The following is a 72,089-nucleotide window of genomic DNA, read 5'->3' on the forward strand; positions in this document are numbered from 1 at the left end:
ACTGAGCTGAGGTAAGTACTGGCCAGCCCCTCTATCTCTTTGTTAGTATTTGTGATTAAATAGTAGCAGACTAGTGTCTAAGGAGTATTGTCAAACATGTACTGCATAATATTGCTTCACTTATCTGAATACTGGGGCATACTTCAGTTTGCCTTGTTGCATAATGCATGGCATATGTACTGCTGATGTATATTGTTATCAATAGTGACACAAATAACATAGCAATCAGTGATGTGCTGCTGAATTTGTCACTCATTAAAACTCATTTCTTTTCTATGTATTACCTCACAACAGATATGCTCGCTCTCTCTCTCTCTCTCTCTCTCTCTCACACACACACACACACACACACACACACACACACACACACACTCTTGCATGCTCATGTAGAATACAACTACTTTGTTAGGGAAATGTCCCATGTATAATATGTAATTGGTATCAACTGCCCAGAATCCTTCCTGTGTAAAACACAGAAAAAAATCATTAAAGAATTTAGAATTTTTTTTACCTTAACACATAGATATAAATAAAAAATGTTTTTCTCAGAGTATTCAATAACAAAAAAAATATTTAATCTGGGATTTGGAAATTATATAGAAATATTACAAAATTGTATTCAATGAACCAGGTTTGTGGAAAAACAATAAACATAAAGCACTGAATTTCCTCCCGGTCAAGTCAAGTCCACAAGTGTTACAAATTGCACTTGAAAAATCAAACATAATTAAGGTGTGCTACTATCAACACGCAGCTCACACGGAAAACTGCAGCAATAACAGTGTAATTCCTGAGATATAACATTTGGTGACAATGTCAAAGTTTGTCACACAATGTCTTCATGTATCAAATACATGATGGTGATATAAGTAGTAGCAAATACACACAACTTTGTTATTTACAATATTGGCACCTTTACATACAACTTTTCTAGAATTTATACTTCTGTCTCTCTGTCACATACATACTCATTTCATAATATCTTAAGAGACTTTTCACAACCTTGTAGCCATTATATAATGCTCATGAAAGCAATATACTGAAGTTGTCAAAGTGTACTATCGGAAGAAGCTCTCTTACTGAAGACAGAGAAGTCAAATTCTGGCATTTCTAAAGGTGCAAGAACAGGCAGCTCACGGGGTGAGGAATTCGCATCACCCTCCAGGTCTCCACAGGGAGAGAACACAAAAGGAGAACTTCCACCTGCAGATCCTGCAGTCACTGTGTGATGGCAGTCTGAGGTACCATTAGTTTCACTGATTATACCTGTTCCAGGCGGAGCATTTTCACGAGCAGCTGCTTCAGCTTCCAATCTCTGCACCTGGAGTAAAAAAGTAACAGAATTAAACAGCAATGAAACGTGTTTCAAAATTTTGCTTTAACACTGGACAGGGCACGGTGTCCCATGCATCATACTGTGCAACTTTGAATAAGAAGCTGATAAGAATATCCTTGTGCCCCCCCCCCTTTTTTACTAATACATGATGTTAATACCATCACAAAATACGCATGAGAAATCACAATGGCACCTCCAAAATGTAACACAAGACTCCTGGACTACTGACCAGCTGCTCTTTCACATACATATTTATTGTTGTTGTTGTTGTTGTTGTTGTTGTTGTTGTGGTCTTCAGTCCTGAGACTGTTTGATGCAGCTCTCCATGCTAACTTATCCTGTGCAAGCTTCTTCATCCTTCTGAATCTGCTTAGTGTATTCATCTCTTCGTCTCCCTCTACGATTTTTACCCTCCACGCTGCCTTCCAATGCTAAATTTGTGATCCCTTGATGCCTCAGAACATGTCCTACCAACCAATCCCTTCTTCTAGTCAAGTTGTGCCACAAACTCCTCTTCTCCTCAATTCTATTCAATACCTCATCATTAGTTATGTGAACCCATCTAATCTTCAACATGCTTCTGTAGCACCAAAATTCAAAAGCATCTATTCTCTTCTTGTCTAAACTATTTATCGTCCATGTTTCACTTCCATACAAATACTTTCAGAAACGACTTCCTGACACTTAAATCAATACTCGATGTTAACAAATTTCTCTTCTTCAGAAACGCTTTCCTTGCCATTGCCAGTCTACATTTTATATCCTCTCTACTTTGACCATCATCAGTTATTTTGCTCCTCAAATAGCAAAACTCCTTACTTCTTTAAGTGTCTCATTTCCTACTCTAATTCCCTCAGCATCACCCGACTTAATTTGACTACATTCCATTATCCTCGTTTTGTGTTTTGCTTTTGTTGATGTTCATCTTATACCCTCCTTTCAAGACACTGTCCATTCCATTTAACTGCTCTTCCAAGTCCTTTGCTGTCTCTGACAGAATAACGATGTCATCGGCGAACCTCAAAGTTTTTATTTCTTCTCCATGGGTTTTAATACCTACTCCGAACTTTTCTTCTGTTTCCTTTACTGCTTGCTTAATATACAGATTGAATAGCATCGGGGAGAGGCTACAACCCTGTCTCCCTTCCCAACCATTGCTTCCCTTTCATGTGCCTCGACTCTTATAACTGCCATCTGATTTCTGTACAAATTGTAAATAGCCTTTCGCTCCCTGTATTTTACCCCTGCCGCTTTCAGAATTTGAAAGAGACTATTCCAGTCAACGTTGTCAAAAGCTTTCTCTAAGTCTACAAATGCTAGAAACGTAGGTTTACCTTTCCTTAATCTTTCTTCTAAGATAAGTCGTAGGGTCAGTATTGCCTCACGTGTTCCAACATTTCTACGGAATCCAAACTGATCTTCCCCGAGGTCGGCTTCTACTAGTTTTTCTCCATTAGTCTATAAAGAATTCACGTTAGCATTTTGCAGCTGTGACTTATTAAACTGATAGTTCAGTAATTTTCACATCTGTCATTACCTCCTTTCTTTGGGATTGAAATTATTATATTCTTCTTGAAGTCTGAGGGAATTTCGCCTGTCTCATAAATCTTGCTCACCAGATGGTAGAGTTTTGTCAGGACTGGCTCTCCCAAGGCTGTCAGTAGTTCTAATGGAATGTTGTCTACTCCTGGGGCCTTGTTTCGACTTAGGTCTTTCAGTGCTCTGTCAAACTCTTCACGCAGTATCATATCTCCGGTTTCATATTCATCTACCTCCTCTTCCATTTCCATAATATTGTCCTCAAGAACATCGCCCCTGTATAGACCCTCTATATACTCCTTCCATCTTTCTGCTTTCCCTTCTTTGCTCAGAACTGGGTTTCCATCTGAGCTCTTGATATTCATACAAGTGGTTCTCTTTTCTCCAAAGATCTCTTTAATTTTCCTGTAGGCAGTATCTATCTTACACCTAGTGAGATAAGCCTCTACATCCTTACATTTGTCCTCTAGCCATCGCTGCTTAGCCATTTTGCACTTCCTGTCAATCTCATTTTTGAGACATTTGTATTCCTTTCTGCCTGCGTCATTTACTGCATTTTTATATTTTCTCCTTTCATCAATTAAATTCAATATTTCTTCTGTTACCCAAGGATTTCTACTAGCCCTTGTCTTTTTACCTACTTGATCCTCTGCTGCCTTCACTACTTCATCCCTCAGAGCTTCCCATTCTTCTTCTACTGTATTTCTTTCCTCCATTTCTGTCAATTGTTCCCTTATGCTCTCCCTGGAACTCTGTACAACCTCTGGTTCTTTCAGTTTACCCAGGTCCTATCTCCTTGAATTGCCACCTTTTTGCAGTTTCTTCAGTTTTAATCTACAGTTCATAACCAATAGATTGTGGTCGGAGTCCACATCTGCCCCTGGAAATGTCTTACAATTTAAAACCTGGTTCCTATATCTCTGTCTTGCCATTATATAATATATCTGATATCTTCTAGTATCTCCAGGATTCTTCCATGTATACAACCTTCTTTTATGATTCTTGAACTAAGTGTTAGCTATGTTTAAGTTGTGCTCTGTGCAAAATTCTACCAGATGGCTTCCTCTTTCATTTCTTACCCCCAATCCATATTCACCCACTATGTTTCCTTCTCTCCCTTTTCCTACTCTCGAATGCCAGTCACCCATGACTATTAAATTTTCGTCTCCCTTCACTTCCTGAATAATTTCTTTTATCTCATCATACATTTCATCAATTTCTTCATACACATTATCAATGTAAAACTTACGTTTGCAGATCATGAGAAAAAATTATTTAACAAAGCTCATTTCTCTGCAAAGGAGTTTAGCTGTGGGAAAGTGTAAAATCAGAATCAAACAGAATATTTTTTTTGTTTCAGAAGCTACAATGTGCAGCATAGCTTACAAAATGCATGAATAATTAAACCCAACTGACACTACTTCATTCATCAGTTGATCACTGTACCATTATGAACAACTTCTGTAAGACAGTAAATTCCATTATTAGTACTATCACAAGTTTTCTTCATTTATTGTACATTAATAATAAAAATTAAATAATATTTTTAGTGAAATATCCACTGGAAGTGGCATAAAGATCACATATTGGATCTCTATGAGGCACTGGTTTCTTTCGAGTGTGTTGTCAACTTATAGGTGATGCACCATTGAAATGAAAAAAACAGCATAAAAATTCACACATTCAATGCATTTTTACACTCTAATTTTTTGTGAGACATACAAAAAAGTTATATCACTAACTTTACTTCACACACTGGTGAAGAAAACACCAAAGAAGTCAATGCCCATAGCTTGGATATTAATGAAGTTGAAAGAATGTATTGGTCTTTGTTTCATGATGTGCCAGTCATTACTTACCTAAATAACAAGAGATTACAAATATCTTTAATAAGTTAGCAGTAGTTAGGTACTTCACCCCATTTACTGGTAATTCATTCTTCTGCTACACACACAAAACACTAAACTCAGCAGAGGAACAACATGCTCACCACAGATTGCAGGCGCTCTGTTTCACGCACACTGGCATCTAGTTGAGTGATGAGCTGCATTACAAGGGCCCTCAATTGACTGTTAAGTGTTCGAAGTTCCTCAATCACTGTTTGTTCATCCTTAGGTCGTTTGCTGCCCTCAATAACAGCCGCTACTGGCTGTGCACATGTTTCTTGTGAGTCATCAGCATCACTTCCTCCATCACCATGATGTACAAGCAACTGCAAGAGAGAGTCTGCTTCTTCCATTGTTCTGTAATGATAACAAAGCTTTAATATGCAGCATTCAATACCCCAATAACTTACATATAAAACAATTAAATCTGTAGTCTTTTCAAATGTCTCAGCATGATTAGCTCCACATATGTACTCTAAAGAAACAGTAGTTTTTGTTTTGATTTAATCCTGTATCATTTAGAATTATAATCAATTAACATTCACTATATGAAGATGATGATTCCTAATCTGACTGTAGCAGAGACAATGAAAACACCCAAATAAGTTACACACAAAATTCTTTGCCCGTCCAATATTGGAAGCAGCGATCTAAACGTATAATGAATTCCACTAGGAAGATAGTTGATGCAAAACAGAACAACAACAACAACTCCATGCAGTTGAAATTAGATCATTACATTTTTACTTCTGGTTATAGTCAGTTCAATAGTCTGCAAAATGGTTCTATTATATAATCACAAACAACAAATCAATAATTTGCATCTACAGTTGTGCTACTGGAAACCAAATAATATAAATGGACTTTTAATGTGGCAGATTCCAGAGAGTGTGAAGATGGTACAAAAATAGATTGTACATATATTCATTTACAAGCCTGTAACACAGGCTTTACTCTTGACAATAAATTAAGCCATTTAAAGTGGAGAATAATTTTTGCAGTAGGAATGTAATCTGTCTACTTTTCATTTTAATGGGTGTTGTTTTTATGACACTATCATTCAAGAATTTTGTAATAACATGTTAGAAAATGTACATAAACCAAAAATCTTAAATACACCAGATTCGCTGATAATAATTGGGACCTTCTGCATATGTTAGTGCATAAATATTTTCCAGCTACCTAAAATAATACAATTTTATTAAAACAAAATCTCTTAAGCATGCAGATTTCAACTTGTGCTCCCTTTACTCACTTGTAAATGGCTAACTGAAGATTATTCTTTCCCTCCTCTTGTTGCAGAGAAGATAGATTTTCATCTTTCACAAACTTAAAGGACATCTTCTTCTTATTTTCAAGAGCTCTCTTAAATGTTTCAAACTGATCCTTCTTCAACCTGCATTAAATTGAATTGAGTCAAGCCTTCACAAAACCATAAGAGGTTAGGAATAAGAAAGGACTGCATATCACACTTTTAAATTCCGTATGAGCCAAAGCTTGTGTTATTTTAATCTCCCATAAATCAAACCTTATTGCCCTGCATCAAATTAAACATATTTTTTTCATTTTCTTTACTTTGTTAATATTCTGGGCCTCACTAAAGCAAAACCGATATAGATTAGTGTTTTACTGTAATAAAGATGACTCTTCATTTGTTTTTATATATAACCAGTGCCATAAACAATAACATAAAACATGTGATGCGTAGTGCTATTTTTCAAACTATCATATTGAACATTTCTGAATATATAAATATATATACAGAGAACCAATGCATTATTTTTTTTGCATGCCAGCATTTTTATGCTTGGTACTGCCTCATTTATGACAGAATTATATGATGTTCAATGTTTTCCAATATTTGCCTAAAATTATACACTGTGATTATACAACTTTACTTATTTGCAGATGATATTCTGTAGTCATATGTGCACCATATACAGCAACAGAAATTGCAAGGTGGAATTTAAACATCTATAACAGTACAGATTAGTGCTCACTGAGTAAGACAGCCCCAGCCATCAAAAGGGCTGGAAGGCAACCACCAAACAACAAAATAAATAGGTGCAGGATTTGCTGCTCAGCATAATGCCACTAGAACCTGTCCTTCACCTGCCTCTAACCTCACACTCCTTTAAACACCCTGCCTGCCCCCACAGCAGCTTCACACCTCTCTTGGTACTCTTTTACTTTTTTCTAGCTTACTTTTGTTTTACTTCTCTCTTTCTCTCTTGATTCTACATCTTGGTCTTGCAACTTTGTTTCATCATCCCTTTTCAAGATATGTTATAAGCCAAGACTTGAACCACAACAATTCATATCTGGTATGAAACCCATTGCGATTGTTGTGCTTTTTTCAGAAAAAGGCATTACCATTGCCATGCAAAATTGCCAACTTTCCTCTCATCCTCACTAATACTTACATTTAGTCAGTATTGGCGTAAATGGTATATAACTGAAGGCAGACTCATTTCTTAGTAGGCAACAGACAGCCTAATAACATGTAAATTAATTAATTAAGGTCTGGTTTACACATTTTTAGTGTGACTAATTCTTTTTTCCACTCTTCTGTGTACCTTCATAGCTCTTCAGGAACATTCTTCTCCCATATTAAAGACTTTGTCCCTTTCTGGCACACAGTTTTAACCTACTGAGAAGTTTCAAATCAGTACGGACTCCTCTGCAGAGTGAAAATACATACTGAATTCATTTATGAGCATCAAGAACTGGAGTGGATCAAGCGGTGAACCTACAGGAGATAATGTTTAATATTTCCTCACTCTGAATTTAGCCTTATTTCTATGGTGTAAATATTAACAATCTTTACTTTCAGTTATTAAGATATGACTCCATTCCTGCATGGAGAATGCATTTAACACAATACCACTGCAGTTTTCCTAATGCACAGCTGAGTGGTAATGTGGCAGACTATGGATCCAGAAGTCAGTGGTTGGATCCAAAGCCGGTCTTAGAATTTTTGTGTGTTGGTTAACACTTCTTTTACCGCTGGCATGTCTATTAAAGTGAAAAATGCCAAGACACACTGCTTCACAGCCTATGCTGCACTGTAGGTTCCCCATAACTGGCTGGGTAAATAGTTCAAAGGCCACATGTAGGCAAGGGCATTGTACCTCCAATAGGACCACTTCTGCGAAAGCAGAATGGTATTCAAACCAACCTGTGGTTTGATGACAGCAGTAGAATTTTACCGTCCACACAACTGAAGAACCTGACAAGATCACAAAAAATACCACTTTGTAATTTTTCTTATATAACTGTACAAGAATTTTCTGAGATCATATGCTGCTTTTTCTGTAGCAGCATCCAACCCGAGCCATCATCAAACAGTTATTCTGAGAATGGAGGTTCAATATTCTGTTGTGCAAAATATTTTCTCAAAAATTTCTGGTAATATGGAAAGGAGGAAGATAGGTGTATAATTAAGATCACTTGCTTATCTCTTCTTTTATAAATGGGTGTTACTACCGATACCTTTATATAACTCTGCCCCCAACTTTAACCATTCCTTCTGAAACATCTCATCTACCAGTGCCTAACATTTCCTCATATCTCGAATGGCTTTAGACCACTCACCTGACGTTATTTCTCGATTGTCATTAGTTTTATTATCAACTATCTGTTTCTAATTTAGCTTGAATTACAAAAAAATTTAAAGAAATCTTGGAGTATCCTCCGTGTTTTAGGTTACTATACCATCTGTCATCTATTCTCTACCCAATACAGTTTGTTTTGTTTTCTTTATTCTTTTTTATTTTAATTTGTTGTTGTTATAAAAGTTTCTCATTGCCTTGAAGATATTCCTAATAGTTTTGTGTAATGTGGCATATTCTATTATGTTTACCATTTACTTGAAACTCTTACCTTCTCTTTCACAGTTGCTTTATTCCTGCTGAGAGTTTCCTTTGCTTTCTACCTTCTTCATAATTAAAATATCTCTCACTGTCTGCATAAGTATCTTTTTTAATTCATTTCTATTTGTGTTTATATCTACATAAATTAATTTTGTGTGCTGCTGAACTTGGTGCTTACTTTACTTTGGTGTACTTCCATATACTTAAATAAATTCTCATAATCAACATTCTGATTTCCTGCCTCATGAGTCTTTATAGCTTTTTTTCTATTTTTATTTCGTGTCTTGCAAGTATATCATCACTTAAACCTCAAAATGGTTTGGGATGCTCACATCCTATACAACATCTTTATTATTTGAAAAAATATAGAAAATTTCATTTTTCAGTGCATTTGAATCTTGCAATTACCATCTTCTATTTTTTCCCCCTTCTTCCGGAAGACTGTGTTCGGAAGAAACACCATTCACTTCTTAGGATTTTTTTTTATATACAGGGGAATATTTCTGCTGTTTTCTTTCTTTCTTTCTTTTCTTTTCTGTCTGATGCGGAAACCGACATAGGAAGGATGACCAAAGTGATGCTGAGAATATTGAAGAAGAAAAATGTAGTTTGAGTAGACAACTTTGTTTGTGGTACCATATATTAGTGATACTTCATGCTATTTTATGTATATTTTAGTTCTCAGTGTTTCTGTATTACAGCATACCTGTGCAGCTTTTTGTATATTTTTCTTACATTCATGAATATTTTATGCTTATTACTGATACTTTTCTCTAAAAAATAATCCTTTTAGTACATAATATTTTGTTTCATTTTTTTCTTTTTATGACACATTTTGTATAATTTATTTAAAACTGTAATATTGTTATAATATATGAGACATGGACAACTAAAATAACTGCTATTACAACCACCACTGCCACTGACAACATTTGCATTACATTTTTGTAGGGGGGACTTGCTATCATTTATCAGTTTCTGCAAATCGTCTTATATTCCGTCTTCCTCATCAACATATGAACTTGTTAGTATACAGATATGAGTGACTTTCACATGATATCTTTTATTTATTTTTAAAATACATCTTGTTATTCTGTCTGAGAGTCCTTCAATATATAAATTTTCTTGTTTATGATAATTCCCTCCCTGTTCTCTCCATCTGTAGTCAAACATACATCCAATTTTTTATTCTATTGTTCTTCACTTCTCCTCTCACTTTAGATAGCCGTTATATATCCCAATTGATCTTATTTTGCTCCTCTCTCTCAATTCGAGAACCACATATCAATAAGTTATACTGTTTCTTGTCATTAAATAAAAAGTGTAGATGCACTGGGATTTCTAAGGTTCTTGTTACTGCCTGTTTACCCAAATGTCACATAGCAATGTGGAGGGCACAGGCAGCTGGACATACCCCATGGCTTAAAACCATTACCTGAGTTTGCTCAGTGAATTCCTCTCTATAGTCTTTCACCAATATCAGAGTACTGATGTCCCACGAACTCATGAAAGAGGCCATCCTACAATACTACTCAAGGTTCACTATAATTTCATGACCAGAAGAGGGTGGCAAGGCTAATTCATTCACAAATGATGTTTTTTAACAACAGTGTTAAATACTGGCAGAGCTACTCTCAAAGCAGTCTCAGCCAAAGTCAAAGTGTTTCTAAATCTCAAAGCCTGGGACCAACAAGGCCAGTTTGTGTGCTAATCGCATGTCAGTGGGAACTTCAGGTGTCCAGTCAATATTGCCATTAAATTAAACAGCCTTCATGTCACTTCTGATATATTTAGTCCAGAGGGTAAATTCACTTTGACTAACCACAATGTCAGTAGTGTTTCTGACAAATCTACTTCTTTTCTGCTGATGTGTCATCAAAATTGTTACCTTATGTATAACAATGGCAGTAGGACTCAAACATTTGGTTCAGACATTGTGATCTACTCTAACTGGCTCCCTTAATCCTCAGTAAGACCTGAATATGTCTCCTCCCCCCCCCCCTCCCCCATTCTTAGTGCACACACTTATTACAACTAAAGGTAAAAAAATCTGCCTGTTCTACATCACCAATACAGCCATCATAGTTAAGATAGGGAATTTGTATTTTTAATGTAGGAAAAAAAAAGGAATCAGTACAGGAATTATAAGAAAATAACCATTAATCAGGGGTTTGCACATATTGCTTCTAAATTCTTGGTTTTATGTATATTGTGGGTGAGTCCTACATATATATATTACATTAAAAACTGTGATACAAAAAGTATACCTTATTATTTCTTGCTGTCTCACATGATAATCATGCTGTAAATGTAGTGATTCTAGAGCTCTAGTTACACTAGTAAGCTTCATTGCTTCTTTCAACATTGATGCAGCATTTTGGTGGCACTGCACAGCTTCATCAAACCGTTTGTATCGGAGATGTGTGTCAGCTTTACGGTGCTGCTGATGGGCCTGGGGGAAAAAATGGTATCATAACATATCAAAATATTTGCCATGTGTATAGCCTATGAAGTAAATAACAAACAAGTTAACCAGTAATTTCAAATACTTTTTTCATAAATGTGGTTTTGAGTCAGTTGAACATCTGCACAAGATAAGGTAATTATGTTGTAAAGGTGTGGGTGCTGTATGCATGTGATTGAGTGAAAATATTTTCATTACATTAAGAGCTTTTCTTTTTTTCTTTTTTCCAAATATATGTCAACTGACAACATGATATTTAGAAAACTTTATGAAAATATCAGTTTTTCGAGTTAGGGGTTTTAGATAAATTATATGATGAAGAAAAACATTTTTTTTTTCCCATTGAAGATAAAAAGTGACTGAAAGGGTTAAGATTCAGAAGAAAGCTCTATGAATCATGAAAGACATTCATATCTTGTAGAGTACTTTTCAAGGAACTTTAAATTTTGACACATCCAGCTATGTACATTTGTGAAAACGTCTGCTTCCTAAAGTCACTTGGGAAATCAAAATACTGAAAACCCACACTCATAATTGTGAACTGAAAAACAAGAACGATTTTCTTAGCAAGTTGCATAGCACAGGCTTGTATCAGAAAAATGTACAGCATCAATAACACCTTTTTTGCACGACAGGAATTAATAGACTTTGAAAAGGAAAGGTAGTTGGAGATAGGCACATGGGACATTACATTTTGGAAATTGTTAGGGAATTCAATACTCCCAAGATCCACAGTGTCAAAAGTGTGCCGAGAATACTAAATTTAAGGCAACACCTATCACCACGGACAATGCAGTGCCTGACACCTTCATTTAACGACCGAGAGCATCAGCGCTTGCGTAGGGTTGTTAGTGCTATCAGGCAAGCAATGCTATGTGAAATAACCACAGAAATCAATGTGGGATGTATGATGAACATATTTGTTATGACAGTGGAGTGAAATTTGGTGTTAATGGGCTATGGCAGCAGACGACCGATGTTATTGCCTTTGCTAACACATGATATTGCCTGCAGAGCCTCTCCGGGGCCTGTGGCTGTGTTTGTTGGATCCTACATGACTGGAAAACCACGGCCTGGTCAGATGAGTTCCAATTTCACTTGTTAAGAGCTGATGGTAGGGTTCGTGTGTGGTGCAGACCCAATGATGCTATGGACACAAATTGTCAAGAGGGCATTGTGCAAGCTGGATGTGGCTCCATATTGATGTGGGCTATGTGTAATGGAATGGATCAAGGTCCTCTGATCCAACTGAACCAATCATTGACTAGAAATGGTTATGTTCGGCTACTTGGAGACCATTTGCCATCATTTGTGGACTTCCATGTTCCCAAACAACAATGGAATTATTATGGATGACAGTGTACCATTTCACTGGGCCACAATTTTTCATGACTGGTTTGAAGAACATTTTGGACAATTTGAACAAACAGTTTGGCTGCACAGATCGCTCAGCACGAATCCCATCAATCGTTCATGGGATATAATTGAGAGGTTAGTTTGTGCACAAAATCCTGCAATGGCAAGAATTTCCCAGTTGTGGATGACTATAGACTAAGCCTGGCTCAGTATTTCTGCAGGGGCTTCCATCGGCTTGTTGAGTCCATGCCACATTGAATTGGTCACTACACTGGGCAAAATGAGGTCCAAAATGATATTAGCATGTACCCCACGACCAATAAAAGTTTAACTAGTAATGAAGTCCAATTTAAGAGACTTTATTGGTGGCCAAATTCCTTCTACTCCCAAGAAAAATTTCTTAGTGGAACCAACTGATGTTGAATATATGTTATAAATATCAAATAATGAGTGTTACATAAACTATATCTGCACATCAATGTAATGAATGTAAATTAATGTTGAAACTGGTGATGTATGGCTACAATAGCTTAAGAATTATCAAGTGTCCTTCACTGTACTGAATATTTACTCTCTTTGTGACAAGTCCACTACTGCCCCATAAATGAAAATATGATTAACATTTGTTTTAACTTTTTCTACATCCATGAGGAGGATTTCACTTGGGATGTGGAGAAGGGACATTAGCAAAGCTCTTTTTTTTTAACACTTTTTATTAGGTTGCTTTCTCATCTGTAAGTTCAAACAAATTTTGCAACTGATTTTAAACCAATCATGATGAGCTTAAGTCTTGAAATTTTAAACAAGACTCAGAACTGGATGACAATAAAGTAGGCATCTCCTCATCTGCCTGATCCATCTAGCACCTGTAGAGGGGGTGTGAAAGGATTGGTGACACCTGGTATCATGGTAGCCGTGCAGTAACAGTGTGTCACACAGCTAGCATTGGAATACATTCCAGCTGGTGTGCGAGCAGATGGGCATCACTGACTGGAGGTGGGGTGGAGGGTGGAAGCAGGGATGGATAGTGAGAGGAGGGAGGCAAGATGGACATTGGGGGAGGGGAAGATTGGAAGAGAGACAAGGAGGAGGAGGGGGGGAGGGGGAGGAGGAGGAGGGGGAGGAGGAGGAAGGGAGAGGGTCAGAGAGAGGGAAAGATGTGTGCAATGTATGTGATATACGTATACACAATCGAAGGCACATGTAAAATCTAGTATGTATATAAATAATTATTTAAGTAAAAAAAAATAATACACCACATTTTTAAAACAGATTAAAATGTATAAAATAATTATTCAATAACATACATTTTTTTGGACTAAAAAGTGTAAAACAATTTCTCCTTAGCCCTATACAGATTTCTAGCTCCATAGAGATAGTCCTGAGAATTTGTGATTGTGAATTTTTAATAGCTGCGTAAGTATTTGAAAGATTTATAACAAAAAACATGGGGCAGATGCAATAAATAATTCATCATGTCTAGTTAGCCTATTACATACTGCATGCACCCCACATTTTTTTGTTATAAATCTTACATGCATTTTCATAGCTTTCAAAAATTCAGAATCACAAATTTTCAGCACAATCTCTGTGGAGATAGGAGAAATTGTTTTACATCTTTAGCCTGGTTTAGAAATATGTTAAAATTTTATTTTTATTTAAATAAGTTTTTATGTGTGTGTTCTTGTTTATGACATGTTCTACAGTCTTGCTATGGATCAAAAAGTATATCTAATCTAGTATGTCTTTACTAATTTTCCACTCAGAACATACATATTCACACACTTTCACTGAGTTCAACATCACATTACTCATAACACAATGATGAGATGCTGACTCAATCCTAGCTACCATGAAAATATGATGCAAGCCTTAGACCAGATGCTGAAGTAGTCTCTCCAGCAACAGTTTATGTGAAAGTTACAAGTATGATAAGTACATGATGATAATGTCTCATGGCTTGTACAGTGGCACATAATTACTTACTAAATGCATTGTATTATTCCATAACTTTTTGTATATATTAACTCTTTCATACTTTACGAATATTTTAAGGTTTACTTTTTGTATGAACTCCCTGTTGATTTATGACAGTAAAATGTGACAGTTAATTTTCCTTCTTTATTCTGCACATTAAATCTGGCAAATCCTATCAATTACATGTTTTTATGAATGCAAAATAAATAAATACAAAAGAAACTTGATGTAACATTGACTCTACCACTCTGCATACAACTTGAACATCAAATCCAAGCAACAGCATTATAGCTTTGCATTGTGTACTTGAAAGGGGAAAAATATATGGGAGATTGCATAGAGCCTGGTCAAATGCAAATAAGAGCCTGATGGTTCTAATGAGATCGGGATATATACATATCACCACCGCGATATAAAGACATACTCCCATTGTACGTAAATTTTTATCTACAGCCTCAGTTATTAGCTTACCAAACAACAATGGCATTGATGACATTTCAATGATTATCTGTGAAAATAAATATTACACCCATCGGCTTCGTAGCTGCGCCATACAAATTAAGAAACAGCTGTTATCTAGAGACTGATGATAATCGTAACTTATGAACTCAAACATATGTCGTTGCGCAGCACAAAGAAGGCGAACAGCATTGGATACAACTGAAACCTCGGGTATCATATTTATTAAAAAGATATTTCTGTCCATATTAAGTTTCATTTATATACTGACCACGTTTAACGCAGAAGATTCCATTGCGTCTTGTTTTACAATACGAAGAGGGAGCTCATAAAGGGTGTTTTCCCGAAACTTTAAATAAAAAGTAATAAATCAGCCTTCGGCTATCAGACGTCATTTCTCAAGGCACAATTAAAAAAAAAAAAATGTATATCAGATGTAAACACAACACCTAGCAGATGTCAGATTTCGTTCTTCACTTGTTTCTCCTTGCAAGGATCACAGAGCTGCAGTGGAACCAATAGTTCCCTAGTCATCACTCATCACAAAGGGTAATCAATTTTTGCAGAGTTGCAGACATTACATGCGGAATGCTCTTTACTTGCGCAGGAAAAAAAAAAAACTTGCTTAATGTTCCGAACCAACAATGTCTGTAATAAAAGATTGAGGTTTCGAACAGTTTTTCTGACTCAAGTAGACCTTCGGATTTACTGAAACTACAAATTACCTGTAAGTCACGAGATATTAGGTTAGTGTTCGCCATTACTTTCTGAAATTGAAGGATTGACGTGACTGTGCGTTTCGCACTTATCTTGATTTCTTAACTTTGATATCAAGGGGGAAACTGTACTTGTCTTACTGTTAGACGTTTTCTTTCGGAAATCAGCAGTAGGAGAGACGTACAGTTATTCCATAGGCAATGGGTTTGATCCAGCCACATTCGCGGCTTGTAGAGTTTATTAATTTTTTCTGGGTACTGTAAGATGTAATGTATTATCTACTCAATAGAAAGGAGGAAAAGAAATTACATTTCGCCGACACGAATGTTGCCTGAGACTGCACATTCTTTAATGGATAAAGACGTACAAGGCAACCGTATGTAACCTTGCGGATTTATGAAGCAAAAAGTATATCTTATCTAAACAGTATTGATACTCGCCCGAAAAGATGTAACGAAGCCACCGAAAACTTAAATCTAGATAAAAATTTGACCCAATTGCCCCATAAATTATCAATGGCTTAACCATTGTGCCTCAAGAGGTGTAGTCAGGTGTTCCTGGTTTCCATTGGAATAGGCTAGTAGCCGTGGATTACTTGTTTCCGAAAGGTCGTGTTTGAAAAACAAATCACAGATCTTGGGAAAACAAACGCTATAGAGAGAGTAATGTAGGATTAAAGGGAGAAGACGTATCAATTTTGGCAACACATACCGGTATGTAGGAAGCAACTTGGGTGCAATAGAAAGAATTTTGTAGTAATTTACAATGAGTGGGCCAGGAAAGCTTGAGTAGCTGGTGCATAGCTGCAGAAGTGTGTTTGTAGTCTACTCTGTAGGCAAGTGTGCCAGGGATCGTCCCATTGCTTTTCAGTATGCTCCAAGCTCAGTATATATCATATTGAGTACATTAATGTCTGCTAACTAACAGGCACAAGGTGAAATCTTTGACACTTGAAACACATTATTTGCAAGCAAATTAGAAAGCTGCCTAAGAATTTGGGTTTTATATACCCCGTGTATATTCAGCAAATATATAAGGTTGGTTTAGTAAGATCTATTAAAAAAAAAGGTTTATTTCAAAAATAACTCATCTTACTTCTCAAGACAATCTCATCTGAGGAATACACACTTAGTCCAGTAATCCTCCAGCTGTTTCATCCCATTGGAAAAATAGGTTCTATTGAACTCGTCAAAATACTTGTTGACTGCAACTATCACTTCTGTATTTGACAAAAATTTCTTCCCAGCAAGCCAAAGTTTCAAGTTAGGGAACAAGAAGTAGTCCCTTGTGTTATGTCTGGTAAACAGGGTGGATGAGGAACCAATTCAAAGCCTAGTTCATGCACTTTCACCATAGTTATTGCTGATGCTAGGGATGGTGCATTATCCTTGTGAAAGAGCACTTCTTTTGCATGACAGCCTTAGTCTTTTTTTCAATCAACACAAGTTTCAAACAGTCCAACAACAAAGCAGAATATGGTCCAGTTATGGTTTTGCCTTTTTTTTTCAAACGATCTGTGAGGATTATTTCTTGGGAATCCCTAAAAAACTGTGACCATCACCTTACCAGCTGAAAGAATGGTCTTTGCCTTCGTTGGTGCACTTTCACCAGCCTTTGTCCATTGTTTTGACTCTGGTGTCTAATAATGAATCGAACCTACTATGCTGTCATAGTAGGAGGAGAGGTGATACTCCTACGTGGCGCGTCCCAGGTGGCGGATAGGGAAGTCCTCACCGGTTTACTGGCGGACTTGAGTGAAATAAAATAGCTCTCGCGGACCAAACACACCCTCTGCGGCTAACAACCGGAGTTGTAAATCGGAGCTTGCTCCAACTAAGGTTGACAACCTTCGACAATCAAAAATGGAAAGGTCTTTTAGGAAAAAATTTCCACCGTCCTGCTCAAAAAGGCAGGAAAAGGCTACATCGGATTCGGTGGGTAGTCAACTAGAAGATAGCAACGAATCGGAGCGTTTGCAACCATCCAAATGCACATTAAAACACAAAAAGAAGATTAAACATGAGCAAATAAATTATATAGCAACACACAACATTAACTCACTACTTCAGACCGGAAAACTCAAGGAGCTCACAGATGAACTAAATAAACAAAAAATTTTAATAACAGGGATTCAAGAAATGAGAAACACCACAGAGGACCCGTTCGAATCACAAGGATACAGAATTTATAATGGGAAACCAGGACCGAGGGCAATGAAACATTGTCCCCAGTTTGGAACAGGGTTTTTAGTAAACATAAAAATAATAGATTCAGTAATGGATTTCCAAGCAGTATCACCAAGAATTGTGACTCTAAGCTTTAAAACAATGAATAAAACCTATACAATAATAAATGCTCATGTCCCAACAAATGAAAAAAATTGTCTAACAAAAATAAAGGAAGAGGTAGATAAATTTTGGGACCTTCTAGAACAAACTGTGAACAGAGTAAATAAAAAGAATGTAAAAATCTTATTGGGAGATTTCAATGATCAGTTGGGAAAAGAAAGGAAATATAAAGATATAATTGGAAAATGGAGTCCACATAAATTTACAAACAAAAACGGTCAAAGACTTGTAGAACTCTGCAGAGAACACAACCTTATATCTAAATCAACATACTTTAAGAGGAAGCCAAGTAAACTTAAAACATGGAAACATCCAGACTGGAGGAAGGGCGAGTGGCAGCTAGACCATGTCTGTATGGACAAAAATTTTCATAAGGAGATCCACAATGTTAAAGTACTGAGAGGAGTAGACACAGGCTCAGACCATTATATGATTAAAATTAAAATCAAATTCACACCGTTAAAGAAGAGGACTGGAAAAACTAATAAAATAAAAAGGAGGTTTGACCCACATCAGCTAATTAAAAATAATAAGTACCAACAAATAACACAAACCATCAAATTAACAGATGATCTAGAACAACTAGTGCCTAATCTTAAAAAAGAAGCAGAGAATCTAGCTCCCTTGAACCCATGAAGGAAACATGCATGGTGGACATCAGAATGTGACAAACCCCATGAAGATAGACACCAAGCATGGTTAAAGTTTCAAACACATAAAACTGAAGAAAATGCCATCAACCTAAAAAATGAAAGAAAAAAATTCACTCAAAATATTAGAAGAATCAAGAGAGGATTTCATAAAGATATTATAAAGTCTATAGAAGGTAATTATCACAAAACCAACTCCAGGAACTACTACAAAATCTTTGGGAAACAACTACAACAATATGAGGCCCCTACACTAATACTGAAAGATGAAGATGGAAGAATGACGCACAGTAACAAGGAAAATGCAGAAATCATGGCAAAAGCATCTTACAAACTTCTGAATTGCGAGGAACCCAAAGAACCCTTACAAATCAACATAAATACCCCAATAAAAACCAAACCTAACAAACTAGACCCTCCAACTTTCCAAGAAGTAGAAGAAATTCTTAAAGAACAAAAAAATTATAAGGCATGTGGAGAAGATCAGGTTTTTGTTGAAATGTGGAAATATGCAAGTGACACAGTCAAGACCTCCTTACACATGGCTCTAACAAAAATTTGGGTAACAGAACAATTTCCCGAACATTGGACCACAGCTATCATCCACCCACTACACAAAAAGGGAGATAAGAGCAACCCAGATAACTACAGAGGAATCTCTCTCCTAGATTGCACATATAAAATTCTATCCAAGATCCTATATAAAAGAATCAAGGAGCAATTAGAACAGGAGTTAGGGGAATATCAGGGAGGTTTCAGACCATGGAGAAGCTGTGCAGAGCAGATAATTAGTTTAAAATTGATTATGGCATACTACAAGAAACGGAACAAACCTCTGGCAATAACATTTGTAGATTTTAAGAAGGCATATGACTGTCTCCACAGACCTTCAGTATTAAAAATTTTAAGAAATCTAGGACTCCATCCAAAACTAATTAAAATAATACAACTCACTCTAACCAACACCAAATCAAAAGTAAAGTTTAGAGGAGAAATTTCGGAACCATTACTCATAAAAACAGGCTTAAGACAAGGTGACTGCCTATCACCATTACTTTTCAACTGTGTACTGGAATACATAATGAGAGAATGGTACAAGGACAATCCAAAGAGGACAAGAATTGGAAGTGCAAAAGATGATATTAGCTTAAACTGCTTGGGATTTGCTGATGATCTTGCTCTCCTAGCCAACACCGTTCAAGAAGCCAGGCAACAAGTGAAATCACCACAAGAAATAGCAGAGAAAGTAGGCCTTAGAATATCATTTGAAAAAACGGAGATTATGCTAACTGATCCACCACTTGCAAAAAAAATTACAATAGGAGAACAGGAAATAAAAATTGTTGATAAATTTAAGTATTTAGGCGAAATAATAACATACAATCTAAATGAGAAGCCATCATGGCAAAATAGAATAAAAAAACTGAACTATGCAAATTACATTACCAAAACTACATACAACAAAAAAAGCCTATCTATAGATGCAAAATTAAAACACTATAAAACAGTTACACAACCAGAAATAACATATGCAGCTGAAACTATCTTCAAAACAACTAATACAGCAGAAATTGATAGAATACTAAAAATAGAAAGAAGAATAATTAGGACATGTATAAATAAAGAGTATAAAATAAATGGACATTGGAGAATAGCATCAAATGAAACAGTATATAAGAAAATAGAACCAGTCATGAGCACAATCAGGAAGAAACGCATCTCATTCTTTGGACATCTGATGAGAACTCCAGAAAACAGAATTAGTAAAAAAATAATACAAAAATTGTGGAATAGCAAGAGCGACATTAAATGGATCACAGAAATTAAGGAAGATATAAAAGAACTTCAAATTACAGTAGATGACCTAAAAAACAAGACAGAGAAAACCAGAATACTGCAAGACCCGCAAACCAGACTACAAATGAAAATCAATAAAAGGAGTACAGGAAGAGTTGTCTCAGATGAAGAAAGAAAGAAAATATCTGAAAGAATGAAGAAATATTGGGCAGACAGAAGAGCAAAACACCTTTCATATAAGAATAGCCTCTAATAATTATATTACCTAAATATATTAAGTTATTGTTGAACCAAATTGTATCCATTTGTAACAACTTGTTTAGAACTTTGTATTTTTGACTACAGTGGTCCAATGAAGGCCATAAAATAAATAAATAAATAATAATAATAATAATAATAATGAATCGAGGTTTCATCAATAGTCACAAATGGGTGCAAAAAGTCTTGCGGATTGTGATTAAACATTGCCAGACAGTGTGTTCAAAAGTTGTACGGGATGCACTTTTGGTTGGCTGTGAACAATCATGCCATCCACCTTATACACAGTTTCTTCTGAGGCAATTCTCCATGCAGGATATTATGCACTCGCTCAGCTGAGGTGTCTACAGTTTTACCACTCTTACGAATTCTTATTCGGTTGTCTTGCCTTACCATATCATACATTTTGTCACTGGTTACCTTTGTGGTGCCCTCAGTTGGACAGCTGGAGTGTGCTTCATCTTTGGTGTTTGCCAAACCATGTTTAAATTCATTAATTAAAAAGTAAATGACTACAAATAACCAAATAGGTTGGGTAACTACAGCTAAAAAGCTTGTGAAGGACAATCAAACAATTTAAAATCAGAGATGGTAAAACAGTTTATATTAAAACTGAGTTATAGTCCAAATTTGCAATAGCTGTTTATTGTGTCTTGAAAGCAAAAGTAAATGGTGTGAAGTTCATCCAGTTCTATTTTGATTTGTGTGACAATCCAAACCTTCAAATGAAACTGTTTGGTAACAGCTCAAAGCTCAGTTTTTTCCATTTTCAATTCCAGCTGACACACTAACCAATTCAGATTGCTGCCAACAATGAACTGTGCACTGTACATATACTATTCTTGGAATAATCAAACTTAACCAACTGTGAAGGCACAACAAAAATGTTACATTCTTTCATGGAAATTTACCAGACTTATCAAACTACCCTTGTGTATACCAGACAAGATACCTCTCAGTGGATAGAAATTTAACAAATAATTTCTGCGGCAAACTATTTGATGAAGATGAGAATTATTTTTCAAAAAGGTCTTAGAGTTGCACAAATAACACATTTGAAAAGTGAGTGTGTTGTGGGAGATGAATTAACCCATTAACCGTAGGATGCATGGTGCCGAAAACACACATGAATGCATATGCAGGGCCTCCAAGGCCCTGCCCTAATTTAAAATCTTCCTCTTTTCATATAATCATTCTTTGGAGCTAAATTTATTTCTGTCAAATTTATTGTCATATTGAAAGATTTCTAAGATACAGTAACAGGATCTGGTGGGCCTGATTAACATTTTATTAATTTTTTAATAAAATTCTAAGAGTGAAATTTTTATTAGGTATGTCCATTTACATACAACATATACAAATAATTTTATTAATTCACTTATAAGTTGCAGTTTACATTTTATAACATTTGTTACAACCAATTTCTTCAATTAAAACATACTCATTATTCACAATATTATGTATATAGGCAATATTTTGACAAAAAGTTATTATTCATTGTTAACATAAAATAGCATTTTTCTTAGTTTTCAACATGTGATGATCAAGAAGCACAAAGAACTCCACCATGTTCCTTAAAAATGTTGGTTTTACTCTTAATGCATGTCATAGCACTTTTCCTGTGTTTATTATATGGACAATAATTGCATCTTCTTCTTTTTCCTGAAACAGGTAGTTGGTTTGGCAATATGACATCTTTTTGAACACCACATCTTTGCATGGCATCAAGGATTTTCTTTGGAAGGTTAGGGATCTGAATAAGAAGTTCCATTAGTGGTCTTACCATTTCCTCTGCTAAATCTCTTAGGAATAAATGCCTTTTATCACTTCTTCCACTACGGTATGTCAGATGTTGGTCGGAAAATTAAATTTCACTGTTCATTGCTGCGTCGTCCATCATATTCATCCATAATGCAAACGGCCATCTTCTTGTTTGTCTCTTCAAGTGTAATAACGAATTTTCTGGTCCATTTGATCTACTCCACACTTCGTATAGTTATAGAACTTTATTATATCAAGTTTCTTCTTTGCATGAGTTTCATCAATGTTTCTGTCATGACGCATTGTGCTAATGAGAACTACAGACGTTTTCTTTTTGGGAACATAACTCACCATTGTAATGAAACCTCTAAATGCAAACTAAGAGGAATGAATCGCTCTTGAGACAGATGGTTTCATCTCACTAGGAATTTCTGGTTTATTTTATTTGACTGTTTCCACCACTGTTATTTGCTTCTAAAGCATCTCTTCTGCCAGTTGCACACTAGTAAAAAAGTTGTCAACAGTAATATTTTTTTATGATCCTTCAATGCTTTTAGCAAGATCTTTCACCACATTCAATCCAAGATTTTTCTGAATAGGTTCATGGCGCTTCCTTCCCGTGTAAATAATTCCATCTAAAGCATATGCAGATGTAGCATCACATAACCAAAATATTTTTATGCCATACTTGGCTGGTTTAGAGGGCATATACTGGGTGAAGCTGCATCTTCCATGGAATGGGACTAGCTGTTCGTCAACTGTGAGCAAATCATTGGGAATCATTCTATTTCTACACTTGTCCAGAAATAGTTCCCATACATAGCGAACAGCTGCAAGTTTGTCAGCTGCAGATCGAGCTTCACGGGTTCGCCTGTCATCAAATCTAATCATTCTCCTTATAACCTCGAATCTGTTTACTGACATGGTGGCCTTACATGTAGGATTTGCCTTTTCATCCAAGAATAATTCTCTAATAGGGGCATCCCAACTCTTCTCAACACCAGAAAGCAATAAAAGACCAAGAAAACCCTTCATTTCAGCAAACAAAACGTTTTTCCACGTAAAGCAGCCACTCTTCTGCCTTCAATATTTGTGCAGTTGATGATTTACTCTAGTATTTCCTTGGAGATGAAATAGTCCCAGGTATCCTTAGGTTTACAGGTTTTCAAACCCCCGGCTGGACCAGGTGCCTTTTTTAAGATATTACGAACAGGCGTACGAAAAGTTTCAGGACCTACTATCCAAATTGTTCCATTCCGACTAATGTATGTGTGGTCTTCTATGCCTTTTTGTGGTGGTTCATTTTCAGACTTTCATGGAGTAATATTGTCGGAAGGACTGTCATCTGCCACAATATTTACATCTGCAGGTTCATTGGCTAATTCTTCACTACTTGCATCTTCAAAAATTTTTCCTTCCTCGCAAGAATCATCTTCTTCAAACCACTGAGCCACAACACTTTCAAAATTAGCTACATTTGCAAGTACTGACTCTCTTGCTTTGTGTGTCGAAGCCATAGCCAAAGGCGTGTCTCTCGAACAGCAGCTTGTGCAGCACTAAACGAGACATACTCGTTACAATATGGGCCTTGCAGCAACAAACAAACTACAGTAACAATTAAGCTGACGAGCAGCACAGGATAACAATACTATGCAATAATGAAATATATGATAGAAAAAAGATCACTAATACACCAACATCGCCAATATGTGACTGTAGTGTGTATTATTTTTTAGTTATACTATTAATACTACAGCTACTGCTGCTGTTGGCACTCCTGTTGCTGGAAATACCACTACAGTTATTGTTGAATCAATAACTGCTCCCAAACAAATGTTGAAGAGAATATAGGCTAAAGAACATTTATAAATGTGTGGGGGCTTCTGAAGCCCTGCTTATGCATTCACGGTGTATGGGTAAACGTATTGAATTATACAAAAAACTTAGAAAGGTATCTCATTCAGACTTGATAGGAGGAATGTCACATTGTTAGTGAAAGAGTACTGGAAAGCAGTTTAAAATCAAACAAAAAGTTACAGAATTTTTTAAAAAATGAAGACATACAAGGGCCTCGGAGGCCCTGTATACGCATCCTCGGGTTAAGTACCTTTTTTTTCCTTCAATTTGCATTTATTTTTGTGTTGCCTGATTGACATAGGGACGAGGAAAAGGAACATAAAATAAAAAAAGCAATAACCTTGAAATAAATAATTTATTTTAATTGATCCTCAAATGGTTATCATGGCACATGCCACTCTCTTTTGACATTTTCTTTTACTTTTTGTGCCAGACAACAAAATCAATATGAAGTCCCATATTGCATACAATGTTTCCTCACATTTTTCTTGCAAACTGCAATTTTCTTTGCTTCCCCAGTGTTGTGTGTTAAATCCTATGTCTGTTTCCAGAAGTCTTGAGTTCAATTGGAACACATGAAAGGGATGATTTTGGGTATGTGGACGTCCTGCCCTTTTCGGATCAGAAGCAGCTGATGACTGAACAAGATATGCCCTTGCCACCATCCTCCAGAATTGAAGCAGTGGAATACTTTCATTCGAGAGACAGTAGATAACGTATGTGTTGACCAACGCTATATCTAATGCATTGGTGAACAATGGGAAGTACCATTTCTTACTTCAAATTCTCACATGATATTTCTCCACATTCCAGGCCAGTTTGTCGACACCTCCCATATGATTGTTATATTCTGAAATCATTCTTGGCTGTGGAACTTGCACTTTTTTGTTCTCAGCTTTGCTCCATCTCTTTACTTGACTTACTGGATACACTATCTCATGGTTTGACAAGAGCTTTACACAGTTGTTGTCCTTCCACATTACTGCCATAACCTCCATATTCTTGTCAAATCTATAGTCATATGCTCCTCTTCATTTCTTCATCATGTTGTTCTCAGATCCTACTGGACAGTTATTTATTCACTTCATACAGGCAGTTCCAGTTGCCCATACTCTTATTTCTGAGAGCCATTTTATCAAACGGAGGCTCATGCAAAAGTTATCAAAATGTATTTTGTGAAGTTCAGGAGTCTGCAGAAAAGAAATCATATTCAGCACTACTGATCCATCAAGTCCCGGAACTGAAACATCATTTGTATCCTTCGATTTTCCTTCATAGACCGACATGTGGTAACAGAAACTGCTTTGAGAACAGCACATGGTCCACTGTTTGAATCCATATCTCACTTGTTTCCCACAAATAAACTGTTTTAGTTAATGGTGTCCATAATATCATACCATTTGCTCATCAATGCTCAGGCTGTCAGAAAAAACTTGAAATGTCATGAAATTAATATTCAGTAAATCCATCAACAGATGAGTTTTAAAAAGTTTATCCCTTTTACCAGGTGGGATTCTGTTCAGATGTGTGTTATCGTTGAAATGAAGGTGGCGCTTTATTTCCAGATACCTGTTGCGTCTCATACACTGTCGTACACACCTTATATCAGAGTCCTCATCTTCATTCCAGTATAGCTTTTCCTGTGGAAGAGTGTGGTATCCAATGAAGAGTAGTATGCCTATGAACTTTTTTTGGGTATCCATAGGATAACTCATAGCTGTGATTATTATTCTGTGTAGCATATCGGAAACTTTCACTGACAATCAAGTTCAGTACCTGTTCATCAAAAAATTCTTCGAAGCGCTCAAGAGCAGATTTTCCTTTTAATGCTGCTACCAAATTGGATTTTCGCTGTCCAATTTCTGCTGTATCAGGATAGGTTTTAAAGCAAGTCACATCTTTTGTCCAGTTAGAAGTAATTACTGTCGCACCTCAAAATGATATTTGCCCTCAATAGCTTTCACCGTGTTCTTTCATTGGCCTGGAAGTTCCTCATTTTTCTTTTTTCCATTGCCATGAATTTCCAGGGAACGTGGCACATCAGATGGACAGTATTTTCAAATATATTTTCATCGATATCTTGGCAGTTTGACATCTCACCTACGCTATCTGGAGGGAGCTTGACAATGTCAATGGTCTCATTCACATCACCATCATCACTAAAAGAAGCCATGAAGTTCAGGTCATTTACAATTTCTTCAGTTTCACATCATAGACAGTGCTTCATAGTGACTCATTGTACCTGAGGAGCAAATAAAAGCAAAATAAAATATTTCGTGGGAAGTGCCATAAGCCACAAATGGAGATTGAAGCCAGGCAGGTGTCATGCAGAAATGAAATAGGGCATTGAAATAATTATTGATAAACATCTTCTCAGATCATTACAGAACATGCCTGTACACAGTTATTGGAAGTTATTTATATAATAATATGACGTACATGGTTTTGAAAATGTGCAACTCTTGTAATGCTGAAAAACATAGCTTCTTCACAGAAATAGAAGTGTACAACTCACTCATTTAACAACTGATGAAACTTCAATGCAGGCAATTGACAAAGGTCTGGATTACAATGGGAAATGGTAGCATTCACTGCCAGCCTTATTATAATTGCAAAATTTATATTACAAAGACAAATCCCCAAATGGGGATCATGGCACTTTATGGGTTAACTTCCAGTTATGTGTCTCTAAGGCTCAGTGTGTGATGTAATGATGTGAAATGCTATAATTTGTTATAAGTGTCAGACTATAAATATACAGGGTGTTACAAAAAGGTACGGCCAAACTTTCAGGAAACATTCCTCACACACAAATGAAGAAAAGATGTTATGTGGACATGTGTCCGGAAATGCTTAATTTCCATGTTAGAGCTCATTTTAGTTTCGTCAGTATGTACTGTACTTCCTCGATTCACTGCCAGTTGGCCCAATTGAAGGAAGGTAATGTTGACTTTGGTGCTTGTGTTGACATGCGACTCATTGCTCTACAGTACTAGCACCAGGCACATCAGTACGTAGCATCAACAGGTTAGTGTCCATCAAGAACGTGGTTTTGCAGTCAGTGCAATGTTTACAAATGCAGAGTTGGCAGATGCCCATTTGATGTATGGATTAGCATGGGGCAATAGCTGTGGTGCGGTACGTTTGTATCGAGACAGATTTCCAGAATGAAGGTGTCCCGACAGGAAGACGTTCGAAGCAATTGATCGGCGTCTTAGGGAGCACGGAACATTCCAGCCTATAACTCGCGACTGGGGAAGACCTAGAACAATGAGGACACCTGCAATGGACGAGGCAATTCTTCGTGCAGTTGTCGATAACCCTAATGTCAGTGTCAGAGAAGTTGCTGCTGTACAAGGTAACATTGACCATGTCACTGTTCGGAGAGTGCTACAGGAGAACCAGTTGTTTCCGTACCATGTACAGCGTGTGCAGGCACTATCAGCAGCTGATTGGCCTCCATGGGTACACTTCTGCGAATGGTTCATCCAACAATGTGTCAATCCTCATTTCAGTGCAAATGTTCTCTTTACGGATGAGGCTTCATTCCAACGTGATCAAATAGTAAATTTTCACAATCAACTTGTGTGGGCTGACGAGAATCCGCACGCAATTGTGCAATCACATCATCAACACAGATTTTCTGTGAACGTTTGGGCAGGCATTGTAGGTGATGTCTTGATTGGGCCCCATGTTCTTCCACCTACGCTCAATGGAGCACGTTATCATGATTTCATATGGGATACTCTACCTGTGCTGCCAGAACATGTGCCTTTACAAGTACGACACAACATGTGGTTCATGCACAATGGAGCTCCTGCACATTTCAGTCGAAGTGTTTGTACGCTTCTCAACAACAGATTCGGTGACCAATGGATTGGTAGAGGCGGACCAATTCCATGGCCTCCACGCCCTCCTGACCTCAGCCCCCTTGACTTTCATTTATGGGGGCATTTGAAAGCTATGCAACCCCGATACCAAATGTAGAGACTCTTCGTGCTCATATTGTGGATGGCTGTGATACAATACGCCATTCTCCAGGGCTGCATCAGCGCATCAGGGATTCCATGCGATGGAGGGTGGATGCATGTATCCTCGCTAACGGAGGACATTTTGAACATTTCCTGTAACAAAGTGTTTGAAGTCACACTGGTACGTTCTGTTGCTGTGTGTTTCCATTCCATGATTAATGTGATTTGAAGAGAAGTAATAAAATGAGCTCTAACATGGAAAGTAAGCGTTTCCAGACACATGTCCACATAACATATTTTCTTTCTTTGTGTGAGGAATGTTTCCTGAAAGTGTGGCCATACCTTTTTGTAACACCCTGTATAGTCAATGTTCACATAAGTCACATCCAATGAAAATCTGAAACACAACCATCTGTGTGGCATGCTTATAATTATGTATTATTTAAATTTTAGGACAATTAATCTGCAAGAAAATGCACCACATTTAATGAAAGCATGAAAACCATCTGAAGATGAATCATAATGATTCAAAACCGGTAACGGTACCCTTTGAATAAAGGAACTGATAATAAATTTGTGGCTGGTTGCTGTCTCAACACCATCAACATTTGTCTTCAAATAACAGCCATGGTTTCCAACCATGTCATCATATTACAAAATTGCATTAATGTTAAAAGCCGTTACAGTTGTAAAAAATATTTATTTCTAAATAAGAAAAGCACAACCCAGTTTTGGAACATAATTCCCATCTTGAGATGCATATTAAAATGTGGGTCCACAAAGCATGCATAACTGCGATTAAAATATGTTAAAATAATGCATCTGTAGTATATGGCATGCAACAGAAGTTAAACATATTTTATCCTATTTTAACTTGAGTTATGCAACCTTCGTGGCCTCTATTTTATAAGATGCACCTGAAGATAGCAAATATGTCCTGAAACTAGTTTATGCTTTCCCTTTTAGAAATAAATAATTTTTGCAACTGTAGCAGATTTTAACTCTGATAACGAATAACAGTTGTGGGATGTCCTGTCAAGAGAAATGTGTGACAAATATATAGGTATGGGATTCTTTTCTGTCACTTATCACTTCTTTCACCACTGGCAATGATTTGTTACAGTGGAAACTGTGAAACTGTACTTGAGTAGCTAAGACAGTACACAGGATAAGGAGGGCATGGGCATGTGACTTATAGTAAAGCACTGCAGTGTTCTCCATCTACAGGGTGATTATAATTGAAGTTAAAGGTTTCAAACTGCTGTACCAGTAACACCACTGGTCAGAATGATGTCAAATTGCAACAGCATATTATTGGAGAAGGGGGAAAATGTATGGCAGAAGAAAAATAAATAGTTACAAAATATAGCAATAGATGACACTGTAAGCATCATAATTTAACAGTGGTCAACTACAAATGACAAATGGATCATACAGCAATGCCTAAGGTGTACGTTTCACATTAAACAAACTGTAATACTCAGTATGCATAGGTATACAGGTAAGATACTGTTAGTTACATAAGCCCATCTACCATGGCAAGGTCATATTACATTGGATGGGAAAAATGAGTTTTTAATTGTCCTGAGGCCAAAAACCACATAAAAAGCATGTCACATCAGTTTTTAATTGTCCTGAGGCCAAAAACTGCATAAAAAGCATCAATCACATCAAAACTTCCTGACAGATTAAAACTGTGTGCCGGACCGAGACTCGAACTCGGGACCTTTGCCTTTAGCGGGCAAGTGCGCTACCAACTGAGCTACCCAAGCACGACTCACGCCCCGTCCTCACAGCTTTACTTCTGCCAGTACCTCGTCTCCTACCTTCCAAACTTTACAGAAGCTCTCCTGCGAACCTTGCAGAACTAGCACTCCTGAAAGAAAGGATATTGCTGAGACATGGCTTAGCCACAGCCTGAGGGATGTTTCCAGAATGAGATGTTCACTCTGCAGTGGAGTGTGTGCTGATATGAAACTTCCTGGCAGATTAAAACTGTGTGTCGGACCGAGACTCGAACTCAGGACCTTTGCCTTTCGTGGGCAAGTGCTCTACCAACTGAGCTACCCAAGCACGACTCACACCCTGTCCTCACAGCTCAGCTGGGTAGCTCAGTTGGTAGAGAGTTTGCCCGCGAAAGGCAAAGGTCCCAAGTTTGAGTCTTGGTCCGGCACACAGTTTTAATCTGCCAGGAAGTTTCATATCAGCGCACACTCCACTTCAGAGTGAAAATCTCATTCTGGAAACATCCCCCAGGCTGTGGCTAAGCCATGTCTCTGCAATATCCTTTCTTTCAGGAGTGCTAGTTCTGCAAGTTTCACAGGAGAGCTTCTGTAAAGTTTGGAAGGTAGGAGACGAGGTACTGGCAGAAGTAAACCTGTGAGGACGGGGCGTGAGTCATGCTTGGGTAGCTCAGTTGGTAGAGCACTTGCCCATGAAAGGCAAAGGTCCCGAGTTCGAGTCTCGGTCCGGCACACAGTTTTAATCTGCCAGGAAGTTTCATATCAGCGCACACTCCGCTGCAGAGTGAAATCTCAATCAATCACATCGGTTTTTAACTGTCCTCAGGCCAAAAACTGTATAATAAGCATAAATCAAAATCAAATCGGATATTAATTTTCATGTAACTAGTGCAAAACATATTCAGTATGCTGTCCACAATTTTCTGCAACAACTTGAAACTGAGAAACACCATGTCCCATATGCCATGCGGAGTGGCCGCTATAGGCGCCATGTCACTAATCATGCGGCCCCTCCCGCCAAAGGTTCGAATCCTCCTTTGGGCTCACAGCATTGTCCTTAGCATTAAGTTAGTTTAAGTAGTGTGTAAGTCCAGGGACCGAGGACCTCAGCAGTTTGGTCCCTTAGGAATTCACACACAGTTGGACATTTTTTGAACATGTTTCATAATTGATCCAAATGTTTCTGGGGTCACGTTCAGAGGGTGTTGCGCAATGCGTGCCTTCAATGCAGCTAAGTTTGCAATCGGAACACTGAACACAACATGTTTCAGTTAGCCCCCAAGCCAGAAGTCATACGGATTAAGATCAGGTGATCGGCTGTTGGGAAATGGTGGCTGATAATTCTAGCATTTCTGAAATAGTGCTTCAGCAGTTGCTTAACTGGATTTGCAATCTGCGGAGGTGCACCATCTTGCATAAAAATGATCCATCCACACTGTTGGAGAGCTGGAATGGTGTGGTTGTGCAAAAGACACTCATAGCGCTTACCAGTGATGGTACAGGTAACAGGGCCAGAAGCACCTGTCTTTTCGAAAAAATATGACCCTCCGCGGTGGCTATTCTGCGCAGCGGCTCTCGCGCAGCGAGGGAGCCACCGCTAAGCCACGTGCAGACAGCGGCCAATAGCCGCTCCCTCCGGTTTCATATATAGGGACCCGCTTTGCCCTAGTCCAGCCAGTCTGGTACTCGCTCTGGATTTCGTTTCTATCTCGGCGGTACTGCGTTCTGGTCGTTGCTCGCTGTTGACATTTGCCTGGCTCTGGTTCTGAGTGGATTTACGTTTGGTGTTTGGTGTTGTGGTTTCCACAAGCCTCCGTTGTTTATCTCTTCCTCATTGTGTCGCTCATAGTCGGTCGTGGTCGGTTGTTGTCAGTTGTCGTTGGTCTGTCGTCTGACTCATCCTGTGTTTACCCAGTGGTGTGTGCTCCACCGCCGTCGGCTTCCCCATCTGGCGGCTCCGATCCGCAGCCAAGGCGTTCCCGCTGTTGGTTGTGGTTACTGCAGAGTTGGGTCTTGCATGACTGAAGCTTTTGGAATCCATACTCGGTGGCATATAGGAGCTCATTCTCATTGAGATACCTCATTGTGTTTAACTCAGAATCAGACCAACCTTTGGGTGAAACCAACCTTTTGGTTAATGACAGCTTTACTTTTCTTTAACATGTACACTGTGTAAAATTATGATGTTAGCTTTCGTGCTGCAAAACTGCTGTGTATTTGCATGCTTCAATGTTACATATATACGACATCAATGGATGTCCAAACCAAATGAGCTTCATGGCCCTTTATGATCCACACTTTGATTTACAAGCAATTGTTATTAAGATTTAGTACTGTTTGCAAGATATGTTTGGTAATATATTTTTTTGAAAGACAAGAAAAACCTGTAACAAATTTTGGTGTCACAGTGACACGCTAATAGTTCTACTTACAGTACATTCAGTGTGGTTGATTTTCATTTGAAGCAAAGCCATATTAGTGTTGTGTACAGTTTATGTTTTTTTATCACTTTACCAGTCTACAGTCTGTGGGCACACACTTTCTTCTCCAATCCCATAGAAATTTGGGGTTACTTATTGAGGCAAGATATTGAAAATTGTGAAACGGCAATGTAGCACACTGCGATTTTCAATGGGTATCATCCCTGTTTCCAGTTTTTTGATTATTAAACTTTTAGATTGCTTGGCTTGTCCTTACCTTCAGCAGACAAAATAGTAAGAACTTTTGATAAGCACATGTAAAACAACAGAAATTATCCCATCTCTTGGAACTATGGGAACAGGATCGGTAATCGGGATATAGAAAACTTTTCCCATATATGTCGTAGCTCGTGTATATTTATACTTGACACTGCGTCCATACAGAATGAAGTATACGAGCTATCAGTGCCACAGAACTATTAGTTCTGTCTGAAGTGGTTACCATTTTATCTCTTAAAGGCGAGCCATTTAGTCTCCATATAATCCTATGGTTTTCTCAAATGAATTCTCCATTTGATATAATTATGAAGTTGTCAGTTTACTGCCATAGATTTGTGACATAGCAAGTTGAAACTATTCCATCTCTTACGACTTGAACTCCTGTTAATACCTATTGTTTTTCTCTTTCCCTTTGCTTATTTCTCAAATCTTGTACATTTTCTAAGTAGCACACATATGGGAGTTATTCCAATATTTCAAAACATTAACTATACTATTTCCCATGTAGATTCATTATTCAGGGTAATAATTTTGATGTGCTGGTTCTACTGCTGCACATATTTTTACTGAGAAATAGTTTAACTAAAAGCTATGCTTAATTGAAAATCCTAGCTTATTATATATTAATAAAAATTTTGTGAGCTAATTAGTATTTCTGGGCATAGTGACACCACCAGTTATAAACACTGGCAGTTCATCTTTCAAATAATGTACTTCAGATTCTGTGAAACTAATTAATGAGATAATTAATATTCAGTTTCAGAAGTAGCTACAGTTTCCGTATAGATTTTGCCTATGTTGTTGTTGTTGTGGTCTTCAGTCCTGAGACTGGTTTGATGCAGCTCTCCATGCTACTCTATCCTGTGCAAGCTTCTTCATCTCCCAGTATCTACTGCAACCTACATCCTTCTGAATCTGCTTAGTGTATTCATCTCTTGGTCTCCCTCTACGATTTTTACCCTCCACACTGCCCTCCAATGCTAAATTTGTGATCCCTTGATGCCTCAGAACATGTCCTACCAACCGATCCCTTCTTCTAGTCAAGTTGTGCCACAAACTTCTCTTCTCCCCAATCCTATTCAATACCTCCTCATTAGTTACGTGATCTACCCACCTTATCTTCAGCATTCTTCTGTAGCACCACATTTCGAAAGCTTCTATTCTTTTCTTGTCCAAACTAGTTATCGTCCATGTTTCACTTCCATACATGGCTACACTCCATACAAATACTTTCAGAAACGACTTCCTGACACTTAAATCTATACTCGATGTTAACAAATTCCTCTTCTTGAGAAACGCTTTCCTTGCCATTGCCAGTCTACATTTTATATCCTCTCTACTTCGACCGTCATCGGTTATTTTACTCCCTAAATAGCAAAACTCCTTTACTACTTTAAGTGTCTCATTTCCTAATCTAATTCCCTCAGCATCACCCGACTTAATTTGACTACATTCCATTATACTCGTTTTGCTTTTGTTGATGTTCATCTTATATCCTCCTTTCAAGACACTGTCCATTCCGTTCAACTGCTCTTCCAAGTCCTTTGCTGTCTCTGACAGAATTACAATGTCATCGGCGAACCTCAAAGTTTTTACTTCTTCTCCATGAATTTTAATACCTACTCCGAATTTTTCTTTTGTTTCCTTTACTGCTTGCTCAATATACAGATTGAATAACATCGGGGAGAGGCTACAACCCTGTCTTACTCCTTTCCCAACCACTGCTTCCCTTTCATGCCCCTCGACTCTTATAACTGCCATCTGGTTTCTGTACAAACTGTAAATAGCCTTTCGCTCCCTGTATTTTACCCCTGCCACCTTCAGAATTTGAAAGAGAGTATTCCAGTTAACATTGTCAAAAGCTTTCTCTAAGTCTACAAATGCTAGAAACGTAGGTTTGCCTTTTCTTAATCTTTCTTCCAAGATAAGTCGTAAGGTCAGTATTGCCTCACGTGTTCCAACATTTCTACGGAATCCAAACTGATCTTCCCCGAGGTCAGCTTCTACCAGTTTTTCCATTTGTCTGTAAAGAATTCGCGTTAGTATTTTGCAGCTGTGACTTATTAAACTGATAGTTCGGTAATTTTCACATCTGTCAACACCTGCTTTCTTTGGGATTGGAATTATTATATTCTTCTTGAAGTCTGAGGGTATTTCGCCTGTCTCATACATCGTGCTCACCAGATGGTAGAGTTTTGTCATGACTGGTTCTCCCGAGGCCATCAGTAGTTCTAATGGAATGTTGTCTACTCCGGGGGCCTTGTTTCGACTCAGGTCTTTCAGTGCTCTGTCAAACTCTTCACGCAGTATCTTATCTCCCATTTCGTCTTCATCTACATCCTCTTCCATTTCCATAATATTGTCCTCAAGTACATCGCCCTTGTATAAACCCTCTATATACTCCTTCCACCTTTCTGCCTTCCCTTCTTTGCTTAGAACTGGGTTTCCATCTGAGCTCTTGATATTCATACAAGTGGTTCTCTTCTCTCCAAAGGTCTCTTTAATTTTCCTGTAGGCAGTATCTATCTTACCCCTAGTGAGACAAGCCTCTACATCCTTACATTTGTCCTCTAGCCATCCCTGCTTAGACGTCTGTATTCCTTTTTGCCTGCTTCATTTACTGCATTTTTGTATTTTCTCCTTTCATCAATTAAATTCAATATTTCTTCTGTTACCCAAGGATTTCTATTAGCCCTCGTCTTTTTACCTACTTGATCCTCTGCTGCCTTCACTACTTCATCTCTCAGAGCTACCCATTCTTCTTCTACTGTATATCTTTCCCCCATTCCTGTCAATTGTTCCCTTATGCTCTCCCTGAAACTCTCTACAACCTCTGGTTCTTTCAGTTTATCCAGGTCCCATCTCCTTAAATTCCCACCTTTTTGCAGTTTCTTCAGTTTCAATCTGCAGTTCATAACCAATAGATTGTGGTCAGAATGCACATCTGCCCCAGGAAATGTCTTACAATTTAAAACCTGGTTCCTAAATCTCTGTCTTACCATTATATAATCTATCTGATACCTACTAGTATCTCCAGGATTCTTCCACGTATACAACCTTCTTTTATGATTCTTGAACCAAGTGTTGGCTATGATTAAGTTATGCTCTGTGCAAAATTCTACAAGGCGGCTTCCTCTTTCATTCCTTCCCCCCAATCCATATTCACCTACTATGTTTCCTTCTCTCCCTTTTCCTACTGACGAATTCCAGTCACCCATGACTATTAAATTTTCGTCTCCTTTCACTACCTGAATAATTTCTTTTATCTCGTCATACATTTCATCTATTTCTTCATCATCTGCAGAGGTAGTTGGCATATAAACTTGTACTACTGTAGTAGGCATGGGCTTTGTGTCTATCTTGGCCACAATAATGCGTTCACTATGCTGTTTGTAGTAGCTAACCCGCACTCCTATTTTTTTATTCATTATTAAACCTACTCTTGCATTATCCCTATTTGATTTTGTATTTATAACCCTGTAATCACCTGACCAAAAGTCTTGTTCCTCCTGCCACCGAACTTCACTAATTCCCACTATATCTAACTTTAACCTATCCATTTCCCTTTTTAAATTTTCTAACCTACCTGCCCGATTAAGGGATCTGACATTCCACGCTCCGATCCGTAGAACACCAGTTTTCTTTCTCCTGATAACGACGTCCTCCTGAGTAGTCCCCGCCCGGAGATCCGAATGGGGGACTATTTTACCTCCGGAATATTTTACCCAAGAGGACGCCATCATCATTTAATCATACAGTAGAGCTGCATGTCCTCGGGAAAAATTACGGCTGTAGTTTCCCCTTGCTTTCAGCCGTTCGCAGTACCAGCACAGCAAGGCCGTTTTGGTTAATGTTACAAGGCCAGATCAGTCAATCATCCAGACTGTTGCCCCTGCAACTACTGAAAAGGCTGCTGCCCCTCTTCAGGAACCACATGTTTGTCTGGCCTCTCAACAGATACCCCTCCGTTGTGGTTGCACCTACGGTATGGCCATCTGTATCGCTGAGGCATGCAAGCCTCCACACCAGCGGCAAGGTCCATGGTTCATTTTGCCTATATGATTGTTAAATTCTAACCTTTGCCATTATATTTTTGTAAACCTTAATTTTATGAACATGATTACATATTTCATTAATTGATTAAGTCATTAATTAATATTTCTGCACAATTTTCAATATGGCATTTGTACTCATAAGTTGTGTTTCCTTACACGGATGCATAAAATGATTCCGTAAGCTTTTTGAAATTCCTAAAGCACCACATTTTACAGAAATTTTTATCAATATGTATAGTCCACCCCAAATAGCAAAATCTAACATAGTAATTTTTCAGATGATTGTGTAGTTTCTGAAATAACAATTTGTTCATATGCTCATCTGTAACTAGTCAGATGTCATTCAAACTTGGCAGTCTGCGCCAAGTCCCTGTTGAGTTAACAACTTTGTTGAGTTCTGTCTCCAGTGTTTGCTCATACAATAGGTAAGCAGAATTTGTTCACAAGAATATTGTAGTGGAACATGACATTTTGTTAGGAAATGCCCTGGTGCACTCTTCACATGAATGTAGAGAGAAAAACTATTCTTTTAATATAACTGAACTAGACTAGAGCGAAGCACAGTCACCAGACTTCTGTTTATGCAGAGCCAAGAATATATGCAGGAGGGGCACCTCCCATGGGCATTAGTGATGAACAGAAGTCGTCAATTGCTGTGGTGGACCTGTTATTCCTTGCAGCTGCTGAGGGAAGGTGTTATGATAGACTGCCCACATCTCGTGGTCGTGCGGTAGCGTTCTCGCTTCCCACGCCCGGGTTCCCGGGTTCGATTCCCGGCGGGGTCAGGGATTTTCTCTGCCTCGTGATGGCTGGGTGTTGTGTGATGTCCTTAGGTTAGTTAGGTTTAAGTAGTTCTAAGTTCTAGGGGACTGATGACCATAGATGTTAAGTCCCATAGTGCTCAGAGCCATTTTTGTTATGATAGACTGCCAAGGAATAACCAAAGAGCCTGCATTAGCACTGAACATTATGTAAAATGTAATTCACTTACTCTATTATATACAGACCACACAGCAGGAGGAGCCTGGTGCTCATTGTAAAGTACTTTGTATTAATGGTTAATTTGACAGTATGTAGTTGAAATGATGGAACTCTGGTTATGAATGCTTTACATTATATGAGGAGAGAAATGAGCTCTTTTTTTTCCTGCTAATTCCCGAAATCTGTGGGGAAGAGGATCTGAGCATGGTGAAGAAGATTATTGGCTGGGACTGAATAGCAAGACCAGCTGTACAAGATAAAGTTATAGACAACCATAGTATCCAGAAGATATTACGAGGGTTGTTTGGGAAGTTCTTGGAACAGAATAGAAAAAAAGTACTTACATCACTGAAACTTTTTTTATTTTTCAATGTAGTCTCCTTGTAGATTAATGCACTTGGTCCAATGATGTTCCAGTACCTTGATCCCATCTCGAAAATGTGTTTCCTCCAGGTCTGCAAAATAGTTGTCAACTCCAGCTCTCAGTTCTTCGTTTGAAGTGAATCTTTGTCCACGAAAAAAAATAATTCAGTTTTTGGAAGAGATGGAAGTCTTACAGAGCTGTATCAGGTGAATAAGGTGGGTGTGGCAACAATCCGTACCTTAATTTGTGTAATTTTGCCACGGCGACGGCACGTGTGAGAACACGCGTCGAGTCGTGGCACCCATATTGCATATATTTTTTTCATTTCTAATTCTTCAGTTAAAATGTGATATACCCTTTCAAATGACACCTTGCAAGCGTGTGCAGTTTCATGCACTGTAAATTGGCGATCCTCCATAACCATTTTGTGCACTTTTGCAATGATTTCTGGGGTAGTGACACATCTCGGCTGACCACTCCACAGATCATCATCTAAGCTCTCCTTACCAAATTTAAATTCATTTGTCCACTTGGCAACAGTTAAATATGAAGGAGCAGAGTCCCCCAGTGTATTCTGGAAATTGGCATGAATGTCCTTTGCTTTCGTACCTTTCTTTACTAAGTACTCAATCACTGACATCTCGTTGAACTGCCAGTGGTCTGCATTTTTCTAACACAATATTTCGACATTGTACCTCGGCATCTTTGTCAGGTGCTTTCTGTGAAGCACCTGATGAAGACAAGGAGGTATGACGTCGAAATATTGTGTTAGAAAAATGCAGACCACCGGCAGTACATGTGACTCAAGGCGATGTCACAAAATCACCGGGAAAGTCTAAGAAATTACTTAATCACTGCTCGAATCTCGATTTTATCCATCTTGGCAAATCACTACAAGGGAACAACAACAGAGCCACGGCACCACCACAGCTCTCTTCCAAGAGCACTGACGTGGCATGTGTTTATGGGCAACAGCCCAACGAATATCACGTGAATAATTTGTTGCGCTGGTACTGACCTCTCGCGGTTATTCCGAGAACTTTTCAAACCACTCTTGCAGCAAGAAACTTGAATCTACAAAAGTCCTATGCTATTCCAGGAGGACATATGTAACTGGTAGGTTTGATGTCTCCCTGTGAACACCAAACACACAACATATGGCGACCATTAAAGCCAGGACTGAGTGAAGGCAAGAAAAAGAGACAAATATTGAAGAAGTATGTGCTGCCAGGGGCAACAACAGCAAATGGTTATGGAACAATAAGGCTTATAGGAGAACACGCGTTATTCAGTGCCACTGAAGAAATTGTTAAAATATGAAAAAGAAGATATCTGCCAAGGTTTTTGTAAGAAAAGGAAGAAACCTCACAAAAGCAAATGTTCCACTGCTACAATGTTGTGCATGTGTGAGAAAATATGAGTAAAAGGCACTTACGTAAGTTTTGCATTACAGAGGGGAAGCAAAAGCGAACAATACATAGTGTGGTTGACTACAATAACTGGGACCACTGCTACAATATTCTGCATGTGTGAGAAAATACAAATTCGAAGGGCGTGGAAGAATTTTGGCAATTTTGTAGCAGCCAATGCACATCACATTGCTGATCCGCAAGACACATTGTTTACAGTGCTGGACAGTCATGTGACATTGTGTAATCATTGGCAGCCCAGCAGCAGCATGGTGCAGTTGTTCAACACAGCACAGCCCCAAAGCTGTCACAGTTCATCCCAAGCATGCTGTTTCATCAGCGGGTGAGCTGTTGTTATTACAATTTAAAGCATTATTTCTTTGTGATGTGGTAAAAGGAAACTAGAATAACTAGCTAGTAAGTAAATTCCAGGCAAGGAGAGAGGCAAACTTTTGTCAAATTACAAGATCTGTCAATGTCAAGAATAAACAACATAACAGTTGGTCAAGAAATGATAAACCCAAGAAATTTGTTAACAAAGGAATAAACAGAAGAGGTGGGAAATCGAGAACGTCCTGGAGAGGGGGCCGGGATTTGGGGTGTGTCGATGTAAGATCAAGCCCATATGTCGGCAAGCTCATAGCATTTACACATACACAACCTGTGAAGGAATGGTTATTAAAGGAAGAAGAGCAGAGTGAGACTAATGAGAATAGTAAACCTATATTAATAGAAGACATAAATAATCATAAAATTCATCTACATCTACATGGATACTCTGCAAATCACATTTAAATGCCTGGCACAGGGTCCATTGAACAACCTTCACAATTCTCTATTATTCCACTCTTGTATAGAGTGCAGAAAGAACAAACATATGTGTCTTTTCGTGCAAGCTCTGATTTCCATTATTTTATCATGGTGATCATTTCTCCCTATGTAGATCGATGTCAACAAAATATTTTTGCATTCGAAGGAAAAAGTTGGTGATTGGAATTTCGTGAGAACATTCCTCCACAGTGAAAAATGCCTTTTTTTAATGATGCCCATCCAAAATCCTGTATCATTCCAGTGACACTCTCTCCCTTATTTCGCAATAATACAAAAAGTGCTGCCCTTCTTTGAACTTTTTCAATTTACTCCATCAATCCTATCTAGCAAGGATCCCACACTGCGCAGCAGTATTCTAAATTAGGACGGACAAAATGAAATGGCTGACCATGCAAAAAAGTAAGTAAAAATGAATATAGGCGCAAAATGTTGCGAAAAACTAAATTACATTTAGGTTAACGCCTAACAAAATATCTCATCAATGTTGTTTGGTTGCAGATGACAAGCAAACTGTAATAAGTAATAGACAAGTGGTCCTGAAAAACCATGCAAACCGAGTGTAAAGGTATTAACAGGAAGAAATGAATTGTTTGTTTGAACTAAATATCCACATATTTTTGTAATCAAGTAGTAAAAATATTCACATTACAGACTAAATAAACCTGAAGCCCACTGATGATGGCGCAGCAGTGCTGAAACATGTTTGGGAAGTAGAAAAAACGGTGTTTTGCATATCTGCCGGACCTTACACCCAACTCTTCTAGGTAGTTTGTAATGTTCAAACACAATATATGCTCCAGAATCCTAATGCATATCGACGTTAATGATATGGGAGTGTAATTTAGTGGATTACTTCTACTACCTTTCTTTAATGGTGTGACCTGTGCAACTTTTCAGTCTTTGGGTATGGATCTTTCATTGAGCGCACAGTTGTATATGATTGTTAGGTATGGAGTTATTGCATCAGCATACTCTGAAAGGAACCTAATTGATATACAGTCTGGACTAGAAGAGAAGCTTTTATTAAGTGATTTAAGTTACTTCACTACTCCGAGGTTATCTAGTTCTATGTTACTCATGTTTGTAGCTGTTCTTGATTCGAATTCTGGAATATTTACTTCGTTGTCTTTAGTGAAGGAATTTTGGAAGGCTGTGTTTAGTAACTTTGCTTTGGCAGCACTTTCTTCTATACTGTCTCCATTGCTATCACGCAGAGAAGGCATTGATTGTGTCTTGCTGTTAACATACTTCACAAACAACCAGAATCTCTTTAGATTTCCTGCCAGTTTTTGAGACACAGTTTCATTGTGGAAACTATTATAAGCATCTTGCATTGAAGTCTGCTCTAAATTTTAAGCTTCTGTAAAAGATTGCCAATCGTGGAGATTTTGTGACTTTTTAAATTTGGCATGTTTTTTCTGTTGTTTCTGCAACAGTATTCTGACCAGTTTTGTGTACCGTGGGGTGTTAATTTATTTGGTATAAATCTCTCAATTGCTGCCAATACTATTTCTTTGAATTCAAGCCACTTCTGGTCTGCGTTTACATTGTTAATTTGGGAGGAATGGAGATTGTCTCTCAGGAAAGTGTCAAGTGAATTTTTATCTGCTTTTTAGAATAGGTATATTTTTTGTTTATTTTTGGAGGATTTGGGGGTTACAATATTCAGACTTGCTATGACAACCCTCTGTTCACTAATCCCTGTATCCATTTTGATGCTCATTATTAACTCAGGATTATTTGTTGTTAAGAGGCCAAGTGGGTTTTCACAACTGTTTACTATTTGCGTGGGCTCATGAAGTAACTGCTCGTAATAATTTTCAGAGAATGTATTTAGAACAATTTTGGATGATGTTTTATGCATACTCTAGATTTAAACATTTATTTTTGTCAACATATCGAGCGTAAATTAAAGTCCCACTGACTATAATTTTATGAGTTGCGGATGTGTTTGAAATGAAACTTGTTTTCTTTGAACCTTTCAGCAGTTGTATCATCTGAATTGGGAGGTCAGTAAAAGGATCCAATTATTATTTTATTCCAGTTGCCAAGAATGACCTCTGCTTGTACTAATTCACAGGAACTATGTACTTCAATTTCATGACAAGATAAACTACTTCTAACAGCAACAAACACACCACCACCAACTGTGTTTAGCCTATCCTTTTGGAACACCATTAGGTTCTTCACAAAAAATTTGGCTGAACTTATCTCCAGCATTAGCCAGCTTTCAGTGCCTATAATAATTTAAGCATCAGTGCTTTCTACTAGCGCTTGGAGCTCTGGTACTTTCCCAACACAGCTATGACAATTTACATCTGTTATGCTGATGGTTCCTGTATCTACATTATTCCTGAGTTTGGCCTGCACTCTCTGTGGCTGAAGCCCTGTTTGTGTTTTCCTATGACCCTCTAACCTCAAAAGCCACCCAGTCCAAGGCACACAGCCCCTGCTACCTGCTTAGTCACTCCTGTGTGTTGTGGGCTCCTGACCTTTTCAGCGGAACCTGAAACTCAACCACCCTATAGCGTAAGTCAAGGAATCTATAGCCTACATGGTCGCAGAACTGCCTGAGCCTCTGATTCAGACCCTCCACTTGGCTCTGTACCAGAGGTCTGCAATTGGTCCTGTCAACTATGCTGCTAATGGTCAGCTCTGCTTTCCTCTTGCAAGCAAGACTGGCAGCCTTTACCTCTTCTGTTAGCTGCTTGAAACTGCTAATTGTCAGCTCTGCTTTCCTCTTGCAAGCAAGACTGGCAGCCTTTACCTCTTCTGTTAGCTGCTTGAAACCAGAGAGAATCTCTTCCAATCCAAAGTGACACATGTTATTGGTACCAATGTGAGTCACCACCTCCAGTTGGCTGGACTCTGACATGACATCCGGAAGGACCCATTCCATGTCTGGAATGACTCCACCTGGTATGCACATGGAGTGCACATTGGCTTTCTTCCCCTTCTTGGCGGCCATGTACCTAAGTGGCCCCATAACATACCTAACATTGGAGCTCCCAATTATCAATAATCCCACACTCTGTGATTGCCTGGACCTTGCAGGGTGAGAGGTTTCCTCTGAAACAGGACAGGTGACTGCATCTGGTGTGACAGTGTTAGCCACAGTCAGAACCTGGAACCTGTTTGATTAACCGGAGAGGCCTTATGTGCAGCCCTCTCGGAAGTCTTTCACCACCTTCCATGCCACCTCCCACTCAACCACAGGGAATGGGTGTGAGCAGTAATTGGGCTGGCCACCGGTGAGGACCGATCGGAGGACTCGGATTTGCTGGACGCCTGTTGGATCCCCACAGCCGGCCCACAACAGTGGTGCCCATCCACTGCAGCTTCAAGCTGTGTAACTAAAGCCATCAGAGCATGGAACTGAGAGCGAAGTGTCACAAACTCGGCTCACATCCACACACAACAATCGCAGTCCCTATCCGTACTAAGGACCAATGTCTACATAGATTCAGGCAGCGAAATTTCGCTTGTATCTGGATCTTTGCTAGAGATTTCAAAACAAAGAGCGATGTATTCCACACTTCCAGTGACTAGAGTGTTGTTGTTGGCATTACTGGAACAAAAGTTTATCTTCTGAGTCGTACCAAATTGTATATACAATTGCTACTTGATATTAACTGGCTTCTAGCATATAGAGTAATATTAGACTTTGCCACAAAAGAGTTAAGATGTAAATATAATAATGGTAACTATATAATACCATTTAAGAACCAGAACTTGGTGGGCAGGAAGAATTATGATACGTTTAATCGCCACATTGAAAACAATAAATTCAGAGAATCAGACTAGTTCCCAAGATATATTGCAGACATATTCAAATGGAAGCTTATGAATAGATTTGTTAACTAATTCTCAGAAAGAAGAGTTGTATAAGATACTGATACGATATGAAAAAGTATTTTCAGATAAACCAGGAATACTGAGAGATTACACAGTAGTTATAAGATAAAGGACAAGGCATCCTTCTTTTGCAAAACATATCCAGCACCCTCGAGTACATGACCAGCAGTACAAGAAGAGAGAGATAAAATGATTGAAAATAATATTGTGGAACATAACCTTAGTGTTTAAAATAATCTATTGGTGGTGGTACGTAAAGCTACAGGAGGAGTTCATTCAGTGCTCAATACTCGAACATTAAAGAAACGTATGAAACGGAAAGAGACTGAATGGTTAGTACTGACGAAATTTTAACAAAATCCAAACAATAGAGATATTTTAGTTCAGTGGACCTGACTGTGGTGTACTGACAGGTAAAACTTGATGAAGCTTCTATGAAGTGTATAGCCTTTTTGTATGAAGGTAAGTCCTACCAGTTTAAGGTTTTGCCATTTGGTCTGAACATTCCAGTAACAGTATTCATTAGAACTTTAGACATGGTGTTAGGAGAGGAACTCTTACAAGCTCTAAACACTTATGTGGAATAAATACTGTTGATATCCAGAACTTGGGAGGAGCATTGCACTCTATTTACAGCAATTTTGGACAGATTTTACACAAAAGGCGTTACAATTAAGTTACATAAATCACATTTCAGCAGAGGAGAGTTAAAATTTTTACATTTGGTAGGGGTAAATGGAATACAAGCTGATACACAGTGGATTCATGCAATCTAAGATTGTCCAGAACCCCAGAATGTAATACAATTAAAATCATTCCTTGGATTAGTAGGGTTTTTCCCACCATTATATTCGTGGGCAGTCTATGAATGACCCATGTTTGTTAAGGATTCTTAAGCAAAGATAAAAATGGGTCTGAAGAGATGCAGAATCAGAAGCTTTTAGCAACATTAAATTAGCATTAGTGAATGCATCTGTTTTGAAACATCCATGTAGCAATTAACCATTTAAATTTAGTACTGATCCTTTGGAATATGGAGAGGCTTGTGAACTGTTTCAAGTTGAATGGGATCGTACTACAGGAGATAGTAGCATTTGCCAGTAGAGCTTTGACCAAACATGAGTTGAATTATACAGCAACAGAAAAAGTTATTAGCCATCGCCTGAAGCACACAAAAGTTTCAGACTTTGATACGGGGTACCAAAATAGTTGTGTATACTGATTATTAAGCTCTAGCATTTCTCATGATATACTGGGTGTTATTCTTACAAGAGTACCAGATTGAAATTGATTACATAAATGGTTAACAAAATGTGGTTCCTGATGCCCTATCACATCTTCCATTGGGAATGAATGATATGGTAAGGATGGAAGGTTCTGGAGTAACTTACAGTACGGTTTTTTTTTTTTTTTTTTTTTTTAAAAAATTAAGTGACACTAAAGTGAAGTATGGAATTTAGTGATATGCATAAAGAAGAATGTAGCTGACACTCCATATTTTAATGATAAGTGGTCCGCAGCTAAACAAGATTTAACCTCAGACGGTATAATGTCAGAGTTGATGATTCATAAAGATGTGTTATTATGGAAAATGAAGAGAGTAAAGTTCAAATGAAACTATGTATACCTGTCAAACTAGAATTAGACCTCATTATATTTATTCACAAAGCATATGGACACTTTGGAGAATGGAAGTGCATAAAGCATATGGTCAAATTGTATTGTTTTAAGAATTTAAGTAGAAAAGTATTATCAGTAATAAGAACCTGTGGTGAAGTAAGACAATATCCTACAACGCCTAAGGGACTTCACGACTTTCTGCAGTGGATTTTTTTTTGGTCAACTTCCAGCAGACGTGGATGGAGTAACATAAATATTTTTGCTAGTAGAGTGCTGGTCCAAATATCTTAAGCTCTATCGTATCAAATGTGCAAGTGCTGAAACAGTAATTCACTGTGTGAAGGAGTATTTCATAAATGTGGGAAAACCATGCAGATTGTTGAATGACAATAGTCCACAATTTATCAGTCAGGCACTTAAAGAATTTTTAGCCTGGCAAGTGGCAACAAATAAAACATATAGCTGTTTCCAAATGTCACCTGCAAGTAATATCTGTGAATGAATAATGAAGGAGATTTTGCAACTTTGTGGGCATATTGTTCTAGTATACATACATCTTGGGCACAATTAATTTATGAATTTCATGTACTGATAAATGAATTACTACGCGTGACAAGGATTATCACATGCAAAAGTAATGAATAAACCTTTCATAGGAGAACTATTGATAAACATATTTAATTGGTCCAAAAGGGAAGAATTAACTGTAGATGAACTATAGAGACAAGTAGAAGATAACCTACAATATAATATGCAGCAACACATGTGGCAACAGAACAATACTGCCCAGGTACCAGAATTCAAAATTGGTGATTTGTTTTTAATATGTGATCATCATTTAAGTTCTAATGTGTAAAGAGAGACAAGTAAATTTCTTTCCTAAATACATGAAACCATATTGAGTAAATGGTATACCACATCCTAAAGCATCTTTCTTAGTAGAGCCAGAAAATGGTAAAGAAAAGGAATTATTTAATGTAGAAATGGTGAAATGATTTCAGCCCAGAGTGTAACTAGCTGATCTACATTAATATGGCATCATTATAACTAATGTTAAATGTTATCTGTTTAGAATAAGTACTTATAAATCAATCAAAATAAAAATAATCACCAAGAAGTTTTCTTTGTGGTAAACAAAAGACAACAGATGACATGGCATAAAGGACCCAAAGATTAATGATCATACACACACACACACACACACACACACACACACACACACACATTGGTAACCAGGAGGATCAAAGGACATCAGGAAATATATTAGCCTGATATGTTTTTTGGATGGCGAAATGCAGTACCATAATATTCTTTTCTTATAAAACAATAGATGACTAGCTAACACTGAAGAGGTATAGTGATTCCAGGTAAAAAGGGGATGTGATAGAAACGGATAGAAGTATGCATAAAATACAAGGAGGAGGCCTGAATAAAGTAGACTGAAAAGCGATCAGAGAGTCAGAAATGTCTGGTGGACAATATATTTGAAAGAAGCTTGAACAGTACCGAGTCTTGAAGGGAATCAGTGCTTGAGTACTCCTTATTAGGATAATGGAGGAATATGGTGTACCTTATTATGTTAGGGTATGGAGCTGTGTTGGGTGGGTTACTCCTCATAGATGGGATCCTATGCCAGGTTCAGGTGGACCCATAGGAGGGATGGCCCCAACCAGGTTTTTGTTGATGAGTGGAGGAGGTAGAGGGGTACATCACACCATATTTTGAGTAAATTGGGGAAACTGGTTCCTGGGAAGATGGAGAAAAGAATAAATTTAGAGGAAATGAAAGGGAAAATGCCTAAAATATGGCGAAATTTCCTCCAGACTAAAGGAATGAGAAAGAAAAATAATAATTTACGTGACTTTCCTGTTCTCAGCTTCATTAGTGGGGTACTACCCTGTTCTGATGTTTTATCCTTATAGTAAGTTACTAAAAGCTAGTCTTTAAAGAAGTACTAAGGCACAAACACATTCCTGAGTTCTAGAGATATACAGCGGGGTTCATTGATCGTGACCGGGCCAAATATCTCACGAAATAAGCATCAAACAAAAAATTACAAAGAACGAAACTTGTCTCGCTTGAAGGGAGAAACCAGATGGCACTATGGATGGCCCGCTAGATAGCGCCGCCATAGGTCAAACGGATATCGACTGTGTTTTTTAAAATAGGAACCCCCATTTTTAATTACATATTTGTGTAGTACGTAAAGAAATATGAATGTTTTAGTTTGACCCCTTTTTTCGCTTTGTGATAGATGGCGCTGTAATAGTCACAAACATATGGCTCACAATTTTAGACAAAAAGTTGGTAACAGGTAGGTTTTTTAAATTAAAATACAGAACGTAGGTACGTTTGAACATTTTATTTCGGTTGTTCCAATGTGATATATGTACCTTTGTGAACTTATCATTTCTGAGAACGCATGCTGTTACAGCGTGATTAATGCAATAAATGCTCAAAATGATGTCCATCAACCTTAATGCATTTGGCAGTAAGTGTAATGAAATTCCTCTCAACAGCCAGTAGTTCGTCTTCTGTAATGTTCGCACATGCATTGACAATGCGCTGACGCATGTTGTCAGGTGTTGTCGGTGGATCATGATAGCAAATATCCTTCAACTTTCCCCACAGAAAGAAATTTGGGTACGTCAGATCCGGTGAACGTGCGGGCCATGGTATGGTGCTTCGATGACCAATCCACCTGTCATGAAATATGCTATTCAATATCACTTCAACCGCACATGAGCATGTGATGGAAATCCATCATGTTGGAAGTACATCGCCAATCTGTCATGCAGTGAAACATCTTGTAGTAACTTCAGTAGAACATTATGTAGGAAATCAGCATATATTGCATCATTTAGATTGCCATTGATAAAATGGGGGCCAATTGTCCTTCCTCCCATAATGAAACACCATACATTAACCCACCAAAGTTGCTGATGTTCCACTTGTTGCAGCCATCATGGATTTTCCGGTTTATGTTACCACTGTTGGTGAATGACGCTTCGTTGCTAAATAGAACGTGTGCAGAAAATTGTCATCATCCCGTAATTTCTCTTGTGCCCAGTAGCAGAACTGTACATGATGTTCAAAGTCATCACCATGCAATTCGTGGTGCATAGAAATATGGTACGGGTGCAATCAATGTTGATGTAGCAAACACCGACGTTTCTGAGATTCTGATTCTCGAACAATTTGTCTGCTACTGATGTGCGGATTAGTCGTGACAGCAGCTAAAACACCTACTTGGGCATCATCATTTGTTGAACGTCATGGTTGACATTTCACATGTGGCTGAACACTTCCTGTTTCCTTAAATAATGTAACTATCCAGTGAACGGTCCGGACCCTTGGATGATGCCATCCAGGATACTGAGCAGCATACATAGGACACGCCCATTGGGCATTTTGATCACAATAGCCATACATCAACACGATATTGACCTTTCTCGCAATTGGTAAACGGTCCATTTTAACACAGGTAATGTATCACGAAGCAAATACCGTCTGCTCTGGCGGAATGTTACATAATACCACGTACTTATACGTTTGTGACTAATACAGCACCGTCTATCACAAAGCGAAAAAAGTGGTCCAACTAAAACATTAAAATTTCTTTACGTACTACATGAATAAGTAATAAAAAATGGGGGTTCCTGTTTAAAAAAACGCAGTTGATATCTGTTTGACCTATGGCAACGCCATCTAGCAGGCCAACCATAGCGCCATATGGTTTCCCCCTTCAAGCTAGACGAGTTTCGTACTTTGTAGTTTTTTCATGAGATATTTATCAATGGACCACCCTGTATAATAAGATGAAAGCACTATGTATTTGTTAGAAATCTAGAGGTAAGAAATGATCAGAAACCATTAAATTTTATGATGAAGAACCTGGGGAAGAGACTCGATTCTTGAGTAATAAAATAAATTTTAAATGGTAGAAGTGATTTTTTGGAATTTTTTGTCTAAAGTATTTGACTGTGTAGATCACAAAATTCTGCTTACAAAGGCTGAGCACTATGGCTTATATGGTAAAGCTGAGATGTGGCTCAGACCATATCTAGATGGTAGAAGGCAGGAGGTAGCATTGAATAATTGTGCAACGGCACCTACCTGCTCTGACTGGGGAACAGTAAAATATGGAGTACCACATGGCTGCATGGGATTAGCCGAGTGGTCTAGGTGCTGCAGTCATGGACTGTGCAGCTGGTCCTGGCGTAGGTTCAAGTCCTCCCTTGGGCATGGGTGTGTGTGTGTGTGTGTGTGTGTTTGTCCTCAGGCTAATTTAGATTACTTGGTGTGTAAACTTAAGGACTGATGACCTTAGCAGTTAAGTCCCATAAGATTTCACACACATTTTAACATTCGAGTACCACAGGTTCAGTGCTTAGTCCCTCATTTTTCCTAATCTTTGTCAATGATCTGCCCTGGTGTATGGCACAAAAACCACACTTCACCTATTTGCAGATGACACAACCATTATGATAGAGAAATTATCAGACTGCAGTGTAGAGAAGTCTGTAACCACTATATTTAAAGAAGCTCTAGATTGGTTCACTTCCAATGGTCTGCCCATCAATATTGTTGTTGTTGTTGTTGTTGTTGGCTTCAGTCCTGAGACTGGTTTGATGCAGCTCTCCATGCTACTCTATCCTGTGCAAGCTTCTTCATCTCCCAGTACTTACTGCAACCTACATCCTTCTGAATATGCTTAGTGTATTCATCTCTTCGTCTCCCTCTATCATTTTTACCCTCCACACTGCCCTCCAATGCTAAATTTGTGATCCCTTCAAGCCTCAGAACATGTCCTACCAACCGGTCCCTTCTTCTTGTCAAGTTGTGCCACAAACACCTCTTCTCCCCAATTCTATTCAAAACCTCCTCATTAGTTATGTGATCTACCCATCTAATCTTCAGCATTCTTCTGTAGCACCACATTTCGAAAGCTTCTATTCTCTTCTTGTCCAAACTATTAACAGTCCATGTCTCACTTCCATACATGGCTACACTCCATACAAATACTCGTACTTTCAGAAACGACTTCCTGACACTTAAATCTATACTCGATGTTAACAAATTTCTCTTCTTCAGAAATGCTTTCCTTGCCATTGCCAGTCTACATTTTATATCCTCTCTTCTTCGACCATCATCAGTTATTTTGCTCCTCAAATAACAAAACTCCTTTACCACTTTAAGTGTCTCATTTCCTAATCTAATTCCCTCAGCATCACCTGACTTAATTCGACTACATTCCATTATCCTCGTTTTGCTTTTGTTGATGTTCATCTTATATCCTCCTTTCAAGACACTGTCCATTCCGTTCAACTGCTCTTCCAAGTCCTTTGCTGTCTCTGACAGAATTACAATGTCATCGACGAACCTCAACATTTTTATTTCTTCTCCATGGATTTTAATACCTACTCCGAACTTTTCTTCTGTTTCCTTTACTGCTTGCTCAATATACAGATTGAATAACATCGGGGATAGGCTACAACCCTGTCTCACTCCCTTCCCAACCGCTGCTTCCCTTTCATGCCCCTCGACTCTTATAACTGCCATCTGGTTTCTGTACAAATTGTAAATAGCCTTTCAATCCCTGTATTTTACCACCGCCACCTTTAGACTTTTGAAAGAGAGTATTCCAGTCAACATTTTCAAAACCTTTCTTTAAGTCTACAAATGCTAGAAACATAGGTTTGCCTTTCCTTAATCTATTTTCTAAGATAAGTCGTAGGGTCAGTATTGCCTCTCGTGTTCCAACATTTCTGCGGAATCCAATCTGATCTTCCCTGAGGTCGGCTTCTACCAGTTTTTCCATTCGTCTCTAAAGAATTCACGTTAGTATTTTGCAGCTATGACTTATTAAACTGATAGTTCAGTAATTTTCACATCTGTCAACACCTACTTTCTTTTGGATTGGAATTATTATATTCTCCTTGAAGTCTGAGGGAATTTCGCCTGTCTCATACATCTTGCTCAACAGATGGTAGAGTTTTGTCATGACTGGCTCTCCCAAGGCCGTCCGTAGTTCAAATGGAATGTTGTCTACTCCCAGGGCCTTGTTTCGACTTGGGTCTTTCAGTGCTCTGTCAAACTCTTCATGCAGTATCGTATCTCCCATTTCATCTTCATCTACATCCTCTTCCATTTCCATAGTATTGTCCTCAAGTACATTGCCCTTGTATAGACCCTCTATATACTCCTTCCACCTTTCTGCTTTCCCTTCTTTGCTTAGAACTGGGTTTCCATCTGAGCTCTTGATATTCATACAAGTGGTTCTCTTTTATCCAAAGGTCTCTTTAATTTTCCTGTAGGCAGTATCTATCTTACCCCTAGTGAGCTAAGCCTCTACATCCTTACATTTGTCCTCTAGCCATCCCTGCTTAGCCATTTTGCACTTCCTATCTATCTCATTTTTTAGACGTTTGTATTCCTTTTTGCCTGCTTCATTTACTGCGTTTTTATATTTTCTCCTTTCATCAGTTAAATTCAATATTTCTTCTGTTACCCAAGGATTTCTACTAGCCCTTGTCTTTTTACCTACTTGATCCTCTGCTGCCTTCACTACTTCATCCCTTAGAGCTACCCATTCTTCTTCTACTGTATTTCTTTCCCCCATTCCTGTCAATTGTTCTCTTATGCTCTCTCTGAAACTCTGTACAACATCTGGTTTAGTCAGTTTATCCAGGTCCCATCTCCTTAAATTCCCACCTTTTTGCAGTTTCTTCAGTTTTAATCTACAGTTCATAACCAATAGATTGTGGTCAGAGTCCACATCTGCCCCAGGAAATGTCTTACAATTTAAAACCTGGTTCCTAAATCTCTGTCTTACCATTATATAATCTATCTGATACCTTCTAGTATCTCCAGGATTCTTCCATGTATACAACCTTCTTTTACAATTCTTGAACCAAGTGTTAGCTATGATTAAGTTATGCTCTGTGCAAAATTCTACCAGACGGTTTCCTCTTTCATTTCTCTCCTCCAATCCATATTCACCCACTATGTTTCCTTCTCTCTCTTTTCCTACTCTCAAATTCCAGTCATCCATGACTATTAAATTTTCTTCTCCCTTCACTACCTGAATAATTTCTTTTATCTCATCATACATTTCATCAATTTCTTCATCATCTGCAGAGCCAGTTGGCATATAAACCTGAAATACCATAGTAGGCATGGACCTCGTGTCTATCTTGGCCACAATAATGCATTAATTATGCTGTTTGTAGTAGCTTACCCGCTCTCCTATTTTTTTATTCATTATTAAACCTTCTCCTGCATTACCCCTATTTGATTTTGTATTTATAAACTTGTATTCACCTGACCAAAAGTCTTGTTCCTCCTGCCACCGAACTTCACTAATTCCCACTATATATAACTTTAACCTATCCATCATCCTTTTTAAATTTTCTATTCTACCTGTCTGATTAAGGGATCTGACATCCCACGCTCCGATCCGTAGAACGCCAGTTTTCTTTCTCCTGATAACAACGTCCTCCTGGGTAGTCCCTGCCCGGAGGATGCGAATGGGGGACTATTTTACCTCCAGAATATTTTACCCAAGAGGACGCCATCATTATTTAACCATACAGTAAAGCTGCATGCCCTCAGGAAAAATTACGGCTGTAGTTTCCCCTTGCTTTCAGCCGTTCGCAGTACCAGCACAGCAAGGCCGTTTTGGATAGTGTTGCAAGGCCAGATCAGTCAATCATCCAGACTGTTGCCCCTGCAACTACTGAAAAGGCTGCTGCCCCTCTTCAGGAACCACACGTTTGTCTGGCCTCTCAACAGATACCCCTCCGTTGTGGTTGCGCCTACGATACGGCCATCTGTATTGTTGAGGCACGCAAGCCTACCCACCAACGTCAATATTAACAAGACTCAATTTATTCAGTTTCAAACAGGAAAAAGAAACCTGAAAATATTGAAATAAAATGTGGTGACAAAGAAATACTGGGAGTTGCATCTTTCAAATTCCTGCGATTACGCATTAACAACAGTTGGTCAGTTTACCTCATCAACCTAAGTAAAAGACAATTAAGCAGCATCTGTCATTCAATCAATTTTGTCTTTTTGTGACTTGGAAACAATCAAAGCTGCATACTAAAGCTATTTCCATTCTTTTATGATATATGGCATCATGTTCTGGGGAAACCAGTCACGAGCAAATAAAGCCTTTATTGCACAGATGAGAATCATCAGAATTATGGGTAGAGTGCACCCTAGATGCTCTTGCAGAAACTTATTCAAACAGCTGGGGCTCCTCATCATGCTATGCCAATACATTGTTTCACTAATGTGCTTTCAGAATGATAATCATACAATGTACAGGGCCAACAGTGAATATCATGATCATAATGCAAGAAAAAGGTCAATCTTCACAAAGATATTAAAAAAATCTCAGTGTGATACAAAAGGAGTACATTATGCAAGCACAAAAATATACAACTTCCTGTTTGTGTTAAATCAGTCATTGGAGATAAGACTAAATTCAAAAGATAGCTAAAACTTTATCTTTTGAATAGTTTCTTCTATTCTTTACAGGAATTTTTTGACACTGTGTAATAATCAGTGGAATGTGTGTAATTTTAAGAATTCCTATAAGAAATGACTATGTAGCACTGTACATAAATTTTTGACAATGCTTTTTATATGCATTATATAGAAATCTTTATAATATATTTGTGAAACCATCCTTACTACTACAATATATTTTGTTATTTGAACACTTGACTATTGTGTATCAGTGTACTTGTGATTTCAGTTGTAAGTCTCATGACCATTTACATATGGTTATTACTTAATAGTCTGACAAGTGCTACATTCTAGTGATGCACTCATGTCGAAGATTCATGGAACTTGAAAATAAATAAATAAAAGAAACATAAAATACTGAACGGGGAATAATGGCAAAAATATAGAGTCCACATTACTATAATGGAAGGATAGACTTGAACTAATAAAAAACAATGAAGTATATTTTAGATAACAGGAAATTTCTTTACAATAAATGTAGAAATCATGTAAGGTATTGTATGTGATATCTTTTATTCGAATCAAGGAATACGCAGAGTAACCTACGTGTCATTAGGAAATGCCATGGTTCACTCTTAGGGTCTTCGAGAAATGGAAGCTATTCACATGAATGTAAAAAGAAAAACTATTATTTTAAGTTAATTGAACTAGATTGGAGCAAAGCACAGTTGCTAGTCTTCTGTTTATGAAGAGCCAAGAATATATGCAGGAGGTGTGTACCTTCCACTGGCATTAGTGATGAATGGAAGTCTCCACTTGCTATGGTGGACATGTTATTCTGTGCATCTGCTGTTGAAAGGTGTTATGGTGGACCACCGTGTTAACAGTGGATGTTATGTAAAATGTAATGTAATTCATTTACTCTATTGTATACAGTTTAGACAGTAGAAGGAGCCTGGTGCTCATTGTAAAGTACATTTTATTAAAGGTTAATTTGTGAAAAAAATACAAACAAATAGATAGAGGGGCTGGCCAGTACTTACCTCAGCTCAGTACAGCCATTAGATACACATAAAACAGAACTGAAAATTTATGTTCCTAGCTTTCGGAACAAATGTTCCTTCATCGGGGAGGAGAGAGGGGAAAGAAAGGGAAGAAGGGAAAGGAGATTCTGTTACTCACAACCCAGGTTATGAAGCAACAGGGAAAGGAAAATAGGGGGGGTAGCAAGGATGGAGGCATGGTTGTCAGAGGGAAGCCAAAGATATTCTACTGTAAGTACTGTGCTAGCTTCAAACCAAAGAGGATGCATACAGAAGTAAAGAGGTATATAGTATAAAGATAAACACAACTATGTAGGATGAAAAGATGCATGAATGGCTAAAGAGGAAAGGGAAAGAGGAGAAGACTGAAGAGTAAATGGGAGTGAGGTTGTTTAACGTAGGTTCAGTCCAGGGGGATGGCGGGATGAAAGGATGTGTTGGAGTGCAAGTTCCCATCTCCGCAGTTCAGAGGGACTGGTGTTGGGTGGGAGAAGCCAAATGGCACATACGGTGTAGCAGGTTCCTAGGTCCCTAGAATTATGCTGGAGGGCATGCTCCACTACTGGGTATTGGGTATCTCCTAGGCGGACAGTTCGTCTGTGTCCGTTCATGCGCTCAGCCAGTTTAGTTGTTGTCATGCCGATGTAAAAGGCTGTGCAGTGCAGGCATGTCAGTTGATAAATGACATGTGTAGTTTCACACGTGGCCCTGCCTTGAATTGTGTATGTTTTACCAGTAGCGGGGCTGGAGTAGGTGGTTGTGGGGGGATGCATGGGGCAGGTTTTGCAGCGGGGTCGGTTACAGGGGTAGGAACCGCTGGGTAGAGAAAGTAGTCTGGGAATATTGTAGGGTTTAACAAGGATGTTACGGAGGTTAGGGGGGCGACGAAAGGCAATTCTGGGTTGTGTGGGGAGAATTTTGTCAAGGGATGATCTCATTTCAGGGGTTGACTTGAGAAAGTCATATCCCTGGCGGAGTAATTTGTTGATGTTTTCGAGGCCAGGATAATATTGGGTGACAAGGGGGATGCTTCTGTGTGGCCTGGAGGTAGGAACATTGTTGTTGGACGGGGAGGAATGTATTGCTCGGGAAATCTGTTTGTGGACAAGGTCTGCAGGATAGTTGCGGGAGAGGAAAGCACTGGTCAGGTTATTGGTGTAATTGTTGAGGGATTCGTCACTGGAGCAGATACGTTTGCCACGAATACATAGGATGTAGGGAAGGGAGCGTTTGATGTGGAAAGGATGGCAGCTATCAAAGTGAAGGTACTGTTGTTTGTTTGTGGGTTTGATATGGACAGAGGTGTGGATGTGACCTTCAACAAGATGAAGGTCAACATCCAGGAAGGTGGCTTGGGTTTTGGAGAAGGACCAGGTGAAATTCAGATTCTAAATGGAGTTGAGGTTATGGAGGAAATTAAGGAGTGTTTCTTCACCATGAGTCCAGACCACAAAGATGTCATCTATAAACCTATACCAGGCCAGGGGAAGCAGCTGTTGGGTCTTCAGGAAAACCTCCTCCATGCGGCCCATGAAGAGGTTGGCATGGGACGGAGCCATCCTGGTTCCCATGGCCGTTCCCCTGATTTGTTTATAGGTCTGGCCTTCAAAGGTGAAGTAATTATGGGTGAGGACGAAGCAATTCCTCCTTCCACCAGTCTCTCCTGGACTTCCAGAACCTTCAATCCTTAGCCCTTACCCAACTTGTCCTGAATCTCTACACTACTTCATGTAACCACCCCTCCCAACAGCTCCTATCTCTCTTCAAAGTCCTCCACCTCTCAAACCCTTGCTTGGAGAACACACTCAGGAACATCATCCTAGAAGCCAGCTGCAAACTTGAGTTCCATGCCACACACCACCTGAAAAAACTATCCACAGTGCTAGTGCAACACCTAAGAAGTGGGGTCCCTCTCCCTATCCCTCACAAACACCAACCACAACAGAACCTTCAACAAACCCCCCTCATAGCTAACAAAACTAGCCTAGCCACCCTACTCAATCTCCCCATTCCAGCACATACCCCACACAGACCAAATCTCAACTATTACCACAGTCAAATGCCACATATCACCAGTCCCAATTCAGTCCTAAACCTCTCATCCAGATCCCTCTCTCCTCCAGAGACATCTGTTCTATCAAAAGGCTTAACCTTTAGCCCCACACCTAAATTCAACCACACTGCCCTGGTTAAAGATCTCCTCTCATTCACCCGGAACCTCAACTGGAAATATCACTTCACTACCCAAACACAGCCCCCAAATACTAGACCCAGTGTTGAACCCTGTCTAGAACAGTTCCGACTGCCTTCTCAAAGGGATCGTCCTCCCCTCCCCCAAAGCCATCCCTTGCAGACATTTCAGGAATTCCTCACATCCAGTGTTGCCTCCCAGTCCTTCTTGAAGGACATCCCGACAACCCCCAACATCACCCCAGCTGAATCCCATGCCATTAAGGAGCTGAAACTAGACCGCCCTATTGTCATCCTCCCGGTGGATAAAGGCTCCACAACTGTTGTACTTGACCGTGTGGAGTATGTGGCAGAAGGACTGCGTCAACTCTCCGACACCTCAACCTACAAAGCTGTTACCCAGGATCCCATTCCCTCCATCCAGACTGAGCTGCAAAAAATCCAAGGTCCCTCACAAGGCCTCACAACGGCTTCCATAGACTTACTCACTCCACCTGAGCCACGTACCCATACCTTCTACCTATTACCCAAAATCCACAAAGAGAACCATCCTGGCCATCCCATTGTGGCAGGCTACAAAGCCCCAATCGAACGTATCTCAGCTCTGGTAGACCAGCACCTCCAACCTATCACCCGCAAACTCCCATCCTACATCAAAGACACAAACCACTTCCTAGAACGCCTCAAATCCATTCCCACTCCTCTCCCACCTGAAACCTTTCTTGTCACCATAGATGCTACATCCCTTTACACAAACATCCCACATACACATGGTCTCTCTGCCCTTGAGCGCTACCTCTCCCAACGCCCACCCGAAGATCTTCCAAAAACCTCGTTCCTTATCACACTTACCAACTTCATCCTCACCCATAATTACTTCACTTTTGAAGGCCAGACCTATAAACAAATCAGGGGAACGGCCATGGGAACCAGGATGGCTCCGTCCCATGCCAACCTCTTCATGGGCCGCATGGAGGAGGTTTTCCTGAAGACCCAACAGCTGCTTCCCCTGGCCTGGTATAGGTTTATAGATGACATCTTTGTGGTCTGGACTCATGGTGAAGAAACACTCCTTAATTTCCTCCATAACCTCAACTCCTTTTAGAATCTGAATTTCACCTGGTCCTTCTCCAAAACCCAAGCCACCTTCCTGGATGTTGACCTTCATTTTGTTGAAGGTCACATCCACTCCTCTGTCCATATCAAACCCACAAACAAACAACAGTACCTTCACTTTGATAGCTGCCATCCTTTCCACATCAAACGCTCCCTTCCCTACATCCTATGTATTCGTGGCAAACGTATCTGCTCCAGTGACGAATCCCTCAACAATTACACCAATAACCTGACCAGTGCTTTCCTCTCCCGCAACTATCCTGCAGACCTTGTCCACAAACAGATTTCCCGAGCAATACATTCCTCCCCGTCCAACAACAATGTTCCTACCCCCAGACCACACAGAAGCATCCCCCTTGTCACCCAATATTATCCTGGCCTCGAAAACATCAACAAATTACTCCGCCAGGGATATGACTTTCTCAAGTCAACCCCTGAAATGACATCATCCCTTGACAAAATTCTCCCCACACCACCCAGAGGTTCCTTTCATCACCCCCCTAACCTCCATAACATCCTTGTTAAACCCTACAATATTCCCAGACTACCTTCTCTACCCAGCAGTTCCTACCCCTGTAATCGACCCCGCTGCAAAACCTGCCCCATGCATCCCCCCACAACCACCTAATCCAGCCCCGCTACTGGTAAAACATACACAATTCAAGGCAGGGCCACGTGTGAAACTACACATGTCATTTATCAACTGACATGCCTGCACTGCACAGCCTTTTACATCGGCATGACAACAACTAAACTGGCTGAGCGCATGAACGGACACAGACGAACTGTCCGCCTAGGAGATACCCAATACCCAGTAGTGGAGCATGCCCTCCAGCATAATTCTAGGGACCTAGGAACCTGCTACACCGTATGTGCCATTTGGCTTCTCCCACCCAACACCAGTCCCTCTGAACTGTGGAGATGGGAACTTGCAATCCAACACATCCTTTCATCCCGCCATCCCCCTGGACTGAACCTACGTTAAAAAACCTCACTCCCATTTACTTTTCAGTCATCTCCTCTTTCCCTTTCCTCTTTAGCCATTCATGCATCTTTTTATCCTACATAGTTGTGTTTATCTTTATACTATATACCTCTTTACTTCTGTATGCATCCACTTTGGTTTGAAGGTGGCACAGTACTTACAGTAGAATATCTTTGGCTTCCCTCTGACAACCATGCCTCCATCCTTGCTACCTTCCCTATTTTCCTTTCCCTGTTGCTTCATAACCTGGGTTTTGAGTAACTGAATCTCCTTTCCCTTCTTCCCTTTCTTTCCCCTCTCTCCTCCCCGATGAAGGAACATTTGTTCCGAAAGCTAGGAACATAAATTTTCGGTTCTGTTTTATGTGTATCTATTGGCTGTACTGAGCTGAGGTAAGTACTGGCCAGCCCCTCTATCTCTTTGTTAGTATTTGTTTCACATCTTTATATCAGATTTTCCATTAATCATTTTCATCACCTTAATGGTCAATTTGATAATATATGGTTGAAATGATGGAACTGTGGTTATGCTTTACGTAATTTGAGGAGAGAAATGAGCTCTTTTTCCAGCTAATTCACAAAATCTTTGGGGAAGAGTATCTGAGCATGATGAAGAAAATCGTTAGCTGGGACAGAATTGAAAGACCAGCTGTACAAGATAAAGTGTTAGGTGACGGTAACATCCAGAGGATATTAGAAAACAAATTGACTCTACAAAATTTGTATCCTATTCCAGAAGGCCATACATAACTGGTAGGTTTGATGTCTCCAAGTGAGCACCAAACATGCAACAGTATGTGTGTCAACATCCACAAAACCTCAGTAATGTTGATGTAAAAAAGCTTCCAAGTGATTTTTGTAACTTATGAAGTGAATATTTTGACTGAATTCTATTATGGTTCGTACGAAGCTTGGACTACCATTGTCATTAGAATAAGCAATTGTTGACAGTTGTGACTTTCATTAAGGACTGAACTAAGTGAAGTATTGCAGTGTAATTAATTTACTTTAGTGACTTGTTAGAGCTTCCACTGATTCTTGTACAGTTTTTTTGTTAACTTATGCTTCAATGACTGTATAAACAAATGTAGTAATGGTCAGTATCCCACAATGCTGTGATCTTGTAAGATGGTCATGTGTTAATACGGAAATAAAAAGTGCCAACAATCAGTTTGCAAAAATCTGCAGACATTTTAAAAATGTGAAATGTGTTGATATAAGCAATATTGGATGTAGATTCCACACACAAGACAGACTTCACCTGAATGGCGTGGGGAAAGAAATATCTAGCAAACCTGATAACCAAGGAAATTAAAAAATCACCAAAATAAATTCAAAACCAAAATGATAACTGCATCACCATCGCCAGACTCCATAACAAAAGCACTTCAAAAAGAGGTAAAAGCATTAGAACCATCATGAGCACCAGCAAAGCCTGTTAAAAAAGATGAAGTATTAACAGAAAGAACAGTGGACAGTGATTTGAACGACAAGAGAACTACAGTTCCTCATTATCCAAATATTATTTTAGATGAAAACAAGAAAAACGAGAAGACTCCAAGTTCACAAGAAAGCACAGTAGTAGTGGCAGAACCAACATTTGAAGTGTCAGAAATAGCATCACCATCAGCAACACAGCAGCAACAACAAAAATGGCAGTATTAAGTATGTTAGCAGCAGTACCAATTGCAGCAACAAGAAACTCAACACAGCCCAATGTACGGGTATGTCCCGAGAGGTGCAGGAAACCTGTCCTTCTCAAGGATTTTTGGTATCTCACCAGGACACAGGAATGAATATGACAGTACAAAACATAAATAAAACTGTAACCAGTTCTCACGATAGTCACCTGCAGATTTTAAGTCTAAATATTCAGTGCCTTCGAAATGAATCACTAGAACTTGAGGTAGCAATGAATGACGCAAACATTGATGGCATGTGCATCATGGAGCATTGGTGCAGAACTTTTGAACTAATTATCATTAATATTCATCCATATATCTTGGCAAGTCAGTATTGTAGAAAAAATGCCAAAAATGGAGGTGTATGTGTCTTTACTAAATCAAGTATCAGGTACAAAAGAAGGTGTGAAGCTGAATTTTTGAGTGTGGGAAAATCATTTTGAAGCTGCAGCTATACAGTTGTATGAAATACAGGGAAAAGTCATGGTCATAGCAATATACAAACCACCTACTGGGGACACAGACACATTCATTAATCAATTAGAAACAATGCTTAACATTCTTTTTACTGAAAGAGCCACTGTAGATGTCTGTGGAGGTTTCAACATAAATCTTGTGAATGAAAGTTGGCTAAAAAATCAATTCTTAAATCTATTATGTAGTTTCAATCTGTTTCCACACATGCATGAACCCACAAGAATAACATATAATACAAACAGTCTTATAGATAATACATTTTCAAATGTACAATCCACAGAAGTAGAAGTAGAAAATACTGATTGGGGATTATCAGACCATAATGCTCTTGTCCTCAAAATTCCTTCAGTTGCACTGCAAGGAAAAAAGTGTACTTCATGTATAAAAGAAAATTTTCCACTGAAAACTGTGTAGAATTTACAAATATCCTAACTAGTGAGTCCTGGGCAGCAGTGCTGTCCCTAACAAATATGAATGATGCATATAACACTTTTTCTTCAATTTTCATGGGATATCTGAAATGTACTGTCCAAAGAAGCTGTCAAAAATCACATCACATCACAATACAAAGCCAAGTTCTTCAATCACAGTTGGCATCAAAATTTCCTGTGGAACTCTAAAGAGACTAAATTCAAAATTGAGGACATCTACAGATCCACAGTTCATAGAATATGTTAAGTATTACAAGGGGGTATATCGAAAAGTAAATGCCAAGGTAAAATTTATGAGTAACAACAACTTAATAAGACAGTCTGATAACAAGTCAAAAGCCATATGGGGTATTATGAAGACGGAAACAAGAAAGATATGTGAAGACCAGGATATCATTCTCAAAAACACAGAAAATTTCAATATTAAAAAACAAGATTTGTCAAATTACATCAACAATTATTTCATAAATGCAACAACTTCATTAAGCTCGAAATTTAGAAACCAAGAAAAACCTGACTTTCCAAAAGCTGCTTGTAGCATGGGGATAGACCCAACAGATGAACATGAAGTGTTCAAAGTAATAAAAAGCTTGAAACCTAAAATGTCAGCAGGAGTAGATGATGTGCCTGTTTGTATTATAACAATGTTGGCTGCGCAAATCGCAAGACCCTTGGCACACATAGCCAACTTATCATTTAGTGAAGGAGTGTTTCCAGAAAGGATGAAAATGTCAAAAGTGAAGCCATTATTCCAAAACAGCGACAACCATAAGGTAGAAAACTATTGGCCAATATCCCTCCTTCCAACATTTTCCAAAATAATAGAAAAATTAATGAAGCACAGAGTCAACAAATATCTAAATGACCATAAGTTAGTAAATAGAAATCAGCATGGCTTCCAGACAGGTAAAAATACAGAAACAGCACTAATGTGCTACACTGAACAAACAAAAATCTAGAAAAACACAACAGTGTCGTAGGAATAAATTTAGATCTCCAAAGCATCTGACACCGTCAATCACGGCATTCTTTTAGAAAAACTGGAAGCATTAGGTATTCATGGGACACGGAAAAAGTGGTTTGAATCATACCAACAAAACAGAACACAGATTTTAGAACTGATGTCAGATTACTCTAACCACAAAATAAATTTAGTATCAGATGCAAATAAAAAAGTGGAAATAGGAGCGCCGCAAGGCAGTATTCCCTTATTGTTCCTTCCCTACGTAAATAACTTTCACACCTCATATGGAGCAGCAAATGCCATACCATTCGCAGATGATGCTAGTGTCATAATAGGTGCACCAAAGCAAATGCTACTAACAACTACTGATCAAGTAATAAAGAATGTCCACACTTGGTTCAATGCAAACCAGTTGACATTAAATGCAAATAAAACAAATTATATGCAGTTTGGGAAAATATGTCAAAATATAAATCTTGATCTGTTGTTGGGTGACAAGGCCATAGACAGAGTGGCATCAACAAAATTGCTGGGGATTCACGTGGATGAAAATCTTAATTTTAATTATTATGTAATGAAACTTGTGCAGAAACTTAACTCAGCCTGTTTAGCTCTTAGAATTATTGCTAATGTCTGTACTGGAGAGAGTGCCAAGATGACATATTTTGGCTATTTTGAGTCTCTTGCTACATACGGAATAATATTTTGGGGTTCCACCACTTGCTGTCTAAAACAAATCTTTCTGTTACAGAAGAGGGCTACCTGAATAATAACACACAGTCATCCACAGACACAGTGCAAACTGTTATTCAACAAGTTTAAAGTTCTAACAATACCTTCCACAAATGTGCTTTATATGTTAGGGCCCACCTTGCAGATTTTCAGACAAATGCCAACTTGCATAACTAAAATACTTGAAATAGCACAGCACTCCATACTCAGTGAACAAAAAGAACACACACACGAAGGCATGTGAGCCATATTGGTACAAAACTCTACAATATAGTGCCAGCCAACATCAGAAAGTTAGAAGATGAAAACAGATTTAAAGTAGAATTTAAAGAATTTCTACTTGAACAATGTTTTTACTCGGTAAATGTTTACTTAGGCCAATAAATTATTCTGATAATGTTTATATTAAGGCAAAACTGAAAACATTGTCTTTCATCCTCTAAAGTTTCTGTTAATTTTTTAAATCTGATGGACCGCTGTTGAGTGTGGTAAAATCTGTACTGAATTAGTGTAGTGAATATAAGGGCTTTCTGTTTAAGGAAGGCAAAAGTAAAGCCTTAGGCAAATAGACTATGCAGTTATAATAATGTTAGCATACTTCTATAAAATGTTGTATTACTGTGTTTTGTATGACCAAGTATTATTCTTTGTACATTTTTGGTACAATTTTGTATGTATTATTCTTTGTACTATTTAATGTAAAATATTGTATGTTCCTTTTGCACAAATTGTTTCCCATAAATTTACATGTACTTTTGGACAACATCCATACAATAATTATTGTTATGGATGGATAAATAAATGAATAAAATATATAAATTTATTCAAAGAATTGTGCCACTGGCCTCTTGGTTGCTTGTGAGCACCAAACAAATTTTATTGAAAAGCTGGCCATATAATAGAACTCTGTGGTTAGTAAATGTGTGGAAAAGTGAAATAAAAATTGTGGTGTTGTGTTTTGTACATTGTTGGGCAAGCACCATCTAGTACTCCAAGACAACAGACTGACATACTGCTGAAGAGGCGACAGAGGAGGGTCTATGAAAATCACGGTGAACTTACAGTTTTGTGCACATGCAAGGAACTGAGTACAGTCAACACAGCATCTTCTCCAGTACTACAATCACCATCTTCAGTAGAAGCAGATCAACTTACATCACTAACAGGTTCAACAACAGTACCAACTACCCGAGCAGAAGCAATGAAAACCACCCACCCCTTAAGCAAAAGAAAAGTGTCACCACCAGGCCATCTCAAAGATTTTTTATTGGAGGCAGGCACCAATCAGCCAATGCGGTGAGCACTGCAACAGATGCCAATCATAAAAAATTAGTAGTTTTGTATCAAAATGTACAGGGTATAATTAGTAAGATTCCAGAATTAGAAGTACTATTGCTTGATGAACTAAAGGATGTTTCAGTTTTATGTGTATGTGAACATTGGTTAAAAGAAAATCAAACTTTTGCTGTCAGAATAACAGGATATGAAATGGTTGGTAGCTTCAGTAGAGAAACTTTTAAAGGGGGAGGAACATGCATTTATGTCAGACAAGGAATTGAATATAAAGAAATCAAGTTTAGTAAGATAAAAAACATTGAAAAAGTATTTGAATATTGCGTTTGCAAACTAACAGACCTTAAAATAATTATTGTGTGTGTATACCGTTCCCCATCAGGTAATTTTATGGAATTTTTGGACAGTGTTGAAAGTCTTTTTAGTGAGTTAAGACATTCTACAGAAAGCATTATTGTACTTGGAGATTTCAATGTCAACTTCAAAATCAACTGTTTAAATGTTACAAAATTGACCAATGTCTTTTGTTCACATAATTTAGCACCAACTATCTTTGAATACACTAGACATGGAAAGAACTCTGAAACAATAATAGACCAAATATTTCTTGACTTACATAAACTAGACAATGTTGTAGAAGTGTTGACACTGGATTCTCTGATCATAAAGCACTAAAACTTAGTATAAATAATGTGCTCTGTAAAAACTCTAGACCAAGTGAGAAACACATCCACAGGAGATGTATTACTGAGGACAACATTAGGATTTTTAATTCCTTGTTAAAAAATACAAGTTGGGATCTAGATAAACATGATAGTATAGACATGAAGTTTGAGTCATTTCTAGCTGATTACAAACATAACTTTGAAATTGCTTTTCCCCTTAAGAAAATGAAAGTAAAAGGCAAAATTAACCCATGGATAACACAGGGCATAAGAAAATCTGGAGAGCAACTCAGAATGTTAAGTAAATCAGCAAGGCAAAATCCTGCTTTGAAACAACGTGTTAAGTGTTATAGGAAATTATACAAGAAAGTAATCACTGCAGCAAAAAAGTTAAATAATGATTCATATATCAGTAGAAATAATGGCAACAAAAAAATGAAATCAGTTTGGAAAGTGATCAATAGTAACTTAGGAAGAAGCAAAGTAAGAAACAACATTGTTATTAAAACTGAGGACAAAACTATAAATGATCCATTACAAATTGCCAATATATTCAACTGTCATTTTACAAGTGTAGTTCAAAACCTCATACAAACCCAAAGTAGTACAGACATCAGTCATAACATCACATTGAATTCCGAAACTATGTTTTTGTATCCTGTAACAGTACATGAGGTAGAGAATGCCATCAGCAAACTAAAAAATAAATTATCCTGTGGCACCGATGGCATTCCAGACAAAATCATTAAACACAGCAGATATATTTCTCCTCTTCTTGTAGATATAATTAATGCATCTTTCAGTACTGGCACTTTCCCTAGAAAGCTGAAACAATCAATTATAAAACCATTATACAAAAATGGGGATCATTATGATGTAAAAAACTACAGGCCTTTATCAATGTTATCTTGTTTTTCAAAAATTATAGAAAGAGTAATGTATGGAAGACTCTCTACTTTCCTAAAAAAAAGTGGAATATTGGTTGATGAACAAAATGGGTTTCGAAAGAATAGATCAACTGAAACAGCTATATACAACTTTCTAAAACTTGTCCTAAATTCCATTGATAATAATGAAGTAAATTGTGGGGTCTTTTCAGATTTATCAAAGGCTTTTGACGTTATTGATCATAAACTACTGCTCGAAAAACTTAGTTGCTATGGACTCCGTGGTACTGCTCATGCATGGTTTAAGTCATATTTATCTGGCAGATCCCAGAAAGTAGAAATAGTTCATGATGGAAAGTCATACTTTTCTGGTTATAAGGAAGTTAGTTATGGGGTGCCCCAAGGATCGGTGTTGGGACCCCTGTTGTTCTTGATCTTTATAAATGACTTGCCAAACTATTTAACACAAGCTGATTGTGTACTTTTTGCTGATGATACAAGTCTCTTTAATAAAGCTCAGAATGAGACTGACCTTAACAGCAAAATTGAAACAACAGCAGTTGAAGCAAGTAAATGGTTCAGGGACAACAGTTTATTTGTGAATGAGGGGAAAACATTATGGATGAATTACAGACATGTTTCAAATAATATGAAGCCCAATATAACTGTGAAGCTAGGCCAACAGAATATACTACAAACGCCAAATACAAAATTCTTAGGAATTTGGTTAGATGAGCATCTAAAATGGGACAAGCATATAGATGTGCTCAATAAAAAGTTAAGTAAATGTTGCTATGTATTTAGAATGCTCAAAAATTGCTGCAGTGATCAAACAGTATTGTGTACATATTATGCATTTATGCATAGTCTTTTGCGATATGGTGTCATATTTTGGGGCAATTCAAGTCAGGCAAAACGCTCCTTCATTATTCAAAAACGAGCGATAAGAATCATAAAAGGAGCTGCACCTAGAGATCCATGTAGGGAAATTTTCAAGGAATATAAAATCATGACTCTTCCATCCATTTACATCTATGAAAGTATATGCTTTTTGAAGTCTCACCCCCAGTTTTCTTCTTTAAACAGTGAGTTCCATGACTATTCAACAAGACAGAGTAATGAATTTCACAGAGAAGTGCATAAGAAAGCCCAATACAACAAGAGTGCAATATACCACCCAAAAATTCTCTATAGTGCTCTTCCCTTAAAAATAAAAAGGATTCAGCAGCTGAGCAGTTTTAAAAGTGAACTCAAAAGAATGTTAATCAGTAATAGTTTTTACAGTGTTAGTGAATATATGAATTCTTCAGAAAGATAGCGTGCCTTCACCTATCTTATAAGTTACTCATATACAAACTTGTGTTGTGGGGTAGACTCTTTTATGTACACACAAAAATTAATTAATCTGTCAATATAGAGTGTTATAATCATTGTTTCTTGTTGCTGTCCATTATACACAGAATATATGTAACTTATTTGTGTCCTATATTGTTACAAATTTATATCATGTAAGCTATAATTGTTTTGCCCATATATTTAATTCAGATTATTCACTGATAGTTTTTACATAATATGTTGTTATTCATATTTTTTCTGTATGTAACATATGACAAATCCCGTATCATTGTACATGATAAAACGGGTGCTCAATAAACTAAACTAAACTAAACTAAACTATGCTTTGAACTGGGGATTGCATTGACAGTAAACAGCAAAACCATTTCATGTGACAAAAATTGTGCAAAAAGTGTGCACTGTGGTTTTAGGTTAATGTTGATAACAAAATTAATCACAACATTGCACACCCGAAAGTAGACAATGCTGTATGGAGAGGATTTCAGCCAGTCCACAATGAGGAGTTCAATGCCGTTTTGGACCTAACAGCAGCATATGAGAAGATCTAGCTTAGAATGTAACAGTAAAAATTACAAACCACCATGGAAGTACAAATGAGCTGGTGCAGAACATATGAGCAGAAACCTAAGTAGATAACAAATTTTGATGACAGCAGCAACTGGAGATAGGCCAATTTAAAGGTAGAGTGTTTGTTATTACATGTGCAACCAGCATTGACAAAAAGGGTGAACAAAAGTAAAGTGGACAGAAAAAGTATGGGTCAATGACATCAACTCAGTATTAAAGCTTTTTGCAGATGAGATAATAGTACAAACAGATGAAAAATATAGTGGTCTTAAAAATTTGGAAGTGACTTTCAGAATATAAATAATAAGCTAAGATACAATGCAATTTTGCATTTAAGAGTAAATAGATGAGTTTGCTGAAAATGTGGGATCAACATCAGACACTAGTGTAACAACTTGTGGGGTAGTGGAGATGAGCTAGAAAATTATATAATGGGGCAATGGAAATTGAAGTTGTTAATTTTTGTCAGTCATTTAACTTGAATAGTGTAAAGCTGTTCTGAAATGATTTTCGATGCAAAGTAAATTGACACTATTGATATCGAAAATGTTGGTTTATCTTAAGTGGATGTTGATGTTAATATTGATGTGTTTGATGATATTGAAACAAAATGTGTGCAAATAGTAAAAAGAAGTTTTTACAAAATGAGATGGTTGAATGATTAGTAATTAACCATAATGGTAATGTGATGCAGAATTAAATTGCAAATACACTCTGAAGACTGTACACCATAATGTTCAGTCATTAACAAACAAAGTTGATGAAATAAATATACTCCTCAATAGTGAATGGAAAGATGTTTCAGTGTTATGTTTTTGTGAGCATTGGTTACAAAATGAGTATTTTCAATACTTAAAAATATTGCATTTTAACCTTGCAAACTGCTTTTGTAGAATCGAATCAAAACATGGGGGAACGTGTATGTATGTAAAAGAAAATGTAGGTTATAAGAGTATAGCATCTGTTTGCAAACTTGTTTGTGAAAGAGACTTTGAAATCTCAGCTGTTGAGTTAATGTCTGAAAAAACTATTATTTTATGTATGTATAGATCCCCTGTTAACAACATAAGTGTTTTTTTTTTCAAAAAATTGGACCTTGCTTTAGGCAAATTTATAACAACTGGGAAAACAGTGGTATTATGTGGTGATTTTAATACTGACTTTCTGAGCCATACCCCTCACAGGGAAAAGTTTTAAAATATTATAAAACCCTAGAATCTTTGTCTGACTGTTAGCTCTCCAACACATGTAACAAAAATTAGTGTCACTCTCCTTGATCAGGTATGTGTGAACATGGACAAGTGATCATCACAAAACTTTGATCAGCTATATCGCAATTACTAACCATACCTGTAAATCACATTTCGACCAGTATACAAAATATTATCCATAAAAAGGATTTATAGCAGGAAAAATATTGAATACTTCCAGTATCTAATCAGTGAACAGTCTTGGAGAGAAGTATATGGTATGTCTATTACCAACGAAAAGATGGAAAATTTTTTGAACATTTTCAATCATAACTTTGACATAGCTTTTCCACAAAGGAAAGTGATTTCTAAAAGCTCAGATAGATGAAACATGTCATAAAAGAGGGAAAAATTAAGGAAAATGACAAATATATTATGAAGTCATCCAATAAAACTAAGTCCATGTGGAAAGCTGTGCAGGATATTACGGGGAAGAAGACAACTCACAAAAATATTGTGATATCACATGATGCAGCTCTACTGTATGATTAAATGAGGATGGCGTCCTCTTGGGTAAAATATTCTGGAGGTAAAATAGTCCCCCATTCGGATCTCCGGGCGGGGACTACTCAGAAGGACGTCGTTATCAGGAGAAAGAAAACTGGCGTTCTACGGATTGGAGTGTGGAATGTCAGATCCCTTAATCGGGCAGGTAGGTTAGAAAATTTAAAAAGGGAAATGGATAGGTTAAAGTTAGATATAGTGGGAATTAGTGAAGTTCGGTGGCAGGAGGAACAAGACGTTTGGTCAGGTGATTACAGGGTTATAAATACAAAATCAAATAGGGGTAATGCAGGAGTAGGTTTAATAATGAATAAAAAAATAGGAGTGCGGGTTAGCTACTGCAAACAGCATAGTGAACGCATTATTGTGGCCAAGATAGACACAAAGCCCATGCCTACTACAGTAGTACAAGTTTATATGCCAACTACCTCTGCAGATGATGAAGAAATAGATGAAATGTATGACGAGATAAAAGAAATTCTTCAGGTAGTGAAAGGAGATGAAAATTTAATAGTCATGGGTGACTGGAATTCGTCAGTAGGAAAAGGGAGAGAAGGAAACATAGTAGGTGAATATGGATTGGGGGGAAGGAATGAAAGAGGAAGCCGCCTTGTAGAATTTTGCACAGAGCATAACTTAATCATAGCCAACACTTGGTTCAAGAATCATAAAAGAAGGTTGTATACCTGGAAGAATCCTGGAGATACTAGTAGGTATCAGATAGATTATATAATGGTAAGACAGAGATTTAGGAACTAGGTTTTAAATTGTAAGACATTTCCTGGGGCAGATGTGCATTCTGACCACAATCTATTGGTTATGAACTGCAGATTGAAACTGAAGAAACTGCAAAAAGGTGGGAATTTAAGGAGATGGGACCTGGATAAACTGAAAGAACCAGAGGTTGTAGAGAGTTTCAGGGAGAGCATAAGGGAACAATTGACAGGAATGGGGGAAAGAAATACAGTAGAAGAAGAATGGGTAGCTCTGAGGGATGAAGTAGTGAAGGCAGCAGAGGATCAAGTAGGTAAAAAGACGAGGGCTAATAGAAATCCTTGGGTAACAGAAGAAATATTGAATTTAATTGATGAAAGGAGAAAATACAAAAATGCAGTAAATGAAGCAGGCAAAAAGGAATACAAACGTCTCAAAAATGATATCGACAGGAAGTGCAAAATGGCTAAGCAGGGATGGCTAGAGGACAAATGTAAGGATGTAGAGGCTTGTCTCACTAGGGGTAAGATAGATACTGCCTACAGGAAAATTAAAGAGACCTTTGGAGAGAAGAGAACCACTTGTATGAATATCAAGAGCTCAGATGGCAACCCAGTTCTAAGCAAAGAAGGGAAGGCAGAAAGGTGGAAGGAGTATATAGAGGGTTTATACAAGGGTGATGTACTTGAGGACAATATTATGGAAATGGAAGAGGATGTAGATGAAGACGAAATGGGAGATAAGATACTGCGTAAAGAGTTTGACAGAGCACTGAAAGACCTGAGTCGAAACAAGGCCCCGGGAGTAGACAACATTCCATTTGAACTACTGATGGCCTCGGGAGAGCCAGTCATGACAAAACTCTACCATCTGGTGAGCACGATGTACGAGACAGGCGAAATACCCTCAGACTTCAAGAAGAATATAATAATTCCAATCCCAAAGAAAGCAG

The 72,089-nt window shown here is 38.1% G+C and overlaps 1 protein-coding gene across 2 annotated transcripts; it reads right to left on the minus strand.

The window, feature by feature from the left end:
* Positions 1-553: 553 nt before the first annotated feature.
* On the minus strand, positions 554-15,392 carry LOC126088796 (nuclear receptor-binding factor 2-like). 2 transcript variants are annotated; one of them, XM_049906863.1, is made up of 5 exons: positions 15,161-15,392; positions 10,901-11,085; positions 6,017-6,157; positions 4,866-5,118; positions 554-1,321 (listed from the first exon to the last, which is right to left on the minus strand). In XM_049906863.1, the coding sequence occupies exons 1-5, from the start codon at positions 15,182-15,184 to the stop codon at positions 1,049-1,051; spliced, it is 876 nt and encodes a 291-aa protein (XP_049762820.1). In that variant the 5' UTR covers positions 15,185-15,392; the 3' UTR covers positions 554-1,048. The 2 variants fall into 2 exon arrangements, with proteins under 2 accessions (XP_049762820.1, XP_049762821.1); XM_049906864.1 differs by lacking the exon at positions 15,161-15,392 and adding an exon at positions 14,902-15,055.
* Positions 15,393-72,089: the final 56,697 nt, after the last annotated feature.

This window comes from Schistocerca cancellata, chromosome 1 (assembly GCF_023864275.1).
Source record: "Schistocerca cancellata isolate TAMUIC-IGC-003103 chromosome 1, iqSchCanc2.1, whole genome shotgun sequence".
Classification (NCBI taxonomy): Eukaryota; Metazoa; Arthropoda; class Insecta; order Orthoptera; family Acrididae; genus Schistocerca; species Schistocerca cancellata.

Coding starts and splice junctions, on each gene's coding strand:
- LOC126088796 (XM_049906863.1), bottom strand. CDS start 15,184: ATGGAATCTTCTGCGTTAAACGTG. Junction 11,086..15,160: donor AATCTTCTGCGTTAAACGTG/GTCAGTATATAA, acceptor TTTTTCCCCCAG/GCCCATCAGCAGCACCGTAA. Junction 6,158..10,900: donor AGACAGCAAGAAATAATAAG/GTATACTTTTTG, acceptor AATTTAATGCAG/GTTGAAGAAGGATCAGTTTG.